The sequence below is a fragment of the Gossypium arboreum genome, chromosome 5, assembly GCF_025698485.1.
Source record: "Gossypium arboreum isolate Shixiya-1 chromosome 5, ASM2569848v2, whole genome shotgun sequence".
In the NCBI taxonomy this organism is placed as follows: domain Eukaryota; kingdom Viridiplantae; phylum Streptophyta; class Magnoliopsida; order Malvales; family Malvaceae; genus Gossypium; species Gossypium arboreum.
In genome coordinates this window covers 91,093,313-91,165,401 of record NC_069074.1, presented here as the reverse complement: position 1 = coordinate 91,165,401, position 72,089 = coordinate 91,093,313, and the positions used below count along the sequence as shown (strand labels likewise).

At 35.5% G+C, this 72,089-nt stretch overlaps 2 protein-coding genes and 4 non-coding genes across 6 annotated transcripts; 1 reads left to right on the top strand and 5 right to left on the bottom strand.

The window, feature by feature from the left end:
• Positions 1 to 19,916: 19,916 nt before the first annotated feature.
• LOC108473202 (polygalacturonase) lies at positions 19,917 to 21,583 on the bottom strand. Its single transcript, XM_053027420.1, has 4 exons — positions 21,369 to 21,583; positions 20,969 to 21,277; positions 20,329 to 20,844; positions 19,917 to 20,252 (listed from the first exon to the last, which is right to left on the bottom strand). The coding sequence occupies exons 1-4, from the start codon at positions 21,507 to 21,509 to the stop codon at positions 19,995 to 19,997; spliced, it is 1,224 nt and encodes a 407-aa protein (XP_052883380.1). The 5' UTR covers positions 21,510 to 21,583; the 3' UTR covers positions 19,917 to 19,994.
• A 4,222-nt stretch (positions 21,584 to 25,805) lies between these two features.
• On the top strand, positions 25,806 to 33,784 carry LOC108465413 (proton pump-interactor 1-like). Its single transcript, XM_053027665.1, has 9 exons — positions 25,806 to 25,973; positions 26,063 to 26,683; positions 26,771 to 26,908; positions 26,981 to 27,103; positions 27,286 to 27,480; positions 28,078 to 28,266; positions 28,345 to 28,619; positions 28,685 to 28,915; positions 33,406 to 33,784. The coding sequence occupies exons 1-9, from the start codon at positions 25,806 to 25,808 to the stop codon at positions 33,782 to 33,784; spliced, it is 2,319 nt and encodes a 772-aa protein (XP_052883625.1).
• TRNAS-GCU (transfer RNA serine (anticodon GCU)) lies at positions 29,053 to 29,134 on the bottom strand. The gene has a single exon. It is a non-coding gene; the product is annotated as a tRNA-Ser (tRNA).
• TRNAS-GCU (transfer RNA serine (anticodon GCU)) lies at positions 33,328 to 33,409 on the bottom strand. The gene has a single exon. It is a non-coding gene; the product is annotated as a tRNA-Ser (tRNA).
• Positions 33,785 to 33,928: 144 nt separating the features above from the next.
• Positions 33,929 to 34,010, bottom strand: TRNAS-GCU (transfer RNA serine (anticodon GCU)). Its single transcript has one exon. It is a non-coding gene; the product is annotated as a tRNA-Ser (tRNA).
• A 20,321-nt stretch (positions 34,011 to 54,331) lies between these two features.
• Positions 54,332 to 54,438, bottom strand: LOC128293537 (small nucleolar RNA R71). The gene has a single exon (XR_008283718.1). It is a non-coding gene; the product is annotated as a small nucleolar RNA R71 (small nucleolar RNA).
• Between the last annotated feature and the right edge of the window lie 17,651 nt (positions 54,439 to 72,089).

Here is a 72,089-nt window from a genome sequence, read left to right as displayed (position 1 = left end):
GCTCACCTCCTCTATTATGGATACCTACCTGGTGCCCAGCTTCCATTCACTTGGTTAGTTTGACAAAAGTCGACTTTTAAAACACTGAAAAGGGAACACGGGTTTTTGACTTCAATGTGGCACGTTGGATTCGGACTTAACGTCTGGGACGGGTTTGGGGTGCTACAGTTGCTTCCTTGAAAAGGCATCAGAACCTAAGTTGTGATTTCCCCTCCTACAAGTGACGTCATAATCGTACCCCAACATTTTGGCCACCCATCGTTGTTGGAAAGCGGTAATCGCTTGTTGATCACAGAGGAACTGGAGACTTTGATGATCTGTTCAAATTTAATATATATATTGATCAGGTTCATGAACTTGAATCTGCAAAAGCTAATGTAGATGAAGTGAAGGAAGAATAGTTACCATTTTTCTCTCCCTATTTCAAAATGTTGAATGGAAGAAGGGCTTTCAAATAGTTTTTTTTGGCTACAAACATAACTTATATTTTGTAAAATATACTGCAAAATTTTCAACCTCTTGCTGGAAACCACAAGTCTGAGTCTAGTTGTAATGTTGAAAATTTCTGGTTGATTTTATATCTTACGCCATTTTTATTTTTTGAAATCCTTCAACAAATTAATAGCTCTCATGAAAACAAAATTTTCTTTAATTTCTTTAGGCATGCCCTTATATGCATGAGCATCCTTAATCTTTCGCACCTGACCTTGTAAAGATTCACTAACATATTTTTATGGAGACTGGAAAAATCGTTTGTGCCCCTTTGAAACAACATTATCCATTTTGAAAACAATGCACAGGTAAAAAAAAAAACTAGTTTTTTATCTATGTTTAGATATCGATACAATTAATACTCTTTATAATTTATTTGATTAGAAGAATAAAGAATAGAGAAAGTTTAATACTCACAATAATCAAGGAGGTGCTAGTGTATTTGATGATTACCAAAAGGTAAATTTTAGAACACTATTTTTGCACTTTACGCGATTTAGTCCTTTTTACCGAATTAAGCATTTAAACGGTAAAATTTCTTTACGAAACTTTCATGTAATCAATCTATCATGATGTAGACCTTATTAAAATAATAAAATAAATATTTTGACTTCAGATTTGTGGTCCCGAAATCACTATTCTGATTTGACCTAAAAACGGGCTGTTACATTCTTTCCTGCTACAAAATCTAATTTTTAAACGAATTTATCGATTTTTCAATAGAGACCCATCATCATCTACAAGAAAGGCCTGCACTTATCGATATAGCGAATGATTCGCCCATCATCGGGCTTGCAATAGAAAGCCAATAAAACGAAGATGACGACTCTTAGTTCTGGTGAGGCATTACTATGGGTCAAGTTAAGACTTTGTTGCTAAAGGTCGAAGATGAAGCTAAGGTTTCGAATATTTCATTGAAAAATCATCATGTTCTTCTTGTTCAATAGGACTTATGGCTCCTGCAAAAACAAGATAGGTTGAGGGTTCAATAGTGATGTCTCTTCATGTTGTTGAAGAAAAATAGAGGATCTTTGAGGTAACTCAAAACCCACAAAAAATAAGGGTAGATTACATCAATAGTCACTCAACTTTGAAGTAGTTAACAAAACAGTCACTCTAGTTTTAATCCAGTCACTCAACTTCTGAAAAATAACAAAACAATCCTTTTAACCATTTTTTGTTACGTCTGTAATGGAAAAGTGACATGACAATTAACCAACCACCACGTTATTTCCAACCCAAAAAATATATAAGGGTAAATGACAAAAAATAACAAATCGGTCCTACTCAATTTAATAAATAGAACACCTAAAAAGAAGAACAAATAAAATCGTTGAGTGAATTCTTCTTATTCAAAAAGAAAGCAGAGAACCATGGATTCCTCATTGTTATTAACCTAAAATATCATTTTTGATATCCTTTCTAAATTATCCCTTAGTTTTGTGACTCGATTCAAATCCCTTTCCAATGATTGGGCTTAGCTCACCTCGACCCCAACTTTCGTTGCCGACCATCTCCGCCGCTCTTCTTCTAATCCATTTCTCATCCTCCTTTGCTACAATACCTAGTCCGATTTCAACTTTGGGATCTTACTAATCACTGACCTAACCTATAATTTCACTTGTCGACATTTGGTTGTCCCTTTAAAGGAACTGTTTCCTTTGTTCCCAAAAATGATGGGTTCAATCGATTGTTTGGTTTGTCTGGATGTTCCCCTTGTTTTGCTTTTGATTTTGTTTTATGCAACTTGATAATGTTGGCAATGAAGTTAGTGTTGTTTAGCTTAATCAACGAATCTTTTGTTTATATCATCATATCCCATGAAGATCTCGACAAATCCAATTCATTTTGGTTCTCGAATCGCTTGAATATTGCTTTGGAGGATTTTCTCCTCACCGATTTGGTTGTGGGTACTGATAGTTTGACCCAAAATTATCTTCAATCTCATCCCATTTCGATCTAGTTTTTTCAAAGTTAATGACTTTGGGTGATAGAAAAAGACAATCGGATCCCAACCGTGTGGCTCCTCTGTTAGGGGGTGGAAAAGAAAAAAAAGATAGGGTGGTGGTTTGGAGGTCAGTGATGGTGACGCTAAAGATGGTTGTGGTGGGGATGGTGACGACAAGATTATTGGGATGGAGAAGAATAAGTATAAACATATTGGGTCATTTACATAAAAAGTAAAAATATTGGGCCATTTATGAAAAAAAGGAAGGATGAAAAAAATAGTCACTCAACTTTGCCTTGTCTAACGTGGCAAGTTAATTAACCACATTAGCTAATTTATTGGCTACGTTACCTGTCTCGTTAGACCTATAACCGAAAATGTTAATGACTGACTAATTTGTCACTTTTCGATAACGTTAGTGACTGATTTGTTATTTTTTTAAAGTTGATTGATTGAACTGAAACTTTGCCTCATCCAACATGACAAGTTAACTGGCCACGTCACCTGTCCTGTTATGCCTGTAATAGAAAATGCTAATGGGTGACTAATTTGTCACTTTTCGATAACGTTAGTGACTGTTTTGTTATTTTTCAAAAGTTAAGTGACTATTTTTTCAACTATCTCAAAGTTGAGTGACTGTTAGTGTAATATACCCAAAAAAAATAATGACATGACACCCATTATAGTGGCGTGAGTTAATTTCCAAATAAAAATCCTAATAGCACTGAAAGTGTTAAATTAATTACAGTAGAATTTAAATTTATAAAAGAATAATTATTTTTATAATTTAATTTAATTTCTGAGCTAAATTCAGTTTTAAAATTTAAAAAAATAATTAATTTCTAGAAATAACAAATAATAATTTTTTTGAAGAGTTTGATATGGAATCAAACACTTTTTTTTTGTCTTTTTACTTCTATATAATATGATAGATGAATATTTATTATTACTCTTAATCTAATATTTGCTACCTTTTCCGGGTATTCCGCAGCATTGTGTTTCAGTAAGTTTTGATTTGCAAATTTTGAGTTTTGATTCTAATGTAGAGCGAATATGACAAAAGCGGAGGTGACAGTGTTGCATGTAGCCACGGAGGTGGATATTGCTACTGAGAAAGAGAATTGATAAACCGTAATTTATACATATTTTTACCCCATGCTTAACACATTTTATGGATGATTTCTCCTTAGATTTGGTGAATTTGATGCTCCTAATCCTTTAATTTCATGTTTTATACTTAGGTGAGCATAGGAGAGTAAAAGGACCGAGAAACGGGCCAAAAATGGAGAAAACGAGCCAACTTGGGAAATCAGCACGGCCTAAAGTTTGCCACATGGGTAGAACACACACCCGTGTAGGTTTAACAGGCTCTAGCATGACCTGAACCTCTTCACACGGGTAGATCACATGCCCGTGCCCATTTAACAGGTTTGACCACGGCCTGGAGCAATCGCGCACGGGCTTGTCCCTGTCGAGCCCAAGTTGAGTCAAATTCAGAAAAGAGCACTTTTAAGGGTTTCTTAGGCATTCTAAAGCCTATAAATACACCCTAGAGGAGGAGGAAAAGGGGACGCAGAGGAGGAAGAGGGAATTGCCCAAGGAAAGCCGATTGATCCATCTCAGAAGCAGGATTCGTCATCATGACTGAATATTCTCAGGAGCTTTGGGTTTTCTTATGTTTTGTTATCTTTATGCTTTTAAGATGTTTTCTTTCATAAGTATGAACTAAACCCCTAAATACCTAAGGGGAATGAAACCTAAGACAGATTTTGTTATTATTATCTGAATTGTATGATAAATATTTGAATTGTGCTTAATTATGTGTTCTTAATTCTTGTTTTAATATTCCAGGATATTGATTCAAGTTAAGCTCTTATTCAGAGGAGGAATAGACCCTATCTAAGAGTACATTTGTCATAATTAAGCGGAGTTGATTGCGCGTCTAGAGATAGGGTGACAAGATTTTTTCGGATTAGGGTGAAACCTAATAAGGGAATCCATAGATCGAGTTAATGCAATTCTAGAGTGTTAATTAGAAAGAGATTTCAATTATTCAACCTAGGGTTAGACGTTATTAGTCTCGAGAGAGATAATAATATAACTTAGGGATTTCTACGAATCAAGTCAAATGAAAAAATCGTCCGATTCAGAGTCAAATAACAAGTGAAGTCTAGGTGGATTTTTCCTTAGGTATTGTCTCAATCAATCGAATTTTCCCAAAAGTATTTTCCCAAATTTTCTTTATGTGCATTCTTCATTAGTAATTAGTTTAGATAACCAAACCTCTTAATTTTTAGGCTAGATAATAAAAAGGAAGTAAATACTAGTACTCGTAGTTCTTTTGGGTTCGACAATCCAGTCTTGCTGAACTATACTACTGTTCGATAGGTACACTTCCCTCAATCGTGATAATAAGTTAGTCTCAAGAACGTTTCATTTATAAATCTTTAAAACTTGTTACGAATATCACGCATCAAGTTTTTGGCGCCGTTGTTGGGGAACTAGGATATTAGGAAAACTCGATTTTTATTACTTTACCATTTTACTTTTATTGCAATTTAAACTTTTATTTTATTTTCTAATTCTTCATTTATTTTCTTCTGATAGTTTTTCTAGTTTATGACCAGGAGAAACCCGTCAGAACCATTATTGTTTGATAGTGAGATTGATCGCACCGTTCGCAGAAACTGAAGAGAAATAAGGTGAAGCTTACGATACACAGAAGAGCAAGAGGACGATACTTCAACCACCATCGAAGAGATGGCTGAAAACCAAGAAAATCCGCTACCTCCTGCGATTGCTGTTAATTAGAATCCTGCTCCGCGTACTATGTATGATTATGCTAAACCTTCTTTAACAGGAACTGAATCAAGCATAGTTAGACCTGCTATTGCTGCAAATAACTTTTAACTGAAACCTAACACAATTCAAATGATACAACAATTTGTTCAGTTTGATGGTTTGCAGGATGAGGATCCAAACACTCACTTGGCAAATTTTCTGGAGTTTTTTGATACATTTAAAATTAATGGCGTTTCTGATGATGCCATTCGCCTTCGATTATTCCCTTTTTCATTGAGAAACAAAGCTAAACAGTGGTTGAATTCGTTACCACGGGGGTCAATCACTACTTGAGAACAAATGATCGAAAAGTTCTTATTAAAATACTTTCCGTCGGCTAAAACGGCTAAATTACGTAATGCTATATTTTTTTTTTGTGTAGATGGATTTAGAAACACTCTACAATGTATGGGAGAGGTACAATGACCTTTTGCGAAGATGCCCTCATAATGGTTTACCATTCTGGCTACAGGTTCAAACATTTCATAATGGCTTGAATCCTTCGACTTGACAAATGGTTGACGCAGTTGCTGGCAGAACCATCAATAATAAAACACCTGAAGATGTCTATGAATTTATAGAGGTGATGTCATTGAATAATTATCAGTGGCAAGTCATGAGGACAAAGCCAACGAAAACAGACGGTGTTTATAACATCGATTCAGTCACCATGCTCTCTAATCATGTAGAACTCTTGAATAAGAAAATTGATGGTTTTCTTAGTTCTTTAAACCAGAAATGCAGTGCTAAGCAAGTGGAGGAGGATCAAGCAGTTCAGAATACCCATCTTATGGCCATAACTTGGACAACGAGACGTTAAATTACATGGGTAACAATCCTCGATCTCAAAACAATCCTTATAACAATATTTACAATACAGGTTGGAGGAACCACCCAATTTTTTTGTAGGGAGGCCAAGGAAATCAGAAACCACCACCCTCTCTAGGCTTTTAGCAACCACCGTACCAGTAGGAGAAAAAACCAAACCTTGAAGAGATGCTAACCAAATTTAGCTCTATGTCAGAGACTCGTTTCCAGAATACAGAAACGGCACTAAAAAATCAACAAGCATTAACCCAGGGGCTCGAAACACGGATTGGACAGCTCGCCAAGTTGATTTCTGAACGACCACAAGGTAGCCTACCAAGCAACACTAAATCTAATCCAAGGGAGCAACTCAACGTAATTGCCATTCGAGATGAGGAAGGGTTAGTTGCAAAACCAAGGCCAGAACCAGTGGTAAGCGAATATGAGAATGAGGTAGGCCAAAACGAACGAAAATCGCTAAGTACAGAATATAAACCTCGTGTGCCATACCCCAATGTGACAAGGAAAGACCGCTCAGATGAACAATTTGGTAAATTCCTTAAACTTTTAAAGAAACTACATATTAACTTACCATTTATTGAAGCACTTTCGCAGATGCCAAATGCAGTCAAATTTTTAAAGGAGCTTCTAGCAAATAAATGAAAGTTAGATGAAATTTCGCATGTGGAGCTGAACACGGTTTCCTCAACCATTCTTCAGAATAAGCTACCCAACAAACTAAAAGATCTAGGGAGTTTTATGATTCCTTGTTTAATTGGTAGTTCAGATGTTAATAATGCGTTGGCTGATTTAGGAGCTAGTATCAATGTTATGCCTTACAAATTGTTTAAGCAACTAGGTCTAGGGAAACCCAAACATCCTAGGATGAGCATTCAATTATTAGATAAAACTATCAGATTCCCTAGGGGTATTATTGAAGACGTATTCGTTAAAATTGACAAATTTATATTCCCAGTTGATTTTGTTGTGTTAGACATAGAAGAGGATAGTAACGCTCCTTTAATCTTGGAAAGGCCCTTTTCAGCAACTGCTAGAACAATTATTGATGTTGGCGCAGGTGAACTCACACTTCGTGTAAGAGACGAAACAATCACCCTTCAAGCTCGTAACCTGAGCAACGCATCAAAAATTGAAGGTGATTGTACAAATTGTTATACTAAGATTGATCATACAGTACAACCTATTTTACAGGAAATAAGTTCGAAGGACAAATATGAGCCATGTTCATTCCACAACAAAGGATCTACCCATGAAGAATGAAGGTTACAAATCGAGGAGTTAGATGAATGGCTGACATTTAAACCGAGAAAACACGATAAACCAAAACTACGCCAGAACAAGCTCAATGTCTCACCAAATAAACATAAGGTTGGAGATAAAGTTTCATTAGATGCCACAAATCCTCACATTGACACTGCCAAACCAAATGAAGAAATTCCTCTTACGGCACTTAGCATTTTCCCATTTGGTATAGTCGAGGTAAGTCACCCCAAATTCGACACTTTTAAGGTAAACAATACCTGCCTAAAACCTTATTTTGATGATATTCATAGTAGGAATGAGGAGTATAAACTCCTCGAACCACCATGACCATTCAATGGGGAGGTAAGTCGAGCTTAGACTATATATAAGCACTTTTCGGGAGGCAACCCGAGCACTAACAGAATTAATTTCTTTAGATTTTAGTTTTATAACATGTAACATACTCATCGAATCATGGAACGTAGGATTTCTAAAGACCACATGTCCAGGAACACAGGCGTGCCGTAGACCGTGTGAAAATAGAGTAAAATTTTTCCCAAACACGGGCTGCGATAAATCGCCACGGCCATGTGACATAGCCGTGGGCAAGCCTGCCAAAATAATACGGGCGTACGACACGCCCGTGCCTTGAAACCATGGTCGAACCTGTCAAATTAACACAGGCGTGCGACACGCCCATGCCAAGCAACTGTGGGTGAACTTGCAAAACAACACGGGCGTGAGAGAAGCGAATGGAGCAGGACACAGCCATGCGACACGGCCATGTACACCCACATGCCCAAGGAACACGGGCATGGGCCGAATGTCAGACACGCCCAAATTTAAAACTCACAAAACACACGGGCAAAAATTGGGGAACATGGGCCTGTCCCTTGGCCGTGTGTCCCAAAATCTATAAATACCCTTCACTATTCATCATCTTCTTCACCCAAAATCCCTAACCCTAGCAGCTGTAAGTCCACACGGCCTACCTTCCACACCCGTGCGCCATCTACAACAGTGTTCTCGACGACTCAAGCACCCCCTTGTGTTTGTTTACACCCTTCTCTCTACTTTATTCAATTATTTTACTTATTCCATGATTCTTTTTGCTTCATTTGCCTATATTGAGTAAATATTCATAGAAATGATAATAACACTTATTCTTTTTACTTGAAATTTGCCATTTTTAGTTAATATTTATGCTACATTTACCCATTTTGTTCTTAAGGTTTCATGCTTTAAAACCCACATGCATATTTAACATAGTCTTACCCATCATCATAACTTGATACTTGATTGTGTTAGTTCATTCTTTTTAATCTAATATGTAAGCCCCATGAAAGTATTGTTATTCCATTTGCAGGTATGCAATGTGAAGCTCATATAGGAAAAAGACTATCGTCGCCACCTCGAAAAAAGGAAAGGGGCATTATCTTCTTCAGGCCCCACTTTGGAAATCCGACACCCCTTCCTCCAATTTCCACTAAGCAATCAGGAGGAATTATTTCAAATCCTATGGGCCCGACCCTTGGAAACGGGCTGCTGCATTGACCGGGCTGCACTTGAGCAGGTCCAATGGGCAGATGCAATTCGGGCCCTCCTTACCACTGACCCCTGGGGGCTTTTCTTTGAGATCATTGAACTGACGTATCTTGAGCCAATGATGGAACTATGCTCAACCTTCCATCTTCAGACCGTGATGACCAACCATGATGATCCAAGAACGGTCCAATTTAGGCTCAGTGGTTTAGTACGCCAGTTGAGTGTCCTTGAGGTCGGTATCGCACTGGGCCTACATACAGAAGAGTTCATGAAGGAGAACGACCTTGACACTCTCAACCACCACATCCATCATTCTCCTTCACGGAGCTAGAACATACTAGTACCATATTCAGCCACCTACGACCCTAGTCACTCCAAGGCATTAGCTCTCCCTTCGTCCTTAAGGTACCTACATTCTATTTTATCTCACACTTTGACAGGGCAGAGAGAGAGCACCGGCATCGTCAATACGCACGACGTCTACTACTTATGGTGTATGTCGCACGGGCATGTCTTCAACCTCACCTATTTCACCGCACTTGCCATTCGACATCAGACGGAGCGACATCAGAAGGGAGTCATCTCCATTGGCCCCTACGTGACTCGACTAGCACGACACTTCGGGCTCCTCAACACAGTATCCCAATCATCCTCCCTCACCCTCATTGGCTAGATGCCTCCACAAGGCATCTTAAGCATGCTAAGTATGAGGATGATTGAAAAGCATCGTGGAACCTACCCTCCTCAATATCGTCTCACCCAATCCACCAAAGAGGAGGCCCCGAAGGATATTACTGATGATGTCCCTCCACGTCACAAGGACCCACTGGCTCAGCCACCACCTTCTTCTCGTCCAGTTCATGCGGCAGCTTATACGCTGACATTTCTGAGCGCCTAACTCGATTTGAGCAGTAGTGTTTTCAGCGCTTCGATCATATTGATGCTACACTACACCAGATTTATCAGCACTTCCATATCTCATTGCCACCCCCACCTCACGAACCATCTAGTGATGAAGATGTTTAAAAACTTTTATTTATTATTTTTATGTTTTTACTTTTATCTTCTTCAGACTACTTTTTATTTTTTATTTTATTAGGTTTTATAATTTTTATTTTACAATTATCAATTTCAGTTATTCCATTACGAGTACTTATACTTCCTTATATTTCCTAAAAAGTTCTTGATTACATCACGCTTATAAAGAGCTCCTAAGCTCACCATAGCATAGGAATTAAAAACTCCATCGGAAAAGGTTCTCCACGATCGCCATGTCCCGCTCAACCACGACCACTAGTCACTCCAAGGCATCAGCTCTCCCTTTGTCTTTAAGGTACCTACATTCTATTTTATCTCACACTTTGACAGGGCAAAGAGAGAGCACCGACGTCGTCAACACGCACGATGTCTACTACTTATGGTGTATGTCGCACGGGTACATCTTCGCCCTCGCCTATTTCACAGTACTTGCCATTCGCCATCAGACGGAGCGACATCAGAAGGGAGTCATCTCCATTGGCCCCTACGTGACTCGACTAGCACGGCACTTCGGGCTCCTCAACACAGCAGCCCTGTAACACTCCGAACCCGTGACCGTCGCCGGTGTCGGACACGAGGGGTTAACGGGCCAAATCCTCTCAAAGTACCAACCAATTTGGCATTTCCAGACAGGCTGGAAAACTGCGTCACTGTCGCCTTAAAAATCATATCTCGAGTTCCAAAACTCGGAAACTGATTCCGTAAATTTTCCCTGAATTTAGACTCATATATCCATCCATAGATTTATTTCTAGAATTTTTGGTCGGGCCAATTGGTACAGTTTATTAGTTAAATTCACCCATGTTACAGGGGTCGACTACACTGACCTTCGCGCGTTACAACTTGAATATCTCTCTGTACAGGGCTTTAATACTGGTGCCGATTGTTTCTAATGAAACTAGACTCAAAATGGAATCTGCACATATAAGGCATGACTTCTAATTATTTCTTGATAATTTATAGTAAATTTTCAAAGTTGCGACATGGGACCCAGAAACCGTTCCGGCCCTGTCTCGCGAGAACTTTAATATCTCTCAGTATACTGCTCATATGGTCGTTTCGTTTCATCCATATAAAAATAGATTCATCAAGGTTCAATTTCATAATTTATTCACTATTTAATTCTACTTCTACTATTTTTAGTGATTTTTCAATCTCATCTCACTGCTGCTGTCCTCAACAGTTACTGCAGTAGACTATGCCAATTTCATGAATCTTTCCTTGGCCTTAATCATCCATCATACATGACACAAATTATGGCCACCTTATCAAAATTAAAGTTTCTAAGACTCGTAGCTATAGGTTCTAGCATCCCACTCGACGACCACATAGGCCATTTTCACATGGCTTAAAGTTTACAACCCACAGTTCAACAAAACATAACAGCCTATACATGCCAAATGTTCTTCAACAACGAAGACAATACCAAAAGATTTCCAGCCGGTGTGATGACTTCGACGATGGTTCCGAGTACACAAGAGACGAGTCCAAGAGACCTAAAATAGGTGACAAGAAAACACCGAGTGAGTTTATAACTCAGTAAGCCATAAGCATTCCACAAGCATCCATTAACAAAATTATTACAACATGAAATAATGAACGAGGTTAAGTACTCCATCCATATCGAACTATATCATAGTTCCTTGGACCTTTCGGTTCAATCTCATACCAAGTCATACATCCACATTTCATATTCTATACAATAAGATATTTGAGGCATTTTACACACCAACTCATTTTCACCACAATCATACAATTGCAATCATCACATAGATTTAAAGCTTACCAAGCTCAACCCCGAGCATGAACATATTACCTATTCGTCATGAGCTCAAGGTACTTACCCGATCCGCTGTCCATACTCAACTCGATGGAGACACACCCTCCATATAATTGTTCGATCGGAGATATTTATATATATATAGAGAGTACGCACACACAGTGCTTAATACTCGATTTCGCACACTTAGTGCCATGCGATTTAAGCCCGCACACATAGTGTCATACCCTTCGAGCTCGCACACTTAGTGCCATATATTTCCAGCATGCACACTTAGTGCCATATATTTCCAGCACGCACACTTAGTGCCATATATTTCCAGCACGCACACTTAGTGCCAATCTCGTCACCGTACACACGTATTGCCCGCACACTTAGTGCCGAAAGCAAACTTTCTACACATTTCACTATTTCTTTTACATACAACAATTATCATCACTCCATACACATACAATTTCATTTATACATATATAGCATTCCATTAAACACAATTGCATAGATTTTCCAATCATTTAAGCAATATCAAACATATGTGCTTAATGACTTACCTTGTGTTGGGCAAATAATTCTAAGTCGGCTACTCGTTGACCTTGATTTCCCTTGTTGGGCGCCTCTCCTTTTGGATCTTGAGCTTAAACAAACAAATTAACTCATTCAATCGCTTTGGTACATATGTTGGTATCCACATTCTAATGATCATATAACATACGAACGACATGGTAAAATTTTTATCTTGCTACCTTATGTTCTTGGCTATTCGCCAATAGCCTTATGCAATTTACTATTCTATCAATAATCCTATCACACATACACATATACATATTCGTATATTAAATAGCCACCCTCACTAACCACCCATTTTAGTTGATTTTATACAATCAAAGGCAATATCATGATTGGGTATACCTAAATAGCGAATGTGCTAAAATTGATCTAACATCACCTATACCCTTGATTGAATGGCGAATACTTATACTATCAATTATAGTATCGATTTTATTCTTTCAAACACATAGTCCCCATTCGGCCCTAACCATTTACTTAACGTATGTGTACAAATTCCATCTCAAAATTAGGAGTTGCAACTACAACTAGGTTACCACAATGCTCATCAATGACCGAATGCCTAAGCACAACTCTACTAAAAATTTATCCAACATCATTAACTTGCCCTTCACTATTTTTTTTTTAAACATCATAAACATAGAATATAACTTTTAATTACTTATAAGACTCGGTTTAGTGGTCCCGAAACCACTTTCCGACTAGGGTCAAATTAGGGATGTCACAAGCCCAATCATCCCCCCTCACCCTCATTGGCCAGATGTCTCCACAAGGCATCTTAAGCATGCTAAGTATGAAGATGATTGAAAAGCGTCGTGGAACCTACCCTCCTCAATATCATCTCACCCAATCCACCGAGGAGGCCCCGAAGGATATTACTGATGATGTCCCTCCACGTCACGAGGACCCACCAGCTCAGCCACCACCTCCTTTTCATCCAGTTCATGCGGCGGCTTCATACGCTGACATCTCTGAGCGCCTAACTCGATTCGAGCAGCAGTGTTTTCAGCACTTCGATCACATTGATGCTACACTACACCAGATTTGTCAGAACTTCCACAACTCATCGCCACCCCACCTCGCAAACCATCTAGTGATGAAGATGTTTAAAAATTTTTATTTATTATTTTTATGTTTTTACTTTTATCTTTTTCAGACTACTTTTCATTTTTTTATTTTATTAGGTTTTATAATTTTTATTTTACAATTATCAATTTCAGCTATTCCATTTCGAGTACTTAGGCTTCCTTATATTTCCTAAAAAGTTCCTGATTCTATCATAGTTATAAAGAGCTCCTAAGCTCACCATAGCATAGGAATTAAAAACTCCATCGAAAAAGGTTCTCCACGACTGCCATGTCCTGCTCGACCACAATCATAGCTACCACAAGATATAATATTCTTTTGTCGCATGACTTATGGACTAATGAACCTCTACCACCACTGGAGTATCCATTAGTATTCCGAGTGTTCAACAGGAAGTTTAAGGAATGATTTGACGATAATCCCAATGGGGTATGCCAATGATAAGAATGAATATGAGTTACGTTACGAATGAGTATAGGTATGTACAGAAACTCAATTGGATATGAAATCCATGAATGGTACGTCCATGAGTATTATGAAATGGTGTTATGCTAATTTGGTGGACTATGATATATGTTTGTAAATGCATAGATATTTCTAATTTAAAAGAAACGAAGGTGTGATGAACTTAGTTACCATTATTCTTGCACTAAACAGTTTTGGACAGCAGCAGCAATCCGACTTTGAAAATTCACCAAAAATTGTGAAAATCAAATTAGAGGTTGAATAAAATATGAAATTAAATACTATTGAGCCTAGTTTCACATAGAAGAAATGACGTAAGCAAAAAAAATCTTATATTATGAGATATTTAAATTTTTGTGAGACAAGGTCAAAATGATTCTGGGCTCCCCTGTTCTAACTTTGGAAAATCATTAAAAATTGTATAAAAATAAATATGGGTTATAATTTATATGATTAAAATCCTTGATGAATCTATTTTTAAGAGAAACAAATGGGAACATCATCCGAAACTCGTACTAAAGGATAATTAATTTTTAGTGAAGGTCAAAACTGTCAAACAGCAGAACAAGGGTAACTTTGAAAAATAAACTATACTTATTGGCTAATCCATAAATGCTGAAAATTTATGATAGGAATATATATGAGTCTAGTTTCAAAGCCATTTAGCGAATCCTAATTTGGAGTTCTTTAGCTCAAGTTATTAATAATTTAGTAATTGTGACTCGAGTAGACAGCTTGACTGGAATATGAGCAAATAATAGAATTATGTGCAACTATGATTGTGCTACCTTGAAAACATGTTGTTAGAATTTGAAAAAAGCATGTTAATAAATTGCTTACTATTTTCATACGGACTTACTAAGCTTTATAGCTTACTCCCCTTCCTTTCTCATCTCTTATAGGGTCTGTAAGCTAGCTCGGGTTGGAAATTGTCAGAGATTCTATCACACTATCAAGCTACCACTTGGGTTATAAGTATTAAAGCACTTGAGTTTATGGCATGTATAGGGCTTTGTCTTTTGTAATTATGTCATTATTAATGTGGCCTAAGGTGATGGCCTATAATGATTTATTGTTCAATTTATGTATGACCATGAGATGTGGCTTATGTTGATTATTGTGTTGTAAATCTCATTATACATGCTTGCATGTGCCAATGCCTTTATGATGTGGTGGTGGGTGTTTGCTAGAGATAAAAATCAGAAAAAGAGACTAACCATTGAGAATCTAAAAGCAAAAACTCCAAATCGCATCAACAAATTCCGTGATCTTTAAGTGATAATCGCAAAATACACAAACATTACAATTAATCTCGATGTAAAAATCATTCCTCTCTAAAAATCTCTTTACAGTTGCACAAAATTTTGTCTCATTCTCCATTTTGGGGTTAAATTTTTTTTATATGTAATAAGTAAACATAAAATGGTGTCATGTCATTATCGAATAATGTGGTTAATAAGTCCTCAATAGATTCGGACGTTCGAGAAGAAAGACATTGTGCAAGTTTGTCAAAGAAGCTTTGGAGATTAGAAAAGCACTAGGTTTGGCTGTGGACTGGAAAGACCAAGTAATTATTAGTGGCCTATTCAATTTAGAAATTAGATATCAATCTTGATTGTGTTGGAAACATTCATTTAGAAAATGATTTTTTTAAACAACAAAAAAATTAAAAAATTCTAAAACTAAGTAATTTTCATATTTATAGGGACAAACCCTTTCACCAATATCATACTTGTGTTCTGAATTAGGCGGTCTAAGTCGTTTATCAACATTCTACCGATACGATCTTCTTAACTATTCACAAACCTCAGCTAGTTTGTAACACCATTAACCCATATCCGTTGTCGGAATAGGGTTACAGGGTATTACCGATCATTATAGAACATTTACAGATCAAACATATAATTTTCTATTCATTTTCCAAGATTACTTATAACCTCCCTTAATTGGACCCTCGAGGCCCAATATGAACATTAGAAACAAATCGGGACTAAATCGAAACCTCATAAAATATTTCCCAAAATTTTCAAAATTTCACTTATGAATAGTACCACTCACACCCGTGTGGTCAGACTGTGTGATTACACACGCCCATTGACTTGGGACACGCCCGTGTAACTCTCTGTTTTTGACATCATCAACAAATTAGGGGCACACAGCTAAGGCACACACCCGTGTGCTTAGGCCGTGTAGTAAATTAATTCCTCAAAAGTAGCTACAAACTTCACACGGCCAGGGCACATGCCTATGTCCCTAGACCGTGTCTCTCACACGCCAAGGCACACGGCTGTGTCTCAGTCGTGTCTCAACGTGTGGCCAACATTGAGCATTCTGTTTCATTTAATTAAGGTGTAGGGGACACAAAGCTGGACCACATGCCCATGTACCCAGGTCGTGCGTCACACACGGCTTAGACACAAGCCCGTGTATCTTACTCGTGTGGATAAAATAAGGCCATTTCATAGCCCTATTTCTCAGCCAACTTTAACCATTTTCCTGCATGAAAACTTACATGTATATGCCAACCAACCCAACCAATTTCCATCATCCAATTTGATATATTACTAATCTTAATCATGCTCATAAATTTACCTTTTCTTTATTTCACAAAATATGTCTCATGAAAAGTGTTGTTTAACTTGTTAAACATATAAAACTTATCATATAACACCATACCATACCAAGTCATCGCAAGATACACATTACTAACCATTCCAATGGCTAGTTTACAAATCAACATATTACTTCATCATTTGGCCACATTAGCCTATACATGTCATTATATCAAAACAAGTTTATCATTTATACCAAGATCATGGAGTTGATAGTGTGATGATTGCTCCGACTCGAGTCCAACCTTCACGAGTTTCGAGCACTATAAAATAGGAAAATAAACCTAGTAAGAATTATATGCTTAGTAAGTTCATATAACTAAAACTACACTTACCAATCATTCTTAACAAGTATATCAGATATAAACCAATTATCCATCAATTTAGCAAACTACCAAATATTGCCTATTCACAATCATTCAACCAAATTGGTTAGTACAAAAACACTAATATGCATAAATGAGCTCATCATGTCATTTCTTCTTATTTCACCTATTATACCATTTCCGTTGAATCTTTGAATTTCCTATGAACCTTTCCTTTTCTAGTTGCACACCCGAGGTGCACATTCCCTTTTCAAATGGTACACACAAAGTGTACATTTCCTTTTCAAGTGTGCACACAAAGGGTACATTTTCTTTTCAAGTGCACACACAAAGTGTACAAATACTTTTCAAGTGTACATACAAAGTGTACGTTTCCTTTTCAAGTGTACACACAAAGTGTACGTTTCCTTTTCAAGTGTCACCCTTTTAGGTGAAATTCCTTTTCATAATGAGATCAAAAGATTACCCTTTTCAGAATAACCTTTACTGCAATGTATGCAGGACCCCATTTACAAAGGTAATCGCCTGTACAATCGGAAATCAATATTCGAACAGATTCTTGTACCTTTTCATCAATTACATATATCATTTGTCAATATTTTCATGCTACATATACATGTCATTTAAATATCCTAATTCTCACAAGTCAATAATCAAATCAATACATTTTCATACTTAATTAAGTTATACGAACTTACCTTGACAATTGATCGTATCTTCTAATCCGAGACTTTTTCTTTTCCTTGACCTTTTCTTTGTTCGATATTTCTCCATCTGTATAAATAAATTTAATCATAAATTCTATAATTTCCACATTCAATTGAGTCCATTTCACTTTCTAGGCAAAAGTACCATTTTGCCCCCAAACTTTTAATTAATTCCAATTTCGTCCCTAGGCTCGGAAATTGAAATTCATGATATTTACTCCTTATTCCAAGCCTAATTAAAATTCTAATATAACTTTTATAGCACATTTATTTCACAAATATTAGAATTTTTCCAAGAATTACACCACTTTTCAATTTAGTCCCTACACATGTTTTCACTAAAAATCACTTTGTAAAAGTTGTTTATCTATCAACAACCTTTCATTTTCAATCATAAACTTTCAATTTACAGCATATTATCAATGGAAAAATTTCTAAACTTTGATTTCTTTTCAAATTAATCCCCCAAATAAAGAAATTAAGCTTTCCCGGTTTCAAAACTATGAAAATCACTAAAAACGGGACATAGAACTTACCAATTCAAGCTTGAAAAGTTTCCTTTCTCTCTCCTAGGGTTTCCATGTGCTTTATGAAGAAGATGATTAAAATAAGGTTTTTATTTCTATTTAATCATTTATCATATATTAATTAATTTCAATTTCCAATTTAGTCCTTGCCCTTTTTCAATTTTTGAATGGATGAATCACTAAAAATATCTACATATTTTTCATCGATGGTCTAACTTCTATATAAGGATGCTATTTGATCCTTATAGCTATTAGAATCCAACTTTGACATTTTATTCAATATAGTCCTTTTTGCAATTAGACACATAATCGATAAAATTTTTCCATAAAAATTTTCATGCAATATTCCTATCATATTACCTATCATTTTATGAAATTTAAACAATTTTATTTTTCAGACTCGGATTTGTTGTCCCGAAACCACTATTTCGATTTAACTGAAATTTGGGTTGTTGCATAGTTAAAGCGTAGGCTCTAATCCATGAACGGATGAAAGCTATGAAAACTTTCTATTGATGTTGGAGTGGTGAATATCGATGTCTCTTTATGGGCCAAAAACTGAAAATGTAAACATTCAAATTTAGAATTTTTTTTTTGGAAATTAAATCTCAATAAAGTTTTACAATGTCGATGCTTCACATCGTGTGTGGTTGACCAAGCCTATGGTCTCTATTTATAGAAAAATTGCAAGAGTCTTGGTCAAACAAGAAGAAGAAAAATTATAACAACATTTTAAGAGAGAATATACAAAATTCTCTAGTAGGAATATGTATGGGCTTCAACACCCTTTACAGATAGGGTTGAAGCCCATCTTACGTGAGATGGGTCATTGGGTCTATCTGACATATGTGGTATAATTATTTGTGTTATTTAGAAATTTAATCGACTCATATAATTTAAGCAACCAAATAAAAAATTTTCTATTTCCCAAAATATTAGTAATTTAATTAATCAATTGAAATAAATTTTACAAATTCACGCAATTAAATTAATTTTTCAAACCTAGTTCTAATTCCGTTAAATTCATGACATGTTTACCACACTAGAATCTATGGGTAAATGAATTTAATTATCTTGTTCAACAAGACTGCGCTAATTAATTAATTTAATTTTTACTTCAAGCATCAGTTAAGTGATTGCTATTAATTAAATAATAACTCGATTAAATTAATTTAGTCTTTAAGTCATCTCTCTTTTATAACGAGAAATTCCATTCACTACGGATAGTGATACATTCGATCTTTTTCTATAATTCATCAATTTTATTTATTCATCTCATCAATTCAAATGCAAACCATCAAGGTTGTATAGAGCTAGTAGAGAGGCCCACTGGATATATGATTAGAGCTCAAATAGTTTGTAATTAAGTGCCATGACCGATCTCTCCTTATTATATATCATTATGAAAACAACTCGCCAAGTGCTCGTCCAATGAATTTTTCGTTTGTGCTTTAGCCTCATAGGATATCCTCAATCCCTTTAATTTATATCCGTTCACCCAAAATGATCTGGTCATATCTCATGGTAACCATTACATCTTCTTCCATGAAAAATGTAAAGTCAACGGAAAAAGAAACAAACCAATGCACAAATATAATCATATGTTTAAGCACACAAATAATACAGGAATATGTTGTGCAAAAAATTTGGACGACGAACTTTCATTTTTTAATTAGAATCTCAAATTTAATATTTTATTTTTCCTTAAAAGTACTGCGTTGGAAGATGGATTTTATAAAAAAATTATACTTAGATAAAGAAAACTTCAATAATTAATTCTAATTCAATATAGAAACTCAGTAATGGTTTTGTTATTAGTTTAAATGAACTAAATTTTATCACATTTCGGCTCTTTGTATTGATGTGTATATTAAAAGTATTGAATTCATAGCAAAAGTTTATTAATAGCAAAGAATTAAAATGAAGAATAATTGTTTTTATATAATATGAATAAATATATTAATTACAATTGCATTGAATTTGTTGGTATGCTTTAAGCGGTGGCGCTAGGGGTTTTTGGGACAGGGCCGGAACATGGAATCGGGTTTAATTTGCCACTAGTTATAGGCTTGACATTCAAACATTGGGATGTTGCGGGTTCAGCTCCGTTGTGCTTAATATCAATGTCTGCAAGTTCCACATTTTGACATGGCGAAGAACCGCTGCAAATAAACTTGATAGCTTCTGGAAGCGCAGATGTGCCACGGATGTTCTTGAAGCTAATGTTGCTTAGTTTAACTTTGGATTCTTCCTGCATCAACACAACAATGATTCAATGATCGATTAAATATTGTCACTCAATTAGGATTTTGATAAGAATGTTATACATTTTTCTTGCATTTATTCCATGGGCAATATTGTTGATCAATTAGGATAGGGGAAGAGACATTATTCATGGTAATATCCTCAAAATGTATTTCTGATACTGCCCCACCATGTTCGCCTGGCCAAGTTTTGATTCGAGCTCCATTCGAAGTATTAGTGATGGTGCAGTTTGAGATTTTGATTCCCTCAACTGGCTCTTCATTTTGGAACTTTCCAAGACTACCGATACTTATACCATGTCCTGGTCCACAAGTTATTTCTTTTATGACCATATTTTTAGTGCCATCTCCGATAGAAATACAATCATCACCAGTTTTAATGTCAGAGGCAATAATATTGACCCCCTCTGATTTGCCCATGTGAATCCCATCTGTGTTTGGGCTCTCGTCCGGTGCCTCTATCTTCAAACGTTCGAGGGTAATGTTTTTGCAAGCAAAAACATTAATGTGGAATAGTTTACTGTCTTTGCTAGTTATGTCTTGTATCAATGCATTGGTCACAAAGTCAAACCTTATATTCTGTTTAATTTTGGAGTTAGCAAAGTCACACACGAAAAAAAGATGTTAGTTATAATTATATTTTGATAATAATAATAAGAGGAAAAAGAATAAATAAATTCTGGCAAGAGGGAAGAAAGCTGACAACGGGAAGTTTGGAACGAAATTCACGATTCTCGCAAGTATTCTTCTCATAAGCAATGCTTCCTTGACCATCGAAAATTCCTCCGCCAAACATTTTGAAGTTTTCAACACTATAGAATCTAACCCAATTAGGGTCTTTGAAAGCACTAGGATCAGCCGGAGCCTGTATAGTGCCCTGAACATTAATCTCAATAGGAGCCTTGCATGGACCTTCTAAGTTTACTTTTGATAATAAATATGTCCCTTTAGGAATCACAACTGTTGATGGAGTTACAGAGGCACATGCTTCTTTCCAAGCATCCAAAAATGGCTAAAATGAAATGAATAAACACATCAGTTTGAAATATAATTTTTTCATATTTTCACCTTTGGGGTACAAAGTTAAGAGCAATTGAACTTGCCTTACTCAAATCCGTTTTCCCGTCAGCTTTTGCGCCAAACTTGGCAACAACATCAAAAGCATCTGATTGAACTTTAGAGGCTGAAATGAATAATAATAAAAGTACAAACATGGAAGGAACAATATTAAGGTGTGGTGCCATGTTTTTATTTGGTTTTGAAATTAAAGGAAGAATGGCTTTTCCTTTTGTTTTGTTCCAAATATATAGAAAGTTTGAGAAAATTACAACCAATCAAATATATTACTATTTAATCAATTTGGAAAAGTCATATGGCCAAGCTTCAATTTCTATGATAAGCTTGTTTCTTTAATATCAACTTCGCACGGTTAGATAGTTTTGTGGTTAATTTTTTCACAACTTGAATAATTTAAACTATGTGAAAGGATTTTATTATGGAAAGATTGAAAAGTATTATTTTATATTTTATCTTCAAAATAATATCTTTACTAGATGGTGGCGAATATAATTATGTTCCGTCAAATTTATAATTGTTATTTCGAAATGTATAATCCTAATTATTCAATAAAAATTGTTGATACAGGAATGTGGTTTGGTGGTTGACGAAGGTTCACACCATATTGCCGAAAGCAATTCTGGTGGTTTCTGGCACTCTTCTCAATCACTGTTTTCCTGGCCCTATAATACCTAGCCGAGCTAACATTCACCCCAGACTTCTGTAACGCTGGGGTTTGTACAAGTGTACACAGCCGTTATCAAGTAATAAGTAAGTATCGAGTTATCGTCTCCACAGGGGTTGTATTTGTGTTAAATCACTTAATTGTAAAATTATATTAACAACTTGGTAAATAAAAACACATTATGATTTGGAAGTGATGATTAAAATTAAATATATTAAAATAAATTCAACAATCCCTAATGCAATTTATCCTAAACATGCAACTATACAAATGAAATAGATTTTAGCAGAGTTAAACACAATTTGCAACAATTATAATAGAAATAAACTGGTACAATTACTTTAATTGAACTCAATTTATTATCATCATGCTTAATAATATTCAGAAAAACATTCTATGGCAACTCGATCTTTCATGAGTTTGGAAACCACATTAGGTCCTTTTGGAATCCTTTACTTAGTAAATACGCTGTTTATTGATCCTTATTTACTAAGGGTTTCTTAACATTCGTGTGAGGTAACAGAGACGTGTTAGGTTTGAAACAGTTTAATCACACAAATCTAAAAACTATGCAGATAACAGAGCTTGGTTGGAGCTGTTATGCAACCTACAATTTAATCGTGTTAGGATCTAAATTGAGCATGCACATTTCAATTATGTTTCCACTAGCCGTCGTCTGGTTAGGATCGCTCAGCTAATTCAAGTGCATTTCAATCACGTATGAACGGAATATAGACTTGATTTTAATTGAAAACATAATTGATTGAGGCACAAACATTATAAGCATGAATCAAATAAATATTATTTAATCAAAATAATCATCCTAGCTTAAATAAAATTAAGCTAACATTGTTGTAAGCAAGAACAAAGAACAAATAGCAAACATTTTTAGATTAAATTAAAGAAAGAAAAGATTAAACCCAAATAAAAGTGGCTATCGCCCAAGACTCGACTGACGAGGCTCTTTCGCTCCTTCGCTTTGCTCCTTTGCTGATGGCTCTCCAAGGTGGCCGACCAAGGGCTCTTTAAGAGGCTTAATTGCAAAAATCTCTATGAAGAGATGATGCTAGGCGTGGGAAATGGAAAATGCTAAGAGAATTTAGAGAGAAGAGAGAATGATGAATGATGAGGGATGAATAGAAATGTGAGAGTGAGGTCTTATTTATAGGTGAGGAGAGAAAGATAGTTTACCAAAAATAGGAGTTATTATCTTTTGAAGCATCTTCCATGGGTGGCCGGTCATAATTTAAGGAAGTTGAGCTGATTTTTGCTTGATTTTTTGTCAATTTGAGTGCCACAACAACTCGGGACTGAGACTCGGCCAAGTGCAAATCTTTAGGTAAATCTTTAATTTCTTCAACTCTTCCAGGACCTTGTGCAATTAAACCAGAGAGTGGGCCATGTGCAGCCAAAATTTGGGTTGACTTGGTCCCCAATTTGGACGGTTTTGTAATCAAATAAAGCTGCTAGACCTATCCAAAATAAATCAATGAATTAGAGGACCAAAGAAAGAAATTTATCCAATTTAATTAATTAATCAAAACCCAAATTATTAATGAAAAATTTTAGAATGAATTATTAAATATAGTTTTATATTTTATTATTTAATTTAATCATGTATGGCCCACTTTATGTCATAAAAATATAATATGCTCAAATTAATTTAAAATAAGCCATTTTATGCATGAAAACTATATAATAAAGATAAAATCAACAAAACAATAAAACAAGTGTTATACAATATGCAAACATTAACAACAAAATAGTAGCAAAATAATAATGAAATAGTAACAAAACAGTGGCAAAAAGTGGAAAAATATCATGGGGATTTTCTTATTGAAAATTTAAGTCAGGCCAAAAAACCTTACCCGAGGTCCGATCCTTTCTTAAACAAGTCTTGTTTTTTGCCGAAGTTCATTTTTCAGACCTATACTTTTACTCAAACCCTCCCGACCCAATCTATTAACAGCTTTATTTCAAACCGTGCATTTCATTATTTGTTATATATTATTGTTAAACACATATATCTATATTATAGAATCTCAAAATTATTCTACAAACTTTCATTTAGTTTAGTCATAAAAAGTTAGAATCTCACCTCAATTTTACAAAATCGACGAGCTATGGAGCTAATTCAAGTTAAAACGTGTGAAGATCGCTTGAGGATTTTAAGGATGAAAACATGAGTGTTCTTCAAAATTGAAAAGATATTTTGTGTTTAGAGAGCTTAGGAATAAAAAAGGATGATTAATTTCAGATGAAAAACTTGATACTAATAATAGTTCTAATGGACTCACCTTTGACCATTCTGAACATGTAGAAATGTTGTTTTAATATTAACCTATTGGCCAGAGATTTCGTCATTAATGTTTGTTAATGTTTAGTTATAGATTGAGAGGTTTTTAGGTTTTGACTAACATTTATGACAATCACAACCCCAACATTAAGCATATGGTTTGTTTTAAAATATATATTTAAATGGTGAAGGGAGTAGGAAAGGCGGCACCTATATTTCGTGCCTATACATGGGTGAAACCGGGTTAAAATATGGGTTAGAGGGGTGGAGGGTTTCTAATAGGCAACACCCAGTAAAGGGTTTCTTGCAGGCGGCACCCAGCGTGAAGGCCCTATTTAAGCAGTGTTTTCTTGAACAGTTTAGAAGATAAGAAGAGAATGGGAAAAAGAATTGTAAAAGAAGAGAAAACAAAAAAGAATTCGTAATGTTAATACATATGAAAAAAAATGTTACAGTGTATATATTTTTTGAAATAAAATATTGAGAAATTTAATTATTTTTAAAGATTTAATATTGAAGATAGATAATCAATTTTTCGTTTACGTTTATTTTGATGGAGTAAATTTGACAACAACAATTAGATGTATATTTGAATGTCGCCAAAAAATAACAATGAGATTTAATAGAAGCGTGTCGGCTAATGATATGAAAAAAAGGATCAGTGCAAAAATTGTTAGATATTGTGAGAAAAGAATCTCAAAATTATTCTACAAATTTTCAATTCCGACAAAAATGAGATTACAAGAACATTGCTGATGGAGTTTTCTGAGAAATACGAAACTTCGGAGGATTCATCAGAATATTGTTTACTCGACGGTGACCAATGAAAGTATGCAAGTGAATGCAAGCACTCACGATGAAGATGAAGAAATAAGAGGTGGAACCTACAATAAAAGAATTAATGACATGACACCCACGTCAACATTTAGCACATGATTTCCACTGTCTAATGGTGACCAAATTATCATAATTCATAATGTTAATGACCAAATCATAACAATTAAAATATCAGTAACTAAAATGTAAATTTAAACAACTATAAGGGACTATTTTTATAGTTTACCCATTTTAATATTATAATTGTTGGAATACATTTGGTAATTTTAAGTATTCCACATATAGCATGAGTCAGTTTTCCTATCTTTTATTTGATAAAATCTCCTAATAGCACCGAAAGTGTTAAATTAGTTACAATAGAATTTGAATTTATAAAATAAAAATTATTTTTATAATTTAAATTTAACTTCTAAGCTAAATTAGGTTTTAAATTTTAATAATAAAAAATAATTAATTTCTGTAAATATTAAAAAAATAATTTCTTTTGAAGAGTTTGATATGGAGTCAAACCATTACTCCATTTTTTTCTCTTTTTAGTTCTACATAATACAATAGATTGATGAAAATTATTTCTATTAATCTAATCTGTGCTCTACCTTTTGTGTTTCAGTAAGTCTCGATTTGGCTTCTGCTTTGCTTAAGTTTTGATTCTAACGTAAAGCGAATATGACGAAAGCGGAGGTGACGGTGCTGCATGCAGCCGCGGAGATGGATATTGTAGCTGAGAAAGAGAATGAAACGAGATATCTTCTCAATGGCGGCAACGCGAGTAGCGTTAAGGTTGGCTCCGATGTTTATGTTAACGTAAATGGAAAGGACTCCGATAATGGAGTTGTAGTGGAATGGGTGGAAATTGCATTGTCGAAGAAGACCACGAGGTGAAATCCGAATCTGATTCGGTTACTATTATTATGAATCAGCAGGCGGTGGAGAAACCTGTTGAAGAAAAAGGAGGGTATGTTAAAGAAAAATTAGGGGATGGAGATGATTGTTTGGCTAATGGTATAGCTAAACAATCTGCTTCGGAAGCTGCTGTTGTTATTGATTCCAGTGTTGAACAGAGTGATGATAAAGTCGATGATTTGGTTAATGGTGTATCTACGGATGATGATGCTACACATAAAGTCTCTGTTAACTCCATTAGTTCGAATCCTATAGTCTCTGTTGGTGGAATGTCGTTTGTAGTTGATGTTCAAAGTAATCAATATAGTGGTAATCTGGCTGATTTGGAGATGGCTTCCAAACTGGTTGGTAAGTCTTTGGACGTGGTTTCGGGTTTGAAATCGGAAACGAATGTTAGTTCTGATTCTATATCGGTTGTAGAAAGTAATCCTGCAGAGAAAACTTGTGGTGTTACAAACGGAGGAATTCAGTTTGGTAGTTTCGACGACAAGGCTGAAAGGGAAACACCGTTCAACTACATGATCAGGGTCCCGAGAAACGACGATGAAAGGTTGAAAGTAATGATAAGACTTGCTCGAAATAAGGTTGATGAGAAGATTCGAATTCAACGTATGCTTCATATCGATATGCAAAGCACGTGGGTATGTAACTAAGTGTTTTTATTTTTCATTAAATTCTTTAATCACTTGTTTATGTTGTTATGGTTTGATTAAATGCTCTACCGATAGGTTACTTCTGAGGAATATCGCAATGATTTTAGTGATGCTGCATTTCAAGAACAAGTGGCTCGAGACTTGCATAGGTCCAAATGTCAGGAAATAGAGTGGATGCAATCCGTGATTGATATTGAAGATATTGAAGTCAAGGTAACCTGTTTTCAGTCTTTTATGGAAGAGGATGATGTGATTATTTGTTCTAATTATCTACTTTGTAAGCAGATACGAAACATGGAATGGACAATACAACACCAAACTCTACCGCTAAAGGATGAAAAGCTGTCATCTACCATGAGTAGACAGGAAGAAAATCAACAAGGTTTGGACCGGAAAGAGCGTCTGAAGGTATTATATATATACATCTGCTTTGTTACCTGTTGGAACCATGAATCTTTGAAAGTATATATTTGAATACGAGTATGAGAATCTAATTTGGGTATGATGATGGATATAATCCAACAACAACCTTTCAAAACACGTATTTGAATACGGTTTTGGTTGCTTACTAGATTCTTCTGTTTCTGTAGTCTTTAAAGAAGGAAGCTGATCAATTGAGAGCCAACCTCATAAACGCTGTGGCGATCACTGAGGTAACTAGGAGGAAATACTATAAGGAAAGCGAAAAGTTAAGCGAATCGCTGTACCTGCTCAAAGCTGCAGATGACAACCAAGAAGAAGCGTATGCACAGCTGCAAAGTTTGAAGAAACAATTATATGAGAAGGTACTTTTAAATTCTGTAAGCTTAGAGTGAATGAACATAATCGTGTTGGACACTTAATCATATCCGACACTCATAGACAAACCTGCATTTTCGTTCTGGTTCTGATTGAATCTATTGCTCTTTGAAACTGATAAACTAAGTACCGATAAAGATATACCGACGCTACTCTTGTTTGAATTTTGCAGTACCGTTGAAGTTGGCCAGCATGTGGCACAAGGAGCAGCCAAGGAAGAAACCATGCAGCCCGAGCCAAGCGCATCAGTTGAAGACAATACAGCTGTTCCATTTTGGTTCATTTTGTTACTTTAAGTTGATGTTATGTAATTTAGTTTGTTTTCAACTTACTTGCTGATGTAATTGATGTAATTAGGTAGTATTGAGCTGATAATTAGCTTGTCAAAGTGTACAAGCAATGTTTAACAAGTTTCAATGTTGCTTAGTGGTAGTAGGTGATTGTTTAGGGGAAATTTGTTCTTTTTGACCAGCTCATGTCTGGTATATGTATTGGATTTATGCCAATTTCAATTGTTAATGAAAATCATCAGCATTTCATTCAAAATACTCTCTCTTTTCTTTCTTTTCTTTTTCTGTTTTAAGCAAATTCAGTTGTTTGTTCTGCAAGCCTCGAGCCTTGGTGCTGAAGCTTCTGTTGAATCTTGCTTAAACTTAGCTCATAATCCCAACAAGAACCAACACTTTCGACAGTACAGGGATGAATTTATTAAAGCGAATGAGTTGGGTTGGAAAGGGGATAAAGTGGCACTCCAAAATTTTTGTATTAACCAGGTGAGGTCGTGCATTTGTTTTATTTCTTCGAAATAAAAAATTTTGTACAATATTTGATCTAAACAGTTGATGGTCCAGGTGGAGAAATTTATGGACTTATGGAATAACAACGATGCATTCCAAAAAGAATATGTTAGATGCAATGAAAGGAGCACACTTTGGAGACTGAGGACATTAGATGGCCGTTCACTTGGTCCTGGTGAAGTGCCTCCTGTAATTCCACAAGCAGTAAATGGAAGAGAGGTCATGGATCATACAATGTCCGGCTTAAATTTGGAAGGTCGAACACAAGAGGAAGTAGCGGTGGAAAAAGCTGTAAAGGTACTTGCGGCAAAGGTTGTGGAGCAAAAGAAGTTTATGAAATCTGCTCCTCCAGAAAGTGTTTCAGCAACTGCTTCTAATGGGGAAAAAATCGAAGAGGCGGAAGAAGAGAAGCCGGAGGGAACGAGGAGGAGGAATCGGACAGGAAGGCAGAGGAATTGAGAAAGGAAGAGGAAGCGGCTAAATTAAAGGAGCAACGCCGGTTGGAGGAGATAGCTAAAGCTAAGGAAGCACTAGAAAGGAAGAGGCGAATGGCGGAGAAGGCCGAAGCTCGAGAGGCTAAACGAGCTGCGAATGAAGCCGTCGCTAAACCATCACAAAACTCCCGGTACTGCCAACATAGGGAGAAAACCTCAACAGAGGAGACCAAGCACGAAACTGTCGAAGAAGGATCCATCAACACCAACACCCGCCCCTGACGTCGCCGGTGGCAGGCATCTCATCTGGGGTTGAAAAAAATTTTAACGTCGCCTGAGAGATTCGAACTCTCGCGGGAAAATCCCATGTACTTAGCAGGCACACGCCTTAACCACTCGGCTAAAGCGACACTTATTTATCAACTAAAATTAAGATTGAAATAACAAATAATTTTAGATGCTGTCCAAGCTAAATAGCTGAAGCTACGTGTGGGAAGAATAGATGATCAGTTAATATTCAGCGAATAATATAAAGATTTAGTTCTAATACAATAATATTATCTACCAGTAATTGAGAAAAGGGCAGTCGACGTCGACCTCCGGGTTGGAGGATGGGGCCGATGTCGGGATGAGAGGTGGATGTCCAAGGTTATTATTATGTTCTTAATGGTTTATTATGATTTTGGAATTTTAGAGTTTGGTTGGATTTTATCGTTATTTTATTGGTTTTATTTGGGTCTGAATAGCTCGAAGTATTGATATTGTTTTGGACTATAAGTATGGTCAATTTGATGTTAGATACTCTGTTAAGGATGCATGTTGAAATGGAAAATGTTTGAGCATGAATTTTGCCCTGTTTTTCTGTATTTTTGTCCATTTGTACGTAGGTATCAATATTTAGAGTATAAGTATCGATACCTTAGTGTTGGAATGATCGTGCAGGAAAATAGTAGCTCGATTTGGTATCAATACCACAAGTATTAATACTTGGGATAAATATATTGATACTTGTGCCTGAGTATCGATAGAATGTTTGGATTCAAGATTTGACAACATGTTAATTTGGTATTGTTTTTCTTGTTAGTATCGATACTCATTTTACAAAATATCGATACCTTATCTTGCGTATCGATACCGACATTGATTTCTTTGAAAATTTGCTCAATGGTCCCTAAGCACATATTAAACTGTTTCTAAGGTCGTATGATGTTTATTTAGCCACGAACACCTCTGTAAATGTTATAAATGTTTGAAAAATTGTAATTTATGGGAACTTTGAGGCATATCCTCAATAGGTAAAGGTGGAGAGTTGAATAATCCATGAGACCTTTAAAATGGTATATCATATGCTCAAAATGGTTGAGTGATGAATGAGAAATTGATGCTTAAAGTAAGCTACATGGAAATATTTGTTGAGGAAAAGAAAAGCTTAGAACCTTGTGTGAAAAAAAAAGCTACATTTGTTAAATACAATCAAGTGTGAGATGCGCTTATATATGGGAACCCTATTGAAGGGTGATTGAATGATTAAGCTTGGAACCTTGTCTCGCGTGTAGAGGGTGCAGTTCCAAACTAGTCAGGGTTGGGGCACACCCACAAGACGTGGGCGATGCAAAATGTTAAGTCTGGTTGGGCCCAGAATTGTCCTACGGATATTTTAGCCAAATACGAAATTTATTTTTCCTCCGCAAATAGATACAAAATCTGATATTAAAGGACATATATATCCTGATTTATTTGATTCTAATCAATATTTTTCCAACGTTCTGTAGATAGAAAAAGGCAACATTCGATCATTGATCGCTACAGAGGTGCTACTATTTTGATCAATGTGTTGTTATATCTTGGGAGACATTCGACCAACGTTTTTCCAAGTACCGTAGGAGCAACTGAATCTGTCTTAAAGAAATTGTGTCAAGCATGCCTCTACGTTTAGTAAATCTCTATTCTTCCTTTTGATTTTAACTTTTTGTTACGGTGTTTATTATTTTACATATTTGGCAATTTAAATATAAATCATTCTATTTATATTTTATTTTATATATAAATATGTGTTTATTTATATTTAAATATTTTGTTCACGAACGTATTTTGTCCAACAAGAAATTATCATGAAATTGATCTTTCTTGAAACTATGTGTGCATGTGATAAAATTTCGACAATAATGTAGCGTCCTGTAACTCGGGTTTGGTGACCGGATCGAGTGAGAGGTGTTACATTAACCGTCCAATGGCTTGAATAAAATCTTAAATTTATTCATAAAATTATAATAATTTAAGAAATTAATTTTTATTTCATATTAATTTATCATATAAATTCAGTTCAACAATTTCTAAATTTAATTATGATAACTTATTTGTTTATATGATTTATTTTTTGAGGAATTGATTACCTTTGAGATCTGAAACTAAAAATTCCACAAAATAGTTGTGATATATATATATATATATATATATATATATATATATATATAATCACAATCTGTTTCTTATGCATTACTCACAATCTGTGATTCATTTTTTCCATCACGAAGAAATTGAAAAAGTTAAACCAAGGTTTTTAAAGTAAAGAGATAAAAGAAAAGAAAAAAAACCATTTTGGTTTTTAATTATAGTTACTTTGGGAAGATTATATTCACTAATATAATAAAAAAAGGTTAATTTTGTCTTCCATCCAAAATATACTTTATTTTGTAACCTAATAAATGAGCTGTAACAAGATTATACTTTATTACGATATTTTGACACTGTTTAAGAATGTGAAAATGGGATGATTAAAATGTTAAAGAATTCAAACACTGTAATCTCATTCAAGAATGTAACAATACAAACTATAATGTAAGATTCAACTAACCAAACGCCCCCGAGTGTAATTAGAGCAACTAACTACAGAATAAAAGTTGGATTAATTACGCAGGTTACAAACAATTACATTCAAATCCAATTTTTCTATGACTTTTCACACGCCCATACATGATTTAAGTTTAAAATATTATTTTTTATGTGATAATAATAGTGTTTTAATTGTATAGCATAGATATTTTTTAAAAAGGCATATATTTTATTTTGAACATATAGTTGTATATTATTTTTCTGTTTAAGTGATTTGAATTTTTTATTGAAGAGAGATAGATTAACATACTTTTTAACCTACTAAATTAAATAGTATTTATTATAAATTATTTATATTTATTTTAATTAAATTGAATAGCACTTATAATTAATTGATGATGACAATGAGTATATGTTTGATGTTAGATAGGGAATAATCTAACAATTATGGAATCACTACAACAAAATAGGTTTTTAGCGGCGTTTGGACTATAGATCGTGGCGCTTTTTGAAAAAATGTCGCTATAGATTGAGCATTAGCGGCGTTTTTCGCTTGAGCATTAGCGGCGCTTTTCAAAAAGTGCAGCTATAGGTCGACTATTAGCGGCGGTTTTTAAAAAACGAGCAAATAAAAGTAAGCACAACGCCATCGTTTTATATTAGAGTAATTGGATAAAATTGCATGTAGTGTTTATTTTTCTTGCTAATAGTAATAGGTGTTATGGAATACTTTCTCAAACTAACATTCCACATATGATGATTCGATTTTAAATTTTGTTACTTATTTAAATAATTTTTTTCTCAAGTGTTATTGATAATTTTTATAAAAAGTAATATTATTTTTTTAATTTAAAAGTTATGTAGTTGTGTAATTACAATTTATTCTATCAAACACGACATAGAGAATTATGATGTAATTACACTCTATCAACTAAGCACGTATAGAAAATTATAATTCCTTAAAATTGCAAAGGGGTGTAATTACTTCCTTAGTGATTACGCTTTTATCCAATTACTATTTTATGGTGTCCAAAGCGTCCCTAATGTAACACATTGTTACACTTGTCTAATACTTTCTATTAATATGATGCATAAGTTGGAAAATTTGTGCTCCAAGCAAATTCCTAAAAAAGAGAGGTGGGTCACAATATACGGTTTTAAGTACCAAGTTTTTCCTAGACGGAATCACTCTCAAACATGTATTCATTCTTGTTTAACTTCAAGGAAATGTAGGAAATATAAAAGCTAAAGTTTAGACGTGTTGGACATTGTCCTTAGGAAATTTTGTTCATAGTGTATCCTCAATATTTAAAAAGCTATTTTGTTACAAGAACAATAGGGAGGAACAAAAAAACCTAAAGAAAATACTTAGGAACGAGAGAGAAAGAAAATATCTCAAGTGCTTGGAGGATATGGTTTTAAATCAAAATAAAGAGTTCCAATTTTGTGTGCAAATGGATTAAAAGCAAGAGATTTTTTTCTTTTTAGAAGCAAAAGATTAAATGAGTTGGATATAAAGTATGTTCTTCTATGTTCTTCTACTCGTCAATGAATACTAATCTACCGTATCAATCGTCGAATTGTCGCTTAGGCTTGCTAACTGAACTTTAAAAAAAGAAAATCTTAACTGTCTAATGACAATTTTGTAATTTTTTAAAATTAAATAACTAAAATATAAATTTATTAATAATGCAATGACCTTTAATGTAGTTTATCCAAAAATAAAATAAGTACTCAAAGCAATTTTTTTTTAAAAATAGTAAAATAATTACGTCGTTTGAGAGATTCGAACTCTCGCGGGAAAATCCCATGTACTTAGCAAGCACACGCCTTAACCACTCGGCCAAAGCGACCTTCACATCTCCTTAATGAATGTTAAGATAAGAAATATATCGAGATGCCTCGTCGAAAATGCAAAGGTTGTGGAGCAAAAGAAGTTTATGCAATCTGCTCCTACAGAAAGTGTTTCAGCAACTGCTTCTAATGGGGATAAAATCGAAGAGGCCGAAGAAGAGAAGCCGAAGGGAACAGAGGAGGAGGACGAATCGGACAGGAAGGCAGAGGAATTGAGTAAGGAAGAGGAAGCGGCTAAATTAAAGGAGCAACGCCGGCTGGAGGAGATAGCTAAAGCTAAGGAAGCACTAGAAAGGAAGAGGCGAAAGGCGGAGAAGGCCGAAACTCGAGAGGCTAAACAAGCTGCGAATGAAGCCGTAGCTAAACCACCATAAAACTCCCGGCACTGCCAACATAGGGAGAAAACCTCAACAGAGGAGACCAAGCACGCAACTGTCGAAGAAGGATCCATCAACACCAACACCAGCCCCTGTCGTCGCCGGTGGGGGGCACCTCATCTGGGGTTGACAAAAATTTGGCGTCGCCTGAGAGATTCGAACTCTCGCGGGAAAATCCCATGTACTTAGCAGGCACACGCCTTAACCACTCGGCCAAAGCGAAAGTGAAATTAGGGTTAGAATAATAAATAATTTTAGATGCTGTCCAAGCTAAATAGTTGAAGCTATACCAATAATTGGGAAAAAGGCAGTCCACCTCGGGGTTGGAGGATGGGGCCGAGGTCGGGATGAGAGCAGGACCGTATTCAGGGGGCTGGCAGAATCTCGGGTTTAATGCTGTTTTAGCATTTAAAAATAAATTTCAGATTATTTAATATTATTTTAGCATTTATCTTATAGTTGAATATGTTGGTCCATCAATAAGACAGTTCACTGGCTTTCGTATGTAATCTCATTACATTTCAATTACACTGAATAATCTATTTTATCATCTTTATTTTTAGATGTTTTGAATGATAATAATGTTCCAGGTTTTGATCCTTTTACTTCAGCTTCAACGCCGTAGAAACTGAAAACGAAAGAAAAAAAAAACCCTTGAAATTGACACCTAAAGAAGCCGATCAGGCCTTAACTTTATCATCTAACTGTAGAAATCCATCAGTTTGGCATTTGAGAGGGTGACATTTAGCCCTTGGTTTCGGGAGGTCTTGTCATGGCTGAAAACCTAATCATTACGATCACATCATTGTTGAGTTTTGCATTGGCGGTGCATGCATTGAATCAATATATTACTGAGTTGTGCATCGGTGGTGCATGCATTGAATCAAATGAAATTAGCAAGTTTGATATTACTATATAAATAAAATTATTTCTAAATTATATTATTGTAAATAAATTTGAATGCCTATGATACACATATTATATTATTTGTTTATTTGTTTAAAGTTATATTTTGGTCACCAATATTTTAATTATTATAATCTAATCACTAATATTATCGATTTATAACACTTTGAACATTGTGCATTATCTTCCATTAAAAGTGTAAAAAAAATCACATGTGACTCGCTAAATGTTGGGCCAAGTTATTGAGAAATTATTTTGTGGACCATTCTGACTACGTCATTCATAGTCCATTTCCAATTATTTAAGAACATATCAATAATTTTTTCTATATTATTAATATATAATTTTAGTAATTTTTTTATTCTGAATCTTGAAAAACCCTAAACCTCGAACTTGAACACTAAACATCCAATCCTAAACCATAACTATCAAATCCTAACCTCTAAGCCTTAAACCTCGAATCTCAAACTTGAACCCTTAAACCCTTCGAACTTCAAACCTTAAACCTCAAACTTGAATTTTAAACCTCAAATCTTTAATTTAGGGTTCGAGGTTCAAGATTCAGGTTAAAGTTTTGAGTTTGATTTCGAGGCTTAAAGTTTGAGATTGTGATTTGGGGTTCAAGAGTTCAGGATAAAAAATACCAAAATTATGTACCAATTAAATGAAAAAAAATTATTGAAATATCATTAAATAATTAGAAAAGAACATGGATGATGTGGTAAAAAAGATCCCTAAAATAATTTCTCCCTCTTATTAATTTTTATTTTTTTCTCTTTCTTAAAAGGTGCGGCCTTCAAATTCTTGCCCCATTAAAATTTTCCATTGATTTCATTTCAAAGTTGAGTTTGAATAGCTTCCCTCTATCATCGGTCGCTTTCTTTGTAACACCCTTAACCCGTATCCATCACCAGAATAGGGTTACAAGGCATTACCGATCAATTTACAGCACACAACACACATTTCTCATTCATGAATCCATTATCATATAAACATCGATCAACCATAATCACATTGTCCCTTATAAGGCTTTACGAGACCTTAAAATATGCTTGGAAGAGGTTCGGGACTAAATTGATAACATTGGAAAACTTTGAGAAACTTATAAAATTTTCATGCATACAAGGTTCACACGCCCGTGTGAACAAGTCATGTCCTCACACGGCCTCCAGACATGCCCGTGTCACATGTCGTGTGGAAACAAGGCATACATACTGACTTGCATCATAAGGCCGGAGACACGCCCGTGTGCCATGGTCGTATGAAATCAGGAGGGTATACTGACTTGAGTTACACGGCCGGCCATACACCCATGTGCCAGCCCCTGTGCCACACATGATGTAACGTCCCAATTTTCGGGAATCATGTGAATTTTGGCATAGGTTTAATTATGTTAGTGGGCCTCTAGAAAGCCCAAGCTTAAGATAGAACCCGTCAATTTTAGTTAATTTTTGTTTCATAACAAAAAGGGGGTGAAATCATGAAATAGAACCTATGTGAAAATGTTTGAAAATGCTATAGGCTAAATTGAAGTGGCCAAATAAATAGGAGTGCAAAATAGGATGATTTGCATGACAAACCTCCCATTTTACATGAAGTGGCCAGCCATCATGTTGTTGTAGACAAAATGTACACTTGATATCCATAATTTATGGTACAAATTGATAATAGGTTAGGTAAATGTTCAATGATAATAGGTTAGGTAAATGTTCCATGATAATGGGTTAGGTAAATGTTTCATGATAATGGGTTAGGTAAATGTTTCATGATAAGAATTTCATGTCTTTTGTATTAAAGAATTAAATGGATGAAATATAAAGTTTTATTAAAAGAAAAAGGGGTGAAAAGAACAAAGTTTTGTCCATCTTTGTTCATCATAGCTGAAAGTTAGAGAAGAGAAAGGAGAGGAGAAAGCTCTTGAGTATTCGGTCATTAGGAGGAGGAAAATTGAAGGTAAGTTCTTGGTACCTTGCTTCTATTTTGAGGTTCATGAGTTCTTCTTGATTCTACCTTAACTCTTGAAGTATATTTTGATTTTTAGTTGTGTTGTGAGCATTTAGTCATGAATTAAAATGAAGGAAATGGTTGTTGTTTCATGTTCTTTTGATGAAAAATGGAAGATAGGTGAAGTTGAGCCAAACAAATGAGCATGCATGTGCCTTAGATGTTAAAGGGAAAAATCAGCTAACATGTTGTGCTTTTAAATGATGAAATGGATATTATTCTTAAGTAAAATCATAGATATGTGATGATTGATTGGTGATATACATGTTTAAATAACATGCATGCAAGGTATGTGTGAAAGAGTGATTTGGTAATAAATCTGCTTGGGACAGCAGCAGTAACGTGAATTTTGGAAAATCACCATAAATTGTGGGAGATGAATTAGAAGCTGAATAAATTATGTAATTAAAGCTTATTGAGTCTAGTTTCTAATGAAATAAACAAGAACATATTTTGAATTCTGTACAATGAGAAATTTGATTCGTAATGAAGAGTGGTCAGATTAGTCAAACAGTGAAATATGGGAAACTTTGAGAAAAATCTGGTATTGATTGGCTAAACCAAAAATTCTGAAAATTTTATGGATAGAAGATCTATGAGTCTATTTTCAGGGAAAATTAACGGAACTTGATTTGGAGTTTCGTAGCTCCAGTTATAAATAATTTAGTGACTATTGCTCAGGAAGACAGCTTGCAGTGAAATTATGATTATGTGGTAAACATTGACAAAAATTTGTTAATGAGTTGCTTATTGATTTCTTATAAGCTTACTATGATCTGTAGGTGTGGTTGGCTGAATATTGTAAGGGGTTAATACGTAGTTTGTATTTGAATAGTTATATTAACGTGTTAGTAATCCAATTGTAGGCGGTTCGTGTGTGGATCTCACAAGATATCGTCGCAAACAGTGTGTAATGACACCCTCTCATAGACTAGATTGGCAAAAGCCGAAAAGCCGAATTGCCGAAAAGTCGGTATTTTGGGAATTTGCGAGTGTGCAAATGCTTGTAAGATAGTTGGGTTTGTATATTTGGTAATCTAAAGTAATAAACTGCATGCTGCGATTTCGTACATTTTGATAATTTGGGCTTAATGGGCCAAAGATCGGGTTCATGGGCCAACGGCCCAATTGTAAGTATCTTGTAAGTGTTCGATAGTACGTAAATAGTTAGGATATGCATGAAAACCCTAAAAGTAGCTAAATTACTATAATACCCCTATGTATGGAAAATTATTGTTATACCCCTAGGTGCAAAATTACCGTTATACCCCTAGGGTTAATTTTGACCAAAAGCATGACGATCGATTACGTATGATGTATGCCATGATTATATATCATTGCATGGGGACATGGGTTATATTATGGAGGAAGCGTTACGGTGGCTATGCCACAAATATCGATCTGGTGGCTCGCCACAAATATCGATCTGGTGGCTCGCCACATATATCTGCTACGGTGGCTCGCCACGACTATCAGATCTGGTGACTCTGTCACATTATTCATTCGCAGCCATGCTGCAAATTACGTGGTGTGTAGCGGTTGGGTGGGTCGAGTTGTCTCCCACACGGTGTAAGGTTGGTACGAGGTGTATACGGTTGGATATGGTTGGGTTTCGCATAAACATGTAATATCTGCTCGCTCATTATGGGCCTATGGGCTTTATTCGAATTCATTCGGGCTAAGGCCAACTTATTCTATTTACGTGGTTTGAGCTGATATAGGCTATGGTTGGGTTAATTTACACACCGAGTTTCCCAAACTCACCCTTTTATTTTCATCCACGCAGAAATCCCCAACCATAGTGGGCTTGGAGTCGTGAGGGAATTCGGAGTGGCCACCCGTTCTGAAAGTTTGATTTTCTTCTGGTGAACTGGACATCCTTTTATTTACGTTTGAAGTTTTTGGGCTTTTAAATGTAATAAGGCCGCTTAAATATTTTTTATGGTTTTAATATGTATTACTAAGATAGGTAATACTTATTGTAACATCCTGAATTTGGGGCCTAGAAGAGTTGGGTTTTGAGTCTGGGATTCGAATAGAAGAAAACCTGAATAATTAGGAAGTTTTAAATATTATCGTTTCAGAAAAAAAAATTATTTTATTAAATTACCACTAGAAAATTTTTACTGTATTTATTATTACGGATATTTTAAATTTTTATGAAATTTTAATTAGTATTATTATTATTAGAAAATTATTATTGTATGTATGTTTGAAAATTTTATGAAAATTATTATTATTTATCTGTATTATTGATATTTGAAATTTTATTATTAGATATATTTATAAAATTATTATTATTATCGGAAAGGAAAAAAATATTAGTTGTAATGGCTTGATTTTCTAGATTTTTTGGGGTTTTGTGATTTTTAGTAAATCTTGAAATTTTCATGTTCTAAATATTGGAATTATGTTTAAATGTGTTAGTAGACCTTTAGAAGGCCCAAGACTAAGCTAAACACGGTAAAATATCAAGGTGGGATTTTTAAGTGAATAGGAGATTTGGTTAAGTGGGCTTTTAAGAAGAACTGCGTAAGTTATGACACAAATGAGCCTTTGGTAAAGTGGCTAAGTGGCGCCACTAGGGAGCTATGAAGGTGGCGTGTAAGTGTTGGGGAAGACACAGGTTCGATTCCCTTTGTTGGCAAATAGATGCATTTATTTTTAGTGCAGGAGGGTAAGTGTTGGAGTTCGGTGGATTACGCTAGAGGAGAGTTGGATCGGTTTAACTGCTTGGATTAAGGAGTGATAAGGGAGATTTAAGGATTGGGATGAGGCTAGGAGTTAGCAGAATGGGGAATTGAAGAGGGAAAATCGGCGGGGGATTATGAGGGTAGTATTTCAGACTTAGGGTATTGTTGGTGCTGTTTTCTTACCTTTTACACCTTAGGATTGTTCTTTTCTCTTTTTCCTCTCTAGCAAAACTACCACCTCCCTATTCTTCTTCCTCTATCTTTTCTTCTTCAAACTATTCATCATACCTACTATTCATCAACACTTTTGCCGAATCCATAAAAGCCGAAATCCTGTGATCACTGCTTGTGCCGATTTCTTCAAAGCCAGGTTCTCCTATGTTCTTTTGCTTTTATTAATTTACAAATTATCTTTTCTTAATCCTGGATTCCTGACCGCAATTCTACTTCAAGGTTGTAGCCCCGCATTATCATCTCCTTCATCACACAAAAGTCGAAAAACCATAGAATTGGGGGCTTATAGCCGAAACTTCAGAACTCCGGGAGTCGAGTTTTTACCATTGTTTGAAAGATAAATCTGCACTAGATTGCATGGAGATCAAAAAGGAGTAAGGGGTAAGTGTTCATCATCTCAGATCTGGTTATATTTTACAAAGTTAGGAAAAGCCGAAGTCCCTAAAATATAGAGAGGTTGTCGAATTGGGCATGTGGCTCTAAAGGTTTTTAACTGACGTTTTCTGTCAATGATTAGTGTCTTCTTAAGTGTTGGATTGAAAGCGTGAATCATTGGAGCAATCGGATTCGGAGCTAGCTATCGATTTTGGCAAAAGGTAAGATTTCAAAGGCTTGTAGGGACATGGTTCGATCATGGGTGAGTTAAGTTTTGGAGTTTAGTGATTATGGTTTGTAAATAAGCACTGTGCTAATCAATTGAAGGATATCGGAAGAGATCTAAGTAGCAGTCGTCGCAAATCAGGTGTGTACCGAACACCCTTCTTTAGTTCAATTCGGCAAAAGCCGAAATTATTTATATTGAAGAGAGATAGATTAACATACTTTTTAACCTACTAAATTAAATAGTATTTATTATAAATTATTTATATTTATTTTAATTAAATTGAATAGCACTTATAATTAATTGATGATGACAATGAGTATATGTTTGATGTTAGATAGGGAATAATCTAACAATTATGGAATCACTACAACAAAATAGGTTTTTAGCGGCGTTTGGACTATAGATCGTGGCGCTTTTTGAAAAAATGTCGCTATAGATTGAGCATTAGCGGCGTTTTTCGCTTGAGCATTAGCGGCGCTTTTCAAAAAGTGCAGCTATAGGTCGACTATTAGCGGCGGTTTTTAAAAAACGAGCAAATAAAAGTAAGCACAACGCCATCGTTTTATATTAGAGTAATTGGATAAAATTGCATGTAGTGTTTATTTTCTTGCTAATAGTAATAGGTGTTATGGAATACTTTCTCAAACTAACATTCCACATATGATGATTCGATTTTAAATTTTGTTACTTATTTAAATAATTTTTTCTCAAGTGTTATTGATAATTTTATAAAAAGTAATATTATTTTTTAATTTAAAAGTTATGTAGTTGTGTAATTACAATTTATTCTATCAAACACGACATAGAGAATTATGATGTAATTACACTCTATCAACTAAGCACGATAGAAAATTATAATTCCTTAAAATTGCAAAGGGGTGTAATTACTTCCTTAGTGATTACGCTTTTATCAATTACTATTTTATGGTGTCCAAAGCGTCCCTAATGTAACACATTGTTACACTTGTCTAATACTTTCTATTAATATGATGCATAAGTTGGAAAATTTGTGCTCCAAGCAAATTCCTAAAAAAGAGAGGTGGGTCACAATATACGGTTTTAAGTACCAAGTTTTTCCTAGACGGAATCACTCTCAAACATGTATTCATTCTTGTTTAACTTCAAGGAAATGTAGGAAATATAAAAGCTAAAGTTTAGACGTGTTGGACATTGTCCTTAGGAAATTTTGTTCATAGTGTATCCTCAATATTTAAAAAGCTATTTTGTTACAAGAACAATAGGGAGGAACAAAAAACCTAAAGAAAATACTTAGGAGCGAGAGAGAAAGAAAATATCTCAAGTGCTTGGAGGATATGGTTTTAAATCAAAATAAAGAGTTCCAATTTTGTGTGCAAATGGATTAAAAGCAAGAGATTTTTTCTTTTAGAAGCAAAAGATTAAATGAGTTGGATATAAAGTATGTTCTTCTATGTTCTTCTACTCGTCAATGAATACTAATCTACCGTATCAATCGTCGAATTGTCGCTAGGCTTGCTAACTGAACTTTAAAAAAGAAAATCTTAACTGTCTAATGACAATTTTGTAATTTTTAAAATTAAATAACTAAAATATAAATTTATTAATAATGCAATGACCTTTAATGTAGTTTATCCAAAAATAAAATAAGTACTCAAAGCAATTTTTTTTAAAAATAGTAAAATAATTACGTCGTCGAGAGATTCGAACTCTCGGGAAAATCCCATGTACTTAGCAAGCACACGCCTTAACCACTCGGCCAAAGCGACCTTCACATCTCCTTAATGAATGTTAAGATAAGAAATATATCGAGATGCCTCGTCGAAAATGCAAAGGTTGTGGAGCAAAAGAAGTTTATGCAATCTGCTCCTCTGAAAGTGTTTCAAAGAATCGCTTCTAATGGGGATAAAATCAAGAGGTCAAGAAGAGAAGCCAAGGAACAGAGGAGGAGGACGAATCGGACAGAAGGCGGAGGAATTGAGTAAGGAAGAGGAAGCGGCTAAATTAAAGGAGCAACGCCGGTGGAGGAGATAGCTAAAGCTAAGGAAGCACTAGAAAGGAAGAGGCGAAGCGGAGAAGGCCGAAACTCGAGAGGCTAAACAAGTCGCGAATGAAGCCGTAGCTAAACCACCATAAAACTCCAAGACTGCCAACATAGGGAGAAAACCTCAACAGAGGAGACCAAGCACGCATCGTCGAAGAAGGATCCATCAACACCAACACCAGCCCATGCTGTCATGGGTGGGGGGCACCTCATCTGGGTTGACAAAAATTTGGCGTCGCTGAGAGATTCGAACTCTCGGGGGAAAATCCCATGTACTTAGCAGCACACGCCTTAACCACTCGGCCAAAGCGAAAGTGAAATTAAGGTTAGAATAATAAATAATTTTAGATCTGTCCAAGCTAAATAGTTGAAGCTATACCAATAATTGGGAAAAAGGCGGTCCACCTCGGGGTTGGAGGATGGGGCCGAGGTCGGGATGAGAGCGGGACCGTATTCGTGGGGGCGAGAATCTCGGGTTTAATCTTTTTTAGCATTTAAAAATAAATTTCAGATTATTTAATATTATTTTAGCATTTATCTTATAGTTGAATATGTTGGTCCATCAATAAGACAGTTCATCGGCTTTCGTATGTAATCTCATTACATTTCAATTACATTGAATAATCTATTTTATCATCTTTATTTTTAGATGTTTTGAATGATAATAATGTTCGTGTTTTGATCCTTTTACTTCACTTCAACGCAGAGAAACGAAAACGAAAGAAAAAAAAACCCTTGAAATTGACACCTAAAGAAGCCGATCAGGCCTTAACTTTATCATCTAACTGTAGAAATCCATCGGTTTGGCATTTGAGAGGGTGACATTTAGCCCTTGGTTTCGGAGGTCTTGTCATGGCTGAAAACCTAATCATTACGATCACATCATTGTTGAGTTTTGCATTGGCGGTGCATGCATTGAATCAATATATTACTGAGTTGTGCATCGGTGGTGCATGCATTGAATCAAATGAAATTAACAAGTTTGATATTACTATATAAATAAAATTAGAAATATTATATTATTGTAAATAAATTTGAATGCCTATGATACACATATTATATTATTTGTTTGTTTGTTTAAATTTAAATTTTGGTCACCTATGTTTCAATTATTATAATCTAATCACTAATATTATCGATTTATAACACTTTGAAGATTGTGCATTATCTTCCATTAAAAGTGTAAAAAAAAATCACATGTGACTTGCTAAATGTTGGGCCAAGTTATTAAGAAATTATTTTGTGGAACATTCTGACCACGTCATTCATAGTCCATTTCCAATTATTTAAGAACATATCAATAATTTTTTTCATATTATTAATATATGATTTTAGTAATTTTTTTATCTTGAATCTTGAAAAACCCTAAACCTCGAACTTGAACACTAAACATCGAATCCTAAACCATCAATATCAAATCCTAACCTCTAAGCCTTAAACCTCGAATCTCAAACCTGAACCCTTAAACCCTTCGAACTTCAAACCTTAAACCTCAAACTTGAATTTTGAACCTCAAATCTTGAATTTAGGGTTCGAGGTTCGAGGTTCAAGATTCAATGTTAAAGTTTTGAGTTCGAATTCGAGGTTTAAAGTTTGAGATTGTGATTTGGGGTTCAAGAGTTCAGGATAAAAAATTACCAAAATTATGTGTCAATTATATGAAAAAAAATTATTGAAATATCATTAAATAATTAGAAAAGAACATGGATGATGTGGTAGAAAAGATCCCTAAAATAATTTCTCCCTCTTATTAATTTTTATTTTTTTCTCTCTCTCAAAAGGTGCGGCCTTCAAATTCTTGCGCCATTAAAAGCATTATATTTTTCTTCCCTTATTCGAAAACTTTATTTTTCCATTGATTTCATTTCAAAGTTGAGTTTGAATAGCTTTCCTCTATCATCGGTCTTTGGAAAAAAGGCTTTCTTTGTAACACCTTTAATCCGTACACATCACCAGAATACGGTTACAAGGCATTACCGATCAATTTATAGCACACAACACACATTTCTCATTCATGAATCCATTATCATATAAACATCGATCAAACATAATCACATTGTCCCTTATAAGGCTTTACGAGACCTTAAAATATGCTTGGAAGAGGTTCGGGACTAAACTGATAACATTTGAAAACTTTGAGAAACTTATAAAATTTTCATGCATATAAGGTTCACACGCCCGTGTGAACAGGTCATGTCCTCACACGGCCTCCAGACATGCCCGTGTCACATGTCGTGTGGAAACAAGGCATACATACTGACTTGCATCATAAGTCCGGAGACACGCCCATGTGCCATGGTCGTATGAATTCAGGAGGGTATACTGACTTGAGTCACACGGCCGGCCATTCACCCATGTGCCAGCTCGTGTGCCACACATGACCAATAGACACGCCCGTGTGTCTAAGCCGTGTAACTCACTGACTTGTTTTAACTAAGTTACAGCAGGCACATGGTTGAGTCACACGTCCATGTGCGCAACTATGTGGGGTGAAATTAGGCTTGGTTTAAGCCACATTTCTCACCCTTCTCAAGTATACCTAAACCACATCATTTTATACCATTTCAATACATTTATAGGTAGCCAAAACTTACTATTTCATATACATTTCATGCCATTTATAAACCATCCATTCCACTACTAAAATTCATAACCAAAAACATACCAAATCAATATGTAATAACCTTAAATTTCACCTAACTTCTATATGCATTTTCTCTCCATCTTATCAACTATTTCATGCCTCAAACATACCAATTCATCATCTTAAAACCAAGCTACAACATGCCATTTTTCAAGCAATAATACGCCAATTGACAACTAGCTAATTGAGCAACCATATAACCATCACAACAACTATACCAAACATGCCAAAACACAAGGCCATTTATACATCACATATCACTTACCAAACTCATAAATTAAGCCAACCTAGATGGCAAAATAAACACCAACATTTACATCATTCACAAGCCAACTCTCATGGCTAATTTCATAACTCAAAACATAACACCATAACACTAGACTATACATGCCATATACCATATTTACATAGCATCAAAAGTACCAACAAGTTGATCGATAGTGTAGTGACGATGTTTCCTGATGATCCCCGAGTCTAAGCTAGCTTCGATTATCTATAAAGCAGGGAAAGAACACACAAAGTAAGCTTTAAAAGCTTAGCAAGCCATACAAAAATAAAGTTTCATCAAAGAACAACATCATTTCCATCAAATATACCATTTATGAATAAGCACATAAATTCTCAAACCTTTCCATACATATACATATACAAGAACTTATGCAAATTCATCAAATACTTCCTTTTTCAATACTCATATGAATATCATACATACCTATATCACTTAATTCAATCACACATTCTTTCTCGTTTTGACTTTGCCCATTGAACCTTTTGGAATCGCTAAGGATACTCGAAAATCACATATAGCTCGTACAATGACATCACTACGGGAAAATAGGGCTTTAGCAGCGTTTTATTAACAAACGCCGCAAAAATTTTAAAATACAGAGCAATAGCGGCGTTTTAAGAAAAACGCCGCTAAAAACAAAGCAACAGCGGCACTTTTTACTAAAACGCCGCTAAAAACCAGAGCATTAGCGGCGCTTTGGGTAAAACGCCGCTAAAAACCAAAGCCGTATGTATTTTCTTCTCAAGTTAAACAAGTTTTTTACTCGAAAGATCCAATTGATGAGGGTTGGTACGTTGTACTCCGAAACACCCCTAGAGACTTATTTGACATGGGGAATGGAAGTAGAGATGACATCGCTGAAAGATTAGAAACTTTGCCTTTTCCAGAACAAAACTTAAATGAAAATATCCCTAGTACTAGTACACAATTTCAATGGGTACGTCGGGATGTGGACGAAGATATTTACGATTTATGATGTAGTAAGATTTTATGATTTTTATTTATATGTAATGTTATAATATTAACATTGGTCATGTTATATAATATAACTATTTTATATTTACTATTGTTGTTATTTCTTACTAAAATTTTATCTATTTTATGTGTTGCGGAAAAATGCCTAGAAGAAGATTAAGAGATCTTAGTATTGTAGAATACTACAAATTCGGAAGAAGTAAATCTTGAACAATGAGCAGTTGTTGGATCTTCAAGCGTCAAGACACTTGATGAGTCTGTAATTTCAAAGTAATGTTAAGTTTATTTTACAAATTGTATTAAATTTTATTCTTGATTTATTTTTAAATTTCAATATAGTAATAATTTATTATTTTCAGCTGAAAATGGTGGGACGCTTAGAGAATCGAGGACGTCGCTCCTAACAGATTTATATAACTTAAATTACATTGGCGTGTCAAAGTAACTACAAATGACCATGGTCAACTTTGTTGGACAAGAAGCTCGACTTTTAGCGAGCTATTTGGGCATTAGAGCACGAAATGCCAATATGTTGCCCATCAACTACGAATCATGACATAACATGCCTGATAGCAATAAAAATCAAGTTCTCTCTAATATTAAGGTAACAAAACGTTAATGTAATTATAATATTTTTGTTTAAGTTTCATTTATATTTACTTCCTAAACTTGTGTTTTTTAGGATAGGTTTGCTTTAGAGGTCTCTGATGCCTATATCAAGAAGGCATTGGGTAAAAAATGGAGAGACAATAAAAGCATTTTGAAAAAAGAATATTTTAAAAAACCCATAAGCCTCGAAGAAAAATTACAAAATGTCCCACCGAGAATGCTGAGGTACCAATGGGAAGATGCGGTTCGATTTTGGAATTCGAAGAAAAGAGAGGTATTATGTACTTGCAAACTCTTATAAATTTTTCGGTTTATAGTATTTACTATATACGTAATAATAATTTCATTATGTAGGACCATGAGCGAGTTGGAACAAGCAGCAGGCAAAAACAAAAATTCACGCACACGGCAGTGTCGAAAAGTTTTGCTTGTGTAGCTCAGGCCGAGGTACTATGGATTTATTAAATCTATCAAGTATTAATAACTTTTACTATTAAATAATATTTTACTACTATATTGTAGGAAGCCTCGTCTGGTCAAAAAGTTGGGCGCCTTCAACTTTTGACATTACACACAGAAAAAGATGGAACTCCGATGTCATCCGAGGTCAGAAATTATGGTATATTTACTTAATAAAATTGATTCATTATAAATATTTATAATATTTAATTATAATGTTTTAATTTGTCGTTTTTATTAGTGTAATTTAAATAATGCTATGTTGTATTTCTTTTTATTGTATATTTCGTTTCTAACTTTTTAACCGATTTATTAGGAGAAACTAAAAATAAGAAGGCGAGTATGAAGCGGCTGCTTGATTGATAGTTCTGTTAATTTTGAGGATATTGATAATGAATTATTAATGAAGTTTTGGGTCCCGAAAGGTATGGTCGGGTTAGATTTCAAGGATCCGTGTTAACTTGACCCAATATTTTGGATCCACCTCGCACCAATACATGCCTTATGGAGTCAAAGTCAAGTGAAGTTCGAGAGGTTAAAAGATCGATAGTTCACATACAAGCTAGCACAGATGAGCAAATTTCTCAACTTAGGCGGAGGCAACAATGAGGAGGCGGAGGCGGCGAGGAGGTGGAGCGAACAAGAAATACAATGAACTCCAGCGAAGACTTGATCTATGATGACTATGTTCCACCAATTTCAAAATCGCCATCATAGACATTTGTTTTCTTGTAACTTTTAACATTATTTTAAGAATATTTTGAATATTCATTTACAATTTATATAATATATTTTTCGTATAATTTTGTATTATTTAAATTTGTGTGTCTTGGTTTTGTTGGATTTCATGGTATATTTGCTATTTTTTATTGAATTTCTTGCAGGAGGGTTGGATATAGGTGTAAAAATACATATTGCAAAACTGGGCAAATTAGCGGCGTTTTTTAAAAAAGCGCCGCTAAAGGTCCTGGTTTCTAGCGGCGTTTTTTAAAAAAGCGCCGCTAAAGGTCCTGATCTTTAGCGGCGTTTTTATAATAGAGCCGCTAAAGGTCCTGGTCTTTAGCGGCATTTTTTAAAAAAAATGCCGCTAATTTTGTGTATTGCATATAGCGACGTTTTTTGGCGGCTTTGAAAGCGCCATAGAATATTAGCGGCGCTTAAAAACGCCGCTAAAGGCAAAAAAAACACCGCTAAAAGTCTGTTTTCCTGTAGTGCATATCCCAGATATGGTCTTACATGTTTTCACTTATCGATGCCAATAGCCTAACTATGGTCTCACAGGAAATCACAAAACGATGTCAATGTCCTAGACATGGTCTTACATGTAATCACATAACGATGCCAGTGCCTCAGACATGGTCTTACATGTAATCACATAACGATGCCAATGTCTAAGACATGGTCTTGCACGTGATCACATCTCGATAATCCTAATGTCATGACATTTATATCCTATACCATTCCTAAGGTTCGTACGGGACTTTTGGATATTGCAACACTATCAATTCTTGCTCGTACTTGATCATTCGACATTCAAAGTAGTTCAATGACAAAGAAACATATATAATTCAATTTTAAGATATTTATTTGCATATGAACTTACCTCAAATTTGGGATAGACGAGTCGGATCGACTATTCGATAACCTTTGATTTCCCTCGATCTAAATCTAATTTCTTTCTTTCTTGATCTATATACATTCAAATTAACTTATTTATTTATCAATTCATTCAGTTCAGTCCAAAACACATATTTGGGCATTTTTACACTTTAAACCCTAAATTTTTATATTTTTACAATTTAGTCTCTAATTCAAAAATACATAAAATTCATGAAATTTCATTAAACCCAACCCTAGCCAAATTTCATATAGGTCCCTAGAAGCCCAAACTTTTATTTATTTCACATTTCAACCCCTCAATTTATATATTTCACAAGTTAATCCCTAATAGACATTTTTACTAAAAATCACTTAACAAAACTTATGTAACTATCAACAAATATTCATTTTTCATCATAAAACATTGAAAAACTCAAGCATTCATCAATGGAACTTCACAAAATCATTAAAAAATTCAAAAATTAAGACACGGGCTAGCTAGAATACGAAGCAACGATTACAAAAATATAGAAAGCATCAAAAATCGAGTCAAAATAGACTTACAATTTAGATTACAAGTGTCGAATACCTCAAATCCTAAAATGGTTTCTCCAAAATTCAAATTTCGACAATTGAAGAAGATGGAAGCAATTAAAATTTGTTTGTTTTATTAGAATTAACCTTTATTAATAATTTACATTTTTAACCTTAATAAACTTTAATAACTACTCCAGATGCCATGCCATTAACTTTCACTATCTTATAAATGGGTTAATAACCACATAAGGACCTTAAATTTAAGTTTCTATAGCTATTTAATACCTTTAGCTAATAGAATAATACTTTTGCACTTTACGCGATTTAGTCCTTTTTACCGAATTAAGCATTTAAACAGTAAAATTTCTTTACGAAACTTTCACGTAATCAATCTATCATGCTGTAGAACTTATTAAAATAATAAAATAAATATTTTGAATTCATATTTGTGGTCCCAAAATCACTATTCTGATTTGACCCAAAAACGGGCTGTTACATTCTTTCCGGCGACAAAATCTAATTTTTAAACAAATTTATCAATATTTCAATAGAGACCCATCATCATCTACAAGAAAGGCTGGCCCTTATCGATATAGAAAATGATTCACCCATCGTCGGGCTTGCAATGGAAAGCCAATAAAATGAAGATGACGACTCTTGGTTCTGGTGAGGCATTACTATGGGTCAAGTTAAGACTTCGTTGCTAAAGGTAAAAGATGAAGCTAAGGTTTCGAGTATTTCATCGAAAAATTTTCATGTTCTTCTTGTCCAATAGGACTTATGGCTCCTGCAAATACAAGATAGGTTGAGGGTTCAATAGTGACGGCTCTTCATGTTGTTGAAGAAAAATTGAGGATCTTGGAGGTAACTCGAAACCCACAAAAAATAAGGGTAAATTACATCAATAATCACTCAACTTTGAAGTAGTTGACAAAACACTAACTCTAGTTTTAATCCACTCAACTTCTGAAAAATAACAAAACAATCCTTTTAACCATTTTTTGTTACGTCTGTAATGGAAAAGTGACATGACAATTAACCAACCACCACGTTATTTCCAACCAAAAAAATATATAAGGGTAAATGAAAAAAAATAACAAATCGATCCTACTAAATTTAATAAATCGAACACCCAAAAAAAGAACAAATAAAACCCTAGAATGAATTCTTCTTATTCAAAAAGAAAGCAGAGAACCATAGATTCTTCATTGTCATTAACCTAAAATATCATTTTCGATATCCTTTCTAAATTATCCCTTAGTTTCGTGACTCAATTCAAATTCCTTTCCAATGATTGGGCTTACCTCACCTCAACCCTAACTTTCGTTGCCGACCATCTCCGCCGCTCTTCTTCGAATCCATCTCTCATCCTCCTTTGCTACAATACCTAGTCCGATTTCAACTTTGGGATCTTACTAATCACTTACCTAACCTATAATTTCACTTGTCGACATTTGGTTGTCCCTTTAGAGGAACTATTTCCTTTTTTTTCCAAAAATCATGGGTTCAATCGATTGTTTGGTTTGTCTGGACGTTCCCATTGTTTTGCTTTTGATTTTGTTTTATGCAACTTGATAATGTTGGCAATGAAGTTAGTTTTGTTTAGCTTAATCAACGAATCTTTTGTTTATATCATTATATCCCATAAAGATCTCGACAAATCCAATTCATTTTGGTTCTTGAATCGCTTGAATATTGCTTTGGAGGATTTTCTCCTCACCGGTTTGGTTGTGGGTACTGATAGTTTGACCCAAAATTATCTTCAATCTCATCCCATTTCGATCTAGTTTTTTCAAAGTTAATGACTTTGGGTGATAGAAAAAGACAATCGGATCCCAACCGTGTGGCTACTCTATTGGGGGGTGAAAAAGAAAAAAAGATAGGGTGGTAGTTTGGAGGTTAGTGATGGTGAAGCTAAAGATGGTTGTGGTAGGGACAGTGACGGTATGATTATTGGGATGGAGAAGAATAAGTATAAAGATATTGGGTCATTTACATAAAAAGTAAAAATATGGGGCCATTTATGAAAAAACAAAAAAGGAAGGACAAAAAAAATAGTCACTCAACTTTGCCTTGTCTAACATGGCAAGTTAATTAACCACATTAGCTAATTTATTGGCTACGTTACCTGTCTCGTTAGACCTATAACCGAAAATGTTCATGACTGACTAATTTGTCACTTTTCGATAACATTAGTGACTGATTTGTTATTTTTTTAAAGTTGATTGATTGAACTGAAACTTTGCCTCATCCAACATGATAAGTTAACTAGCCACGTCACCTGTCCTGTTAGGCCTATAATAGAAAATGCTAATGGATGACTAATTTGTCACTTTTCGATAACGTTAGTGACTGTTTTGTTATTTTTCAAAAGTTAAGTGACTATTTTTTAAACTATCTCAAAGTTGAGTGGCTGTTGGTGTAATTTACCCAAAAAATTAATGACATGACACCCATTACAATGGCGTGAGTTAATTTCCAAATAAAAATCTTAATAGCACTGAAAGTGTTAAATTAATTACATTAGAATTTAAATTTATAAAAAAATAATTATTTTTATAATTTAATTTAATTTCTGAGCTAAATTCAGTTTTAAAATTTAAAACAAATAATTAATTTTTGGAAATAACAAATAATAATTTTTTTTGAAGAGTTTGATATGGAATCAAGCACTCTTTTTTTTGTCTTTTTACTTCTATATAATATAATAGATGAATATTTATTATTACTCTTAATCTAATATTTGCTACCTTTTCCGGGTATTCTGCAGCTTTGTGTTTCAGTAAGTTTTGATTTGCAAAGTTTTGAGTTTTGATTCTAATGTAGAGCGAATATGACAAAAGCGGAGGTGACAGTGTTGCATGTAGCCACGGAGGTGGATATTGCTGCTGAGAAAGAGAATTGATAAACCGTAATTTATACATATTTTTACCCTATGCTTAACACATTTTATGGATTATTTCTCCTTAGATTTGGTGAATTTGATGCTCCTAATCCTTTAATTTCATGTTTTATACTTAGGTGAGCATAGGAGAGTAAAAGGACCGTGAAACGGGCCAAAAACGGAGAAAACGGGCCAACTTGGGAAATCAGCACGGCCTAAAGTTTACCACATGGGTAGAACACACGCCCGTGTAGGTTTAACAGGCTCTAGCACAACCTGAACCTCTTCACACGGGTAGATCACATGCCCGTGCCCATTTAACAGGTTCGACCACGGCCTGGAGCAAGTGCGAACGGGCGTGCCACACGAGCGTGTCCCTGTCGAGCCCAAGTTGAGTCAAATTCAGAAAAGAGCACTTTTAAGGGTTTCTTAGGCATTCTAAAGCCTATAAATACATCCTAAAGAAGGAGGAAAAGGGGGATGCAGAGGAGGAAGAGGGAATTGCCTAAGGAAAGCTGATTGATCCATCTCAGAAGCCGGATTCATCATCAAGACTGAATATCTCCCTTCAAATTCTCTTAGGAGCTTTGGGTTTTCTTATGTTTTGTTATCTTTATGCTTTTGAGATGTTTTCTTTCATAAGTATAAACTAAACCCCTAAATACCTAAGAGGAATGAAACTTAAGACAGATCTTGTTATTATTATCTGAATTGTATGATAAATATTTGAATTGTTCTTAATTATGTGTTCTTAATTCTTGTTTTGATATTCCAGGATATTGATTCAAGTTTAGCTCTTATTCAGAGGAGGAATAGACCCTGTCTAAGAGTACATTTATCATAATTAAGCGGAGTTGATGATTTTGCCGGACTAGGGTGAAACCTAATAAGGGAATCCATAGATTGAGTTAATGCAATTCTAGAGTGTTAATTAGAAAGAGATTTCAATTATTCAACCTAGGTTTAGACGTTATTAGTCTCGAGAGAGATGATAATATAACTTAAGGATTTTTACGGATCAAGTCAAATGAAAAAATCGTCCGATTCAGAGTCAAATAACAATTGAAGTCTAGGTGGATTTTTCCTTAGGTATTGTCTCAATCAATCAAATTTTCCCAAAAGTATTTTCCAAAATTTTCTTTCTGTGCATTCTTTATTAGTAATTAGTTTAGATAACCAAACCTATTATTTTTTAGGCTAGATAATAAAAAAGAAGTAAATACTAGTACTCGTAGTTCCTTTGGGTTCAACAATCTGGTCTTGCTGAACTATACTACTGTTCGATAGGTACACTTCCCTCAATTGTGATAATAAGTTAGTCTCAAGAACGTTTCATTTATAAATATTTAAAACCTGTTACGAATATCACGCATCAAGTTTTTGGCGTCGTTGCCGGGGAACTAGGATATTAGGAAAACTCGATTTTTATTACTTTAGCCATTTTACTTTTATTGCAATTTAAACTTTTATTTTCTTTTCTAATTCTTCATTTATTTTCTTCTGACAGGTTTTCTAGCTTATGACCAGGAGAAACCCGTCAGGACCATTATTGTTTGATAGTGAGATCGATCGCACAATTCGCAGAAACCAAAGAGAAATAAGGCGAAGCTTACGATACACAAAAGAGCAAGAGGACGATACTTCAACCACCACCGAGAAGATGGCTGAAAACCAAGAAAATCCGCTACCTCCTGCGATTGCTGTTAATCAAAATCCTACTCCGCATACTATGTATGATTATGCTAAACCTTCTTTAATAGGAATTGAATCAAGCATAGTTAGACCTGTTATTGCTACAAATAACTTTGAACTGAAACCTAACACAATTCAAATGATACAACAATTTGTTCAGTTTGATGGTTTGCAGGATGAGGATCCAAACACTCACTTGGCAAATTTTCTGGAGTTTTTTTATACATTTAAAATTAATGCATTTCTGATGACGCCATTCGCCATCAGTTATTCCCTTTTTCATTGAGAAACAAAGCTAAACAGTGGTTGAATTCGTTACCACGAGGGTTAATCACTACTTGAGAACAAATGATCGAAAAGTTCTTATTAAAATACTTTTCGCGGCTAAAACGGCTAAATTACGTAATGATATATCTTTTTCTGTGCAGATGGATTTAGAAACACTCTACGATGCATGGGAGAGATACAATGACCTTTTGCAAAGATGCCCTCACCATGGGTTACCACTCTGGCTACAGGTTCAAACTTTTCATAATGGCTTGAATCCTTCGACTTGACAAATGTTTGATGCAACCGCTGGCGGAACCATCAATAATAAAACACCTAAAGATGTCTATGAATTTATAGAGGAGATGTCACTGAATAATTATCAGTGGCAAGTCATGAGGACAAAGCCAACGAAAATATCCGGTGTTTATAACATCGATTCGGTCACCATGCTCTCTAATCAAGTAGAACTCTTGAATAAGAAAATTGATGGTTTTCTTAGTTCTTCACTGGTTCACCCAATAATGCAGTGCGAAGCAAGTGGAGGTGGATCAAGCAGTTTAGAATACCCACCTTATGGCCACAACATGGACAACGAGACGTTAAATTACATGGGTAACAATCCTCGATCTCAAAACAATCCTTATAGCAATACTTACAATGCAGGTTGGAGGAACCACCCAAATTTTTTGTGGGGAAGCCAAGGAAATTAGAAACCACCACCCTCTCCAGGCTTTTAGCAACTACCGTACCAGCAGGAGAAAAAGCCAAACCTTGAGGAGATGCTAACCAAATTCATCTTGGTGTCAAAGACTCATTTCTAGAATACAGAAACGGCACTAAAAAATCAAGAAGCATCAATCCAGGGGCTCAAAATTCAGATTGGACAGCTCGCCAAGTTGATTTTTAAACGACCACAAAGTAGCCTACCAAGCAACACTAAATCTAATCCAAGGGAGCAACTCAATGTAATTTCCATTCGAGATGAGGAAGGGTTAGTTGCAAAACCAAGGCTAGAACCGGTGGTAAGTGAAGGTGAGAATGAGGTAGGCCAAAACGAATGAAAATCGGTAAGTACAGAATACAAACCTCATGTGCCATACCCCAATGCGACAAGGAAAGACCGCTCAGATGAATAATTTGGTAAATTCCTTAAACTTTTAAAGAAACTACATATTAACTTACCGTTTATTGAAGCACTTTCGCAGATGCCAAATGCAATCAAATTTTTAAAGGAGCTTCTAGCAAATAATTGAAAGTTAGATGAAACGTCGCATGTGGAGCTGAACTCGGTTTGCTCAGCCATTCTTCAGAATAAGCTACCCAACAAACTAAAAGATCTAGGGAGTTTTATGATTCCTTGTTTAATTGGTAGTTTAGATGTTAATAATGCGTTGGCTAATTTAGGGGCTAGTATCACTGTTATGCCTTACAAATTGTTTAAACAACTAGGTCTAGGGAAACCCAAACAAACTAGGATGAGCATTCAATTATTAGATAAAACTATCAGATTCCCTAGGGGTATTATTGAAGACGTATTCATTAAAATTGACAAATTTATATTCCCAGTTGATTTTGTTGTGTTAGACATAGAAGAGGATAGTAACGTTCCTTTAATCTTGGAAAGGCCCTTTTTAGCAACTGCTAGAACAATTATTGATGTTGGCGCAGGTGAACTCATCTACCCATGAAGAACGAAGGTTACAAATCGAGGAGTTAGATGAATGGTTGACATTTAAACCGAGAAAACACGGTAAACCAAAACTACACCAGAATGAGCTCAATGCCTCACCAAATCAACTTAAGGTTGGAGATAAAGTTTCATTAGATGCCACAGATCCTCACACTGACACTGCCAAACCAAATGAAGAAATTCCTCTTACGGTACTTAGCATTTTCCCATTTGGTACAGTCGAGGTAAGTCACCCCAAATTCAGCACTTTTAAGGTAAACAATACCCGGCTAAAACCTTATTTTGATGATATTCATAGCAGGAATGAGGAGTACATACTCCTCAAACCACCATGATCATTCAATGGGGAGGTAAGTCAAGCTTAGACTATAAATAAGCACTTTTCGGGAGGTAACCCGAGTACTAACAAAATTAATTTCTTTAAATTTTAGTTTTATAACATCTAACAGACTCATCGAATTATGGAATGCAGGATTTCTAAAGACCACATGACCAGAAACACAGGCGTGTCGTAGACCTTGTGAAAATAGGGTAAAATTTTTCCCAAACACGGGTTGCGATAAATCTCCACAGCCGTGCAACATAGCCGTGGGCGAGCTTGCCAAAATAACATGGGCGTGCGACACACCCGTGCCTTGAAACCATGGTCGAACCTGTCAAATTAACACAGGCGTGTGACACACTCGTGCCAAGCAACTGTGGGTGAACCTGCCAAAACAACACGGGCGTAAACCTTCATACACGGGCGTGGGAGAAGCGAATGGAGCAAGACACGACCATGCGACACGGCTGTGTGCACCTACACACCCAAGGAACACGGGTGTGGGCTGAATATCAGACACGCCCAAATTTAAAACTTCCGAAACACAAGGGCAAAAATTGGGGAACACGGGTGTGTCCCCTGACCGTGTGTCCCAAAATCTATAAATACCCTTCACTATTCATCATCTTCTTCACCCAAAATCCCTAACCCTAGCAGCTAGAAGTCCACACGGCCTACCTTCCACGCCCGTGCGCCGTCTACAACAGTGTTCTCAACGACTCAAGCACCTCCCTTACGTTTGTTTACACTCTTCTCTCTACTTTATTCAATTAGTTTACTTATTCCATGATTTTTTTTGCTTCATTTGCCTATATTGAGTAAATATTCATAAAAATGATAATAATGCTTATTCTTTTTACTTGAAATTTGCCATTTTTAGTTAATATATTATGCTACATTCACCCATTTTGTTCTTAAGGTTTCATGCTTTAAAACCCACATGCATATTTAACATAGTCTTACCCATCATCATAACTTGATACTTAATTATGTTAGTTCATTATTTTTAATCTAGTATGTAAGCCCCATGATAGTATTGTCATTCCATTTGCAGGAATGCAATGTCAAGCTTACGTGGGAAAAAGACTATCGTCGCCACCTCGAAGAAAAGGAAAGGGGCATTATCTTCTTCAGGCCCCACTTTGGAAATCCGGCACCTCTTCCTCCAATTTCCACCAGGAAATCAGGAGGAATTATTTCAAATCCTACAAGCCCGACCCTTGGAAACGGGCTGCTATATTGACTGGGCCGCACTTGAGCAGGTCCAATGGGCAAATGTAATACGGGCCCTCCTTACCACAGACCCTAGGGGCTTTTCTTTGAGATCGTCGAACCAATGTATCTTGAGCCAACGATGGAACTATGCTCAACCTTCCATCTTCAGACCGTGATGACCAACCATGATGATCCAGGAACGGTCCAATTTAGGCTTAGCGTCCCTGAGTTCAGTATCGCATTGGGCCTATATACAGAAGAGTTCATGAAGGAGAACGACCTTGACACTCTCAACCGCCACATCCATCAATCTCCTTCACGGAGCTAGAACGTGCTAGTACCACATTCGACCACCTACGACCCTAGTTGCTCCAAGGCATCAGCTCTCCCTTCTTCCTTAAGGTACCTACATTCTATTTTATCTCACACTTTGACAAGACGGAGAGATAGCACTGGCGTTGTCAACACGCACGACATATACTACTTATGGTGTATGTCGCACAGGCACGTCTTTAACCTCGCCTATTTCACCGTACTTGCCATTTGCCATCAGACGGAGCGACATCAGAAGGGAGTCATCTCCATTGGCCTCTACGTGACTCGACTAGCACGACACTTCGGGCTCCTCAACATAGCAGTCTAATCATCCTCCCTCACCCTCATTGGCCAGATGTCTCCACAAGGCATCTTGAGCATGCTAAGTATGAGGATGATTGAAAAGCGTCGTGGAACCTACCCTCCTCAATATCGTCTCACCCAATCCACCGAGGAGGAGGCCCCGAAGGATATTACTGATGATGTCCCTCAACATCACGAGGACCCACCGACTCAGCCACCACCTCCTTCTCGTCCAGTTCATGTGGCGGCTTCATACGCTGACATCTCTAAGCGCCTAACTTGATTCGAGCACCAGTGTTTTCAGCACTTCGATCACATTGATGCTACACTACACCAGATTTGTCAGCACTTCCACATCTCATTGCCACCCCCACCTCGCAAACCATCTAGCGATGAAGATGTTTAAAAATTTTTATTTATTATTTTTATGTTTTTACTTTTATCTTTTTCAGACTACTTTTTATTTTTTTATTTTATTAGGTTTTATAATTTTTATTTTACAATTATCAATTTCAGCTATTCCATTACGAGTACTTATGCTTCCTTATATTTCCTAAAAAGTTCTTGATTCTGTCACAGTTATAAAGAGCTCCTAAGCTCACCATAGCATAGGAATTAAAAACTCCATCGGAAAAGGTTTTCCACGACTGCCATGTCCTGCTCGACCACGACCATAGCTACCACAAGATATAATATTCTTTTGGCGTAGGACTTATAGACTAATGAACCTCTACCACCACCAGAGTATCCATTAGTATTCCGAGTGTTCAATGGGTAGTTTAAGGAATAGTTTGACGATAATCCCAATGGGGTATGCCAATGGTAAGAATGAATATGAGTTGCATTACGAATGAGTACAGGTATGTATAGAAACTCAATTGAATATGAAATCCATGAATGGTACGTCCATGAGTATTGTGAAATGGTGTTGTGTTAATTTGGTGGACTATGATGTATGTTTATAAATGCATAGATATTTCTAATTTAAAAGAAACGAAGGTGTGATGAACTTAGTTTCCATTATTCTTGCACTAAACAGTTTTGGACAGCAACAGCAATCCGACTTTGAAAATTCACCAAAAATTATGAAAATCAAATTACAAGTTGAATAAAATATGAAATTAAATACTATTGAGCATAGTTTCACATAGAAGAAATGACGTAAGCAAAAAAATCTTATATTATGAGATATTTAAATTTTTGTGAGACAAGGTCAGAATAATTCTAGGCTCCCCTGTTCTGACTTTGGAAAATCATTAAAATTGAATAAAAATAAATATGGGTTATAATTTATATGCTTAAAATCCTTGATGAATCTATTTTTAAGAGAAACAAATGGGAACATCATCCAAAACCCGTACTAAGGGATAATTAATTTTTAGTGAAGGTCGAAACTGTCAAACAACAGAACAAGGGTAACTTTGAAAAATAAACTGTACTTATTGGCTAATCCATAAATTCTGAAAATTTTATGATAGGAATGTATATGAGTCTAGTTTCAAAGGCATTTAGCGAATCCTAATTTGGAGTTCTTTAGCTCAAGTTATTAATAATTTAGTAATTGTGACTCGAGTAGACAGCTTGACTGGAATATGAGCAAATAATAGAATTATGTGCAACTATGATTGTGCCACCTTGAAAACACGTTGTTAGAATTTGAAAAAAGCATGTTAATAAGTTGCTTATTATTTCATACGAACTTACTAAGCTTTATAGCTTACTCCCCTTCCTTTCTCATCTCTTGTAGGGTCTGTAAGCTAGCTTGGGTTGGAAATCGTCGGAGATTCTATCACGCTATCAAGCTACCACTTGGGTTATAAGTATTCAAGCACTTGAGTTTATGGCATGTATAGGGCTTTGTCTTTTGTAATTATGTCATTATTAATGTGGCCTAACGTGATGGCCTATAATGATTTATCGTTCAATTTGTGTAGGACCATGAGATGTGGCTTATGTTGATTATTGTGTTGTAAATCTCATTATACATGCTTGCATGTGCCAATGCCTTTATGATGTGGTGGTGGGTGTTTGCTAGAGATGGATGGTGTTATATTGCATGAATGCTTGATTATGGAAATCGTCATTTTAGCTTGGTGATAATTAAGACTTAAATGTGTAAGATGGAAGCAATTCTAATGATGCATATTACAAGAAATTGGGTAGGTTTAGACTTGATAAGAATGGTGTATTATGTATGTGTATGTTGTTGTGGAAATGTCATGCTTGAGCTATAATTGTGGATGTTTAATTGTCTAAATGTTCCATGTTAATGGCCAATAAAAGTAATCATTTGTGTATGAAATTGAGGGTGGCAAATGGCTCGAAAAATAGCCTCAAAGTTGTCCATATGGGTAGACACACGGGCATGTGCCTAAGCCGTGTGTGACATACGGCCTAAGGACACGAGCCTGTGCCTTGGCTGTGTGACCCTATTTTATTGCTGACATTATAAACAGAGAGTTACACGGGCTGAGGACACGGACGTGTCCCAAGCCACAAGGTCGTGTGTGACCACATGGCCTACCCACACGGGCGTGTGACCCAGTTTCATGATAAAAATTTCTATGTTTCCCAAAAGTTTTTAAAGTTCCCGGTTTAGTCTCGAATCACCCCTGATGTATGTTTTGGGCCTCGTAGGCCCGTAGAAGGGACAATGTACATGTGTTTGATTGATTTTAATTCGAATGAAATTTTAAGTCCGGTAATGCCTCGTATCCTACCTAGCCTCGGACATGGGTAAGGGGTGTTACATTAGATATCACGGTAAATGCTCATTTTACAAAAGAAATTAAAACTCTAATGTTCCTACCCTAGCTACTTTTCTAAATGAATTTCCAAAATGAACCCCGAATCAGAAAAGAAACCATGAAAAAGAAAGTTTCAAGCCAAAACACACAAAATCAGAAAAAGAGACTAACCATTGAGAATATAAAAGCAAAAACTCCAAATCGCATCAACAAATTTCAGGATCTTTAAGTGATAATCGCAAAATACACAAACATTACACTTAATCTCGATGTAAATATCGTTCCTCTCTAAAAATCTCTTTACAGTTACACAAAATTTTGTCTTATTCTCCATTTTTGGGTTCAATTTTTTTTATATGTAATAAGTAAACATAAAATGGTGTCACGTCATTATCGAATAATGTGTTCAGTGAGTCCTCAATAGATTCAAATGTTCAAGAAGAAAGACATTGCACAAGTTTGTCAAAGAAGCTTGGGAGATTAGAAAAGCACTAGGTTTGGCTGTGGACTGGAAAGGCCAAGTAATTATTAGTGACCTATTAAATTTAGAAATTAGAGATCAATCTTGATTGTGTTGGAAACATTCATTTAGAAAATGATTTTTTTAAACAACAAAAAATAAAAATTTCTAAAACCAAGTAGTTTTCATATTTATAGGGACAAACCCTTTCATCAAAATCATACTTGTGTTCTGGATTAGGCGGTCTAAGTTGTTTCTCAACATTCTACCAACACGATCTTCTCAACTATTCACAAACCTCGGCTAGTTTGTAACACCCCTAACCCGTATTCGTTGTCGAACAGGGTTACAGGGTATTACTGATCATTACAGAACATTTACAGATCAAACATATAATTTACTATTCATTTTTTGAGATTACTTATAACGTCCCTTAATTGGACCCTCGAGGACCAATATGAACATTAGAAACGAGTCGAGACTAAATCAAAACCTCATAAAATTTTTTGAAAAATTTTCAAAATTTCACTTATGAACAGTACCACACACGCCCGTGTGGTCAGGCCGTGTGATTACACACGCCCGTGTGACTTGGGACACGCCTGTGTAACTCTCTGTTTATGACGTCATCAACGAATTAGGGGCACACAGCTAAGGCACACACCCGTGTGCTTAGGCCATGCGGTAAATTAATTTCTCAAAAATAACTACAAACTTCACACGGCTAGGGCACATGCCTATGCCCCTAGACCGTGTCTCTCACACAGCCAAGACACACGGCCGTGTCCCAGCCGTGTGACCAATATTGAGCATTCTGTTTCATTTAATTAAGGTGTAGGGGACACACAGCCGGATCACATACCCATGTACCTAGGCCGTGCGTCACACACGGCCTAGACACATACCTATTTGTCTTACCCGTGTAGACGATATAAGGCCATTTCATAGCCCTATTTCTTGCCTAACTTTAACCATTTTCCTGTATGAAACTTACATGTATATGCCAACCAATCCAACAAATTTCCATCATCCAATTTGATATATTACTAACCTTAATCATGCTCATAAATTTACCTTTTCTTTACTTCACAAAATATGTCTCATAAAACGTGTTGTTTAACTTGTTAAACATATAAAACTTATCATATAACACCATACCATACCAAGTCATCTCAAGATACATATTACTAGCCATTCCAATGGCTAGTTTACAAATCAACATATTACTTCATCATTTGGCCACATTAGCCTATACATGCCATTATATCTAAACAAGTTTATCATTTATACCAAGATCATGGAGTCGATAGTGTGATGATTGCTCTGACCCGAATCCAACCTTCACGAGCTTCGAGCACTATAAAATAGGAAAATAAACCTAGTAAGCATTATATTCTTAGTAAGTTCATATAACTAAAACTACACTTACCAATCATGCTTAACAAGTAAATCACATATAAAATAATTATCCATCAATTTAGCAAACTAGCAAATTTTTGCCTATTCACAATCATTCAACCAAATTGGTTAGGACAAAATCACTAATATGCATAGATGAGCTCATCATGTCATTTCTTCTTATTTCAGCTGTAGACACTCAATTTTGCCCGGGCCCAGAAATAAGTCCAAAAAAAAATGAAGTCCAAGTTCAGTCCAGAATTACAAATATAATTTGGCCCGATCGGAATGTCCCATTACTTGAAAAGATTTAAGGTCCATCTACAAGTTTGACTCATATGGAAATATAATATTCAATGATATGCAATCTTAGATATGATTGCAATCTTAGATATGATTCAATCTTAGATATGATACAATCGTAGATATGATTGCAATCTTAGATATGATATATAATCTTAGAAGATATGATTTTGTAATCTTGGAGATTTAATTTGTAGTTATCCTTTAATCTTAACCGTTGATGTAATTGATCTGTACCATTGGATTTGGGGAGGCCCAACTATAGATAGAGGTCTCTCCCCTCATTGTAAAACAACTGGACTACACTTGAGTTTTGGGAAGCAATAAGAATTCTTGAGAGCATTCACTCAAATTTCTCTCCCTCTTGCATTCTTATTTTCTACGGTTTGTTCTTATTTATTCTTTGTTCATCTTCGTTTTCAACCTTTTTTATTTAATCCCTATCTCCTTGATTTTTAATTCTCTTTTATATTTTATTAGTATTATATCAAATTATTTTTATTAAGTTTTATATTATTCATTGTTTTAAAAATATATTTCATTTAATTGAAAAAGTTTTTTCTTAAATAAGGCAATGTTTGGTGTTTAGAAATTGAAAAATAGTGCCTTAACATGTCTTGGTTTCTGATTTTTCATTTGACTAAATAACCAAATATCCTTTTAATAAATTTTCAAAATCATGAGATAATTTTAGTTATGAGGATTTAAAACATCGTGTCCTAACATCTTTGGATGTGATGTTTGTATATTTTGAACAAAGGAATCTCAAGTTTCAACTTTAAATTGTTCAAGTTTTAAAATCTTTTAAATTTTCAACATTAGGACAATAAATAATCAATTCGGTACCAATTTTGGGCGTTACTGAGGGTGCTAATCCTTCCTTGTGCGTGAACTAGACTCTCGAACTGTTTTCTTGAATTTCAGAGACCAAAATGTTTTATAAAGGTGATCCAATCACACCTAAAAAGGTTGGTGGCGACTCCCATTTTCATTTTTCAAAAAGTCAAACCCCGTTTTTTATACCTCTTTAAAAAAAATGGTTTCGACAGCTTGGCGACTCCACTGGGGACCTATAAGAGAGTCAAGCCAAAAATTGATTATTTTCTGTCTTAATGTCGAAAAATTGGAAAATTTTTAAAATACGTCATTTTTTACATGTGTTTGTTGCATATGTTTGTTATTGTTTACGCACACATTGCATTTGCATGACCGCTGTGGTCACACCTTTAAGTGGGAGTGAGAAGCTATGTTTTCGTGAGGTTTTCACCTCCGCATGGGCTAGTGGATTGCTTCCGGGATACATCCGTACCTATGTCTTCATGAGATTTTCATCTCTACATGGCCATAGGGAAATGTGTCCCCCTGAACCGAACTTGGTCCATATGAGCTTATAATTGGTGAGGATCGAGGAATCTGCTGGTTCAGGTACCTTACTTTAGAACTGAACTACATATAGTGAACTTTAAGTGCTTGCCCCAGGTAGTATGATGATGACCTTTAGTGCCTACCTTTATAAGTTCTTATTTATTATATTTTTTTATATATGTGACACTGGCTTGTTTTTCTTATTTTGCTATCATTGCATGTCATTTATCATTAAAAGGTGTCGATTCAAGGTTCGATTTCTAAGTTAGAAAGTTTTGTAATGGGGAACGAATATCTTAATAAAGTGGAGGACAACTCTTTCGTTTGTGCTTGGTCAAAGAAAACCCAGATAGAAAAAGGAAATAGTGTCATCGAAGGATACACATCAGAATTATGGGACTACACTCTCATTAGTGTGATGCAAAATAACCTCCAAGAGTTAAAAGAAATATGGGATTAATAGAGTAACGAAGCCAAGCAGTTGTTTTACAACAGTTATGGGGAATTGCAGTATTTGCTTGACATGAAGATAGATGAACAATTCAAGGTGAGCGTGGGGAGTACTGATGGACACTTCTACCATTACAGATGAAGATAGTCACCTCGTGGATGGTAAGGGTTTAAGACCTACAAAATTGAATTGGATGGAAAGAATTTTGCTTATGATGGTAGAAAGGCTCACTTACTATAGGACTGGTACCAAACAAGCTGGAATTTACTATTGTACTTTAGGATGTTGTACTTATCAGAAATAATAGAAATGCAAGCCCGGGTGGCCGGGATAGCCCAAATGAGCATGAAAGAAAGAGATTAAAGAAGATCGTATTGTTTAAAGACTTTTAAAGTGGAGATTAGCTATGCTGCGAAGATACCCATGCAAGCAATTCGAAATGTTCTGTGGACGAAAAAATTTAAAGACTCTCAAGAAGCACTGAGGATGTTTGATATCATTTTAAGGCAGTATGCTGCGAAGCTAGAATGCCTACTTGTTCGCTAATATTTCTTTCAAGGTAATCAGAGCAACTTCACAGACATTGGAGGAGGTGTCTTTGGCTGTAGAGCGTACTTCATAGGTGAAGCTGTAATTCAAATTCAAGAGATAGCTGATCATTTACAGATACTGGTAGAAAGGGCAAGCACATTGAGCACCAATATGAGCTACAGTCAGATCGTGGTCGAAAGTTAGCTTTGTTATTAAATAGGGTTAAGACTCTGGGCCTACGAGCGAAAGCGTATTTGTAATCCATTTTATGAAAAGATTTTTGTTCCTTAAATAACGTTTTCTAAAATGAAACTGAATCGAGATCGATACCTTTTTGCATTCATGCATTTGCATTACATTACATCAAAGAAAAGAAGGTGTTGATTCGAAATTCGATTCCTAAATAGAATAGTTTGTCATAAGGAAACAAATTTCTTGATAAAGTAGATTATAGTGCGATCGTCTGAATATAGTCCAAGTAAACTCGACGAGAGAAAGCTGGTAGTCCACGGAGGAATACATGATGTAATTGCCAGAGATTCAAGCCAACAAAGGTTATCCAACAGTATGACGAGAGAAAGCCGGAAGTCCACGAAGGAATACATGACTTGATTTAATTGCCAACGAAGATTATCCAAGAGCCGACACTTTTTGATGAGCATCATGAAGATAAGCGAGCAAGAGATCGAGGCTCAGATTAAGCAGCAAGGAGCTAGCAAAGGCATCTTTTGGAGATTTTACAGGATTCGACCATGAAGAAAAGATCAGCGTTTACTTGGACTATGAAGGGCAAGATCGCATATGTAATCTATTTTCATGTAAAGAAATCTGTTTTCTAGAAAAGTTATTCTAATGGAATTGAATTCAAGATCAACATCTCCTTTTCTTTTGTATTCATGCATTTGCATTGCATCACATCAAATGCATTTAAATCCATAAAAAGACCCTAATTAGTTAAAGTTATTAAAAAGAGAAAGAAAAAGAGAGAGAGAGAAGAGGGTCATGGCTGAGTGAAAAAGAAGTTGAATGGGAATTAACGACGTTCTCTTACATATCCTCGACTTTTGTGTCAGGAGGGATAGCTTACCCGGAGAAGGGGGTGTTTGGAAATGAAAATCATCCCATCAATGTCATACATGAGGAAGGGACTGAACAAAGAAACCTTAAGGGCATTCGCCCTTACGAACCGTGAATTTCTTTAAACAATTGGACTGCAGAAGAACTTCCTGTAATCTTTAGGAATTTTACGGAGTAATATTCAAAACACTCTTGTTGCCCTAAAGCCTAGGAGTAATGAGATTTCTTTTGAGAAGTGGGCTCATGTTTAGACATTTTTATTTTAATAAAACATACTTTTATTATTCATCCGAGTAAATATTCTTTCATTCTGATTCTTTTGACCTTTGACATTCTTTATAAATGTTCATTTCATGTAAATAGTCATTTTTGAATTCATTTATTCCTTATATATTCTTTTGTGTGCCTATCATAGATCCCTAGATATCAATGACACGAGCAACGATACTACAGATTCAAAGTTCCTTTTGAGTGCGATATGTGTTTAAAGGAATCTCAGTACTTTGAAGGTGACAGAAATTGTGACTTGTTTCTGAATTTGTTGAAAATGGTTTTTACCCCATGAAGTGGTGGTAGGAAATATAGCCTTAGAGGAAGGAAAGATTGTGAAATTGGAATTAGCTGAGGAGACAAGACAAGACCTTATTGAGACTATTATGGGAATTCAAAAATGTGGTCCAAAAACACATGCAGGAGGATTTGCAATTGCCAGAATAAACATGAGGTTTTGGGGCACTGTTGGTCCACCATGAAAAGGAATCGCATCAGTTGTACAATGAATGCCAAATTTAAGGGAGTCAAGACTTATGGGGCACGTATGTTATGGGCCCGAGCTTGTCAAAAGTTTCAAGCTGATAATGACTCATTTTTGTGCACGTCAACTGCTCCATTAGGAGGGGAGATGTAACACCCCGTACCCGAGACCGTCGCCGGAGTCGGACACGAGGGGTTAACGGGCTTAATCCACTTACTTGCACAGTTCATTTTAAAAATTTCCAGATAGCCGGCTAACTGTGTCACTGTCACCTTAAAAATCATATCTTGAGTTCCACAACTTGAAAATCAGTTTCGTGATTTTTCCCTGAAACTAGACTCATATGTACATCTACAAATTGTTTTATAGAATTTTTGGTTGGGCCAATTAGTACAGTTTATTAGTTAAAGTCTCCCCTGTTACAGGGTACAACTACACTGACCTTCCTGCTTTACGATTTGGATATCTCCCTGTACAGGGCTTCAATACTGATGTCATTTGTTTCTACGGAAACTAGACTCTAAAAGGAATCTGTACATATATGGAATGACTTCTAATTATCTCTGGTCAATTTATAATGAATTTCCAAAGTCGGAACAGGGACTCCAGAAACCGTTCTAGCCCTGTCTTACGAAAACTTAAATATCTCTTAACATACTGTTCATATGATTGTTTCGTTACTCTCCTATGAAAATAGACTCGTCAAGGTTCGTTTACATAATTTATTTACTATTTAATTCCATTCCTACTATTTTTAGTGATTTTTCACATCCACATCACTGCAGCTGTCAGCATCTATCTTTAAGGTAGGCTTTACCTATTTCGTAGTTTCCATGATTCAACTAGCCCTTAAACATAAATAGCACAAAATATGATCATGATTAACCATCCCAATGGCTAATCGTTTCCAAACATTTCCATACCTCTTAATGAACAACATACAATGATTATAATACCATGCCCAAAGTATACTTAAGCCATTTTCGCATGGCTATCCAAATTTACACAAAACCGAAAGGTACATGACCTACAACAATAGGGTAGTCCTATACATGCCATTTCAAAGTTCAACCAAAAATATACCAAAAGGAGCTTTGATAGTGTGGGCGACTTCGACTTCAAAAATCCTGAGTCCGATAGCTGAAGAACCAAAATCTATAAAACAGAGAATCAAAGAAACGGAGTAAGCATTTAATGCTTAGTAAGTTTGAGTCATGAATTTAGACACAACCAAAGTATAGCATTTATGTAGCTAAACAGATAATTCATATGCACAAATTCTCAATATCATACTTACTTCACATTACCAACCCTTATATTCATACACAAAGTTCAACTTAGCCAAAGGCCGGTAGCTCATTTATCAACTAAGCGAATACTTATTTGTAAGGGCTCAACTAATTCAAAGCACATACGAAACATACCTCATTGTTGGGATTTCACAAGCGTATTAACTGAAATTTTTACAGCAAGTTCATTCATTCCCGAATCACGTACCTTGAGTTTAACCGGATATAGCTACTCGTTCAAATGCCTTGGGACATAGCCGGTTATAGTAGCTCGCACAAATGCCTTCGGATCTTAGTCCGGATTTAGTAACTTCGCACCAATGCCTTCGGATCTTAGTGCGGATTTAGTAACTCGCACCAATGCCTTGGATCTTAGTCGGATTTAGTAACTTCGCACAAATGCCTTGGATCTTAGTCCGGATATAGTCACTTAGCACAAAGCCTTGGGACTTAGCAGGACATCATTCGAATAACCAAGCACAATTATCAATAAATCATGACACATTCAGATTTCATCTTCATTAGCAAAACTCAAACACAAGACACTTATCACACTTGCAATTTCGGCTCAATAGCCACACACAAAGAGCATGATCTAATCAAATCATAATCTAAGTTCCATTACTCGGCCCGACCTCGGATGTTGTCGAGCGGCTTCAACGACTATTCGATCACTTTTTCCTTTCCCTTATCCAACTGTGGTCCCTAAGCTCTTGAGCTAATTCAAACAAATTTAACTTATTAAAGCCTCATTTTGCTAGCTTATGGCCGAATATGACAAGGAGTTTGATAGGTCATATGGCCACCTTTTAGCTCAAATACACAATGATCATACACATTTTAATCACATCAAGCAATTTAATACAATTCATTCGAACATCAAAAGAGAAGCTCAAGGTACTTAGCCCATATATACATTAGACATTAGAGTCACATATGTACAAAATCACGAATCGAATTCAACATACTAGCTAATATTTCCCTTAGCGAATTTTCTAAGTCAAGCTAAAGCCATCAATAGGCTACCTATGGCGAACATACCCATCAACTCATGTACTCATTCATGTGGCCAAACATGCACATCTATGCTAAGGCCGATTGCAACACTTAATACATTCTACAAGTATGGTCACTTGTATTGACTAAACACCATTTGTTTCAAGTTCAAAACTTGGCTAATACACATATATACACTATTAAAGCATCCTCTCCTTTCCATTAATTCAACACATGCATTACCCATAATATACAAAATTATATTCGCCTTAGCACACAACTTGCTAGCAATCTTCTCCATCTAGCAACTAATGCACATACGAGCTCATTTGTTAGACTCTACTTCATCTAACAACAACCTTATTTCTCTTCTATTTCCTACCATGGCCGAATGCATCACAACACCTTACCATTTCAATTTTGGTCATGGTTGAACAAGGAACTTAATGTCTCACTCAAGGATGCTAAAAGGAGATTCAAGAGTTATCAATCCACCATCACATGCATCATTACAAGCTTCACTTTTAGCATGCAAATAACATCAACACAAATCCACCTTAGCGAATATCGTCTCCATGACATAGTAAAGATTTGAATCATGGGCTAGTTAGAACTCAAGCTAACAAAAAAAAACATGCATGAATCTCATGGCACAACATCAAACTTACCTTCACCTAGCTACAAGCATGGCCGAATCTCTTCAACATTTCCTCCCTTCTTTCTTTTGAATTTTCGGTCAAGAAAAACCAAAGAACACAACTTGTTTTTCTCTCTTCCTTAGAACATTCGGCCAAGAGCTATGAAGAAAGATAGACACTTTTTTTTCTTGTTTTCTTTCTTACACTCACGGCAATGGAGGGGGGGCAACCACACATTTTTTTTCCTTTTTCCATTTCTTTATTACCCATACTCATTATTTTATTATTCCTAACATACATCACTACATAACATGTTTGTGACATGTTTCCACTCATAGCATGGCCGGCCATTAGCTCAAATATTGGGCAATTTGACATGCAAACCCACCATTTCTACAACATGCATTATTAGGCCACTTTACATTTGCCTAGCACATTTCTAAATTTTCTCACATAAGTCCTTTTGACTAAATTCGCATGCAATTTACTAAATCGAAGCCTAAAACTTTCACACATTCATAATCACATATTTTAGACCATAAATATCATGTTCAAATAATTTGGTGACTCGGTTTAGCGGTCCCGAAACCGCTCCTCGACTAGGGTCACTTTAGGGCTGTCACAGGAGATAGCTTCATATGCCAATATTACAAAGTCAAAAGTTATCCATTTCAAAAAAAAAAGAAAAGAAAAAAGATTATATATAACTGCACAATGCCAAAAGTTTGCAGTCTTTTCAAAGATAATGTGCCATACCACAGTACAACAAAGGTTAAGAAAAGAAAAAGAAAAAAAAACAAATTACAGAAGATGACCGAGACTGGTAAAAATTGGCATAAGAAACTACCGCCTACTCTCTATGCTTACGCTGGGGCAAACACCTTCAATTCCAGTTGTTTCAAAGGTTTCAACCTTCATCCTTGGAATGGGTGCATTGTTTGGCTTTTTCTGAGCAGACTGATGTGCCGTCAATAGCTACGATGGTTAGCTCCAAGCGGTGGCCATTGATTTCCAGCTATGGGGCATCAGGCCGTACGTAGTCTCTGAAGCTTAAAATGATAGATTCTTTCTTCAAAACCAGTTTCTAACAAAGTGGATGATGGTATCATGAAGGAAGCTCTCTTAGACTTCTATACAAGTTCAGGGAAGAGGAAACCTGATCAAATCATTATTTTCAGGGATGGGGTTAGCGAGTCTCAATTCAATCAAGTTTTGATCAAGTTATTGAGGCTTGCAAGTTCCTTGACGAGAAGTGGAACTCTAAAGATTATGGTTATTGTTGTACGAAAAACCATCATAATAAGTTTTTTCAGCATTGATCTCCTGACAATGTGCTATATGGTACTGTCATTGACAACAAAGTATGCCATCCAAAGAACAATGATTTTTACCTTGGTACCCATGCTGGAATGATTAGAATCACAAGGCAGACTCACTATCATGTTCTCTTAAACCAGGCTGGGTTTTCAGCTGATGATCTGCAAGAGTTTGTTCATTCTCTATCCTATATGTATCAAAGGAGCACCACAGCCATATTTGTTGTGGCTCCTATTTGCTACGCTCATTTGGCAGCTTCACAGTTGGGGGCAATTTATGAAGATTAGGGATGCTTCAGAAACATCATCGAGTCATGGTGGGATGTATGCTCTGGGAGTAATCTCTATACTTCAACTTTCCAGGTTAAAGGATAAAGTCAGCAACTTCATTCTTGTCTACTGAGAATCATTGAACCATCTTTTTGTAGGGTTTGACAAACAACGGCCGGATCATTCTTTGGGGCAATCCCTTTCTCATGAGTTTATGAATCAAGATTTTTCCTCCAAGCTTTGATGGAGTCAAGAATTGAATACCTCTAGTAAACTTAACTTGAAAGTATTTATCCTAAGCAAACGTACCAAGAATGGATGACACAAACTTATGACAAAGAAGGTTCGTCCAAAAAAAAATCATAAAAGAAACCTTGTCCTGAAAGAGATCCTTCCCATGTAAAAGGATGCCGAATTAGGAAGGGCCATATGTTGCGAAGAGG

Bases quoted from the DNA above. Each gene is read 5' to 3' on its own strand.
- LOC108473202 (XM_053027420.1), bottom strand. From the start codon at position 21,509: ATGGCACCACACCTTAATATTGTTCCTTCCATGTTTGTACTTTTATTA. The intron at 20,845-20,968 runs GTCAGCTTTCTT...AAAATTAAACAG, and splicing joins TTCGTTCCAAACTTCCCGTT to AATATAAGGTTTGACTTTGT. The intron at 20,253-20,328 runs GTATAACATTCT...GTGTTGATGCAG, and splicing joins GGAATAAATGCAAGAAAAAT to GAAGAATCCAAAGTTAAACT.
- LOC108465413 (XM_053027665.1), top strand. From the start codon at position 25,806: ATGACGAAAGCGGAGGTGACGGTGCTGCATGCAGCCGCGGAGATGGAT. The intron at 26,909-26,980 runs GTAACCTGTTTT...CTTTGTAAGCAG, and splicing joins TTGAAGATATTGAAGTCAAG to ATACGAAACATGGAATGGAC. The intron at 28,267-28,344 runs GTGAGGTCGTGC...TTGATGGTCCAG, and splicing joins AAAATTTTTGTATTAACCAG to GTGGAGAAATTTATGGACTT.